The 61560-nt window shown below is 40.1% G+C and overlaps 1 protein-coding gene across 2 annotated transcripts; it reads left to right on the top strand.

Annotated features, from left to right (window-relative positions):
- The first annotated feature begins 2774 nt into the window (after nt 1-2774).
- Nucleotides 2775-31138, top strand: ELOC (elongin C). Of its 2 annotated transcripts, XM_053715134.1 has the most exons (5): nt 2775-2942; nt 5185-5220; nt 7130-7175; nt 13975-14118; nt 30711-31138. In XM_053715134.1, the coding sequence occupies exons 3-5, from the start codon at nt 7172-7174 to the stop codon at nt 30899-30901; spliced, it is 339 nt and encodes a 112-aa protein (XP_053571109.1). In that variant the 5' UTR covers nt 2775-2942; nt 5185-5220; nt 7130-7171; the 3' UTR covers nt 30902-31138. The 2 variants fall into 2 exon arrangements, with proteins under 2 accessions (XP_053571109.1, XP_053571108.1); XM_053715133.1 differs by lacking the exon at nt 5185-5220 and having other exon boundaries at nt 2776-2942.
- The last annotated feature ends 30422 nt before the right edge of the window (nt 31139-61560 follow it).

Raw genomic sequence — 61560 nt, 5'->3', positions numbered from 1 at the left:
TACAAACTTTGATGTCAAAGTGCCCTAAAGGCTGTAAATCGCAATTGGCACCTTGTAATAAAGAGCAGAGCAGCTAGTCCCACATAACCTCCACACCTCCAAGGCCTTTATAGAACAAAAACATTCATCCTGAAGCAGAATTTAAACTCCTGGCTATAAAAAAGGAATACAGCACATAACAAGTGAATACACAAGTGCTCTGCTTGTTATGTTTTCATTCTAGGCAGCATTAGAAGCCTTGTACAGTCCTAACCTGTTCTGAAGCTTTCATTCCTCAACAAAAAGTTTCTGCACCACATCAGCATGGAGCTTGGCTGTGTGAGGCAACAGAAGTACATAAAATAAAAGTGAAACTAAACATGCCTGGTGAAAATGGGAGGAGTTTAGTTTTAATCTTTGCCCCTCTCTCCTTCATGGCTCCCTCAACTGCTGTAACATATTCCCAATGAAACACTCGACTTTGTACTTAATAAAATAAATGCCCTCTAACAGGCAGGCGCCCCTCATTGCAAGGCGCCTGTAGGCACATGCCTACTGTGCCTAATGGGAAATCCGGCCCTGCTTGCGACGACTGGGGAATCACTGGAGCGGCTGTCAAGATTAAAAAGTAAGTATTTTCACAACACAAGGGAAATGTAAATTTTGATGAATTAAAGTGCCCCTGTTTTTAATCGGATTTTTAAAAAACGAGCACTTTATCATCTAAATTTAAATTCACTTTAAGGTAGTGAGAGGACATCCAAGATGAGATATGAGAAATTAAAGTAATTAAGGTACATATTATTATATTTTGTCTCTATCCCAACTTGTTTTATGTCCCTTTAACCAAGGTACAATAGACAGACTGTGTAGATTAGAATACCATATACATAATTCTAGAGTTTGAATTACATAATAGATATGTTCATAACCCCAAAAATAAAGTTGTACCTTTCCTGTTATAACCCCATCACAACTCAGGATATTGGCCTCCTTTATAAAAGTTTGTAAATTTTAATGTCTTAAAATAAGTTAATTAAAATACAGATTCAAATAGATAATTAGTTAAAGTAGAGTGTAAATTCCCATTCCCATAGTAAGTTTCTTTTCCCCTTGATACAACCACTTTTAATTATTGATGGATAGTAGACCCCTCAAAACAGTTATAGGTCTATCAATATGCAAAGGGTAAAATTTATCAAGCCCCGAAAAAATGCGCCTAAAAAGTCGCGATTATTTCCGCAATAGTTTGCAATGTGTGAAGTAAAAAATATCACCAGTATTTATCAAAATTCAAGAGACATTTTTGGGGCAAAACTTTTTTTGCGATGTCAAGCGAATGGCTGATCCTAGTTTTCTTGCGAAAATATAATTTTCACTTTATTTATCGATCTTAATTTTAGACACCGGTAAATGGTTTATTGTTTTAATCAAGTGGTTGTAAGAATGTTATTTCTTATATATTAAAGTTATTTTTATTTTGCCCCTTCTTTGGCTCTCTTTCATTGAGGAAGGTTGCCGTTTTTTGGAGCTTATCTTCGTTCTTTTTAATACACTTATTTTAATTGCACTTAAATTATTTTACTTTTTTTTATAAATTTGTGTATACCTTTTTGTTATTTAATTATTAATATTATTCAGGTTCTGCGCCTTGTTGTGGGCAATTTCTAACCCTAGATACAGCAAGAAAAAGACATTTCCATTTTCCCTCCAAACAACATCGCTCTTTTTTTTTTTACACTCCCCGCAACCTACAAATTGGCGAGATTAAAAACAGTGAATATTACATGCACTACTTTTCATAAATATATGAGAACTGCGAATATATACAGCTTTTTAAAATGCCAATAGAGATTAATACAGGAATTAGGCGTTTCCAGAAACCGTATTCGCATATATTTAAGACTTGTGAATGGTCATGAGTCAAGTTGTTCGCACATATGAAAAGTTGCGACTTTATTGGCGCATAACCTTTCATAAATATGGTGATATCATTTGTGAGGTTTTCTTTTATGATAAACATGAGAATTTTGCTTATTCTCACTTTGATACATTTTGCCCAAAGCATCATGAAGGCCATATATGTAGCAACAAACCTCCTAAAGAAATGCACCATCAATGGAATACAAGGTATTTTGTAAGAATAACTTCACATTTTGACAGTTTACCTCAAGTTTGAAAATTAATATTTTCTAAGACAATCGTCTGAGACTATCTGGAAAGTTTGAAAACTAAGCTATCAGTATTACTTTGTGATAGGTTGGTTATATCCCCAGTTTAAACATTGTAAAGTTCTGTTTTAAAATGTAGCCAAAGCCCATAATATACTTATTGCAGATAATACACAATAATTTAATACTTCATCAATTTTAAATATAGTTGTAATCTGCGAATGTATATGGTATGATATTCTACACGGTCTGTCACTTGTACCTGAGGGGAGAGCTGTACAACTCTGTTTTTTAAATTGACAGTGATAAAAGGTAACAGTATGATAGTAAGAATATAATGGAGAAAGAATGAAATGGGGAGCCTCTCGTCAAAGTTTCAATCTATTTTTCATAGGCTTTTCCATATTAATATCCCACGACTGCTAATAAATATGAATGCATGTTAAATTGTGGAACAGCGGCGCTTCAGTATCGGTAAAGGCTGCAAGTGCAAAATCTGACAGGCTCAGCTGGTCCGTCAGATTCTGCGACCCGTCACGTGTGCGCTCAGCAATGTGGTGACGTCATGGTCGCATATTCTGACGGGCCGCAGATTTCGATGGTTTACGTGAATGTGGGATAGATTTACTATGAAGACAACCTATAGCATCGAACAGACCAATGCAGAGGAGTAATATTGAAAGTTTCTTTTCCGTGTACTATTTCCACTTCCTTTAGGGTGTGACCTTCCGGAAGTGATTGTTGCTGCTGTCGCCAGGGAGAGCTGCGGGGGCAGTGGGGACCTGCGGCCTGGTAAGTGAAAGAAAGATCGCTATAGGGGGTAGATAATGAGCAGATCGGGAAGCCTCCTCTGACCAAAAAATCAGGGATCGCATAGTATAAAATAAACAAAATAAATAATTTGACGTTTTACCGATTTGGCTCCTTACGTGTAGATGCCCCTATATGGTTTCCACAAGGGGCTGTAACCAACCACTGCAGCCAAGGGATTAACTAAAACAACACTGTACAGCGCCGTTACAGCACCCTATAGAGTATAAGTCTTACATTTTATTTCTCTGGATGATTTGTATAACACGTTATTTCATTATAATGCATTGGAAGTCAGTGTACCTTGGTTCTTTTCTAAACGTTATATACCTGCTGTAAAAAGACGATTAAAGAGACAGTCAACACTAAAATTGTTGTTTAATAAGAAATATAATGCCTCTACTACCCATTCCCCTGCTTTGCACAACCAACATTGTTATTATATTAATATTGTTTATAACATTTAAAACTCTATATTTTTGCCTGTTTCTAAGCCACTACAGACGGGCTCTTATCACATGTATTTTTATTAGCTTTTCACAAGAGACTGCTAATCTATGTGGGCCATATAGATAACATTGTGCTCTCTCCAGTGGGTTGTGGATGACACTGCACTAATTGGCTAAAATGCAAGTCGATAGATAATAGCCAATTAGCCATGTGATCGGGGGCTGTCAAAAGAGTCTTAGATACAAGGTAAACACAGAGGTATAAAGTATATTAAAGTGAATGTAAACTCAACAGTGTCGCTTACTGCCATATTATCACTCGCAACAATTTAGGTGGACCTTAATTCATCATTTTTTTGTGTGTGCTTGCTAATCCCAAATGTATACCTTTTTATCTCATTTTTGGAGCCGAGATTCCTCCACCCACCATTTTGTCCCTCTATTTGGAAATAATTGACAATAGCGATTGCCAATCCGTTTTTTTTTTTACCCTGTGGCGTTCAACCCCTTTTTTGCAACGTCATGCGCTTATTCTGCGCATACGTTAGCTTCTAATACCCAGCTTCAGAAGTGATGCGTGTCCACGAGACACGCATGCTCTATAAGACCCATTACTCTTGCAGGTACTGTATACCGCTAGTCACGGTGCCCCTGTCAGTACTGTATACCAATAATTGTATTCCCACTGCCTGCACTGTACACCACTGGTCATGGTGGCCCTGTCAGCGCTGTATGCCACTGCTCACGGTGCCGTGGGATACATTCATTGAATACTATATTGCGCTTTGAGGAGGTCGGATGTTAACGCATGCACAGCCTGTCTATCCTATATTCACGCTTGTGCACATTAAGTATTTAGTTTTTTAAACGCATGCGCAGATTAAGTACAAATGTTTTTTCACGCATGCGCAAAGTAAGGGCATCACGGGTGCGCGCATCAGAGATACGTATAGAGTAGGTGGCACCACTCTATACCTCACTCTCTGCAAAACAAGGAAGTGCTTATGGGAGGAGTTGTAGCTCAAAACGGAGCGAAGTTAGTAAATAAAATATATTATAAATTATTATATTTTTTATTTATTTTTTTGTAAGTTGACGGTTTGAATCACCATGTGTAATAGAAGTATTAGGAGCCTTGAGTAGTTTGAAAATTGACATTCACTTTAAAGTGAAAGTAAATTTTCCCCAACATACTTAATGCCATGGATTCCTCTTATTACACTCTTTGTAGTCGCTGAGTTTTTTTTTTTTTTTTTTTTTTTTTTTTTTTTTTTTTTTTAAATCCCTTATTTATATATTATCAATTTTTCTAACATACCCTCTAAGATGTTCCCCCACCCCCCTCATTTCTTGGTTTGGCTATTTTACAAGTAAGAGCGGTCCCAACGGCTCTTACGTGTTCATCCGTGCGCACTCCCGAGAAGCAACATGTATTGCGCATGCGTTATCGGATTCCAAATGATAAATTACACTATATTACATACTTAGATTCCTTTATAAATTTATAAGTGTTTGTATTTAAAATAGTAATCCGATTGCTTTGTACATATGCTGGTACGTCAATCACAAAGTTTCCCTATTGAGGAAAATGCGCATGCGTGTCTCATGAACGCGCTTTTATACAGGGAGTAAATTCAATGAGACACGCATGCGTAGTTGAAGTTGGGGGCATATAGTCATGATTTTCAGACGCCACTAGGGGACCAATAAGAATCTTTAAGACGATATTCGTCATATAAAAATAAAGATTTTTTTTATTTTATTTTTTTATCCAGGAGGAGGAACGGCGATATACATAAGCGGATTGAAAGGTACAATTATGACCTTATTAGATTATATATAAAAAAAAAAATCATGAACTGAACTCAACATAATATGTATGTTGTGTTCCGTGATTGATAGTTTACTTTCACTTTAATATAACCATGTTGGCTGTACAAAACTGAGGAATGGGTAATAAAGGGATTATCTATCTTTTTAAACAATACAAATTTTGGAGTTGACTGTCCTTTTAAAACAGAACATTATGTATAGTGTATGTGTTCGTGTGTGATTACTAAGCTGCCTTCGTATGTTGTATTTTTATATTAAATGTCTGTTGCATATAGAATTCTATTAGTAAAAAAAAAAAGTTCTGCCACATTTTAATTTCCGGTAATTTTGCAAAACTTAAAGGGACACTGTACCCAAATTTTTTCTTTTGTAATTCAGAAAGAGCATGCAATTTTAAGCAACTTTCTAATTTACTCCTATTATCAATTTTTCTTCGTTCTCTTGCTATCATTATTTGAAAAAGAAGGCATCTAAACTTTTTTGGTTTCAGTACTCTGGACAGCACTTTTTTATTGGTGGATGAATTTATCCACCAATCAGCAAGGACAACCCAGGTTGTTCACCAAAAATGGACCGGCATCTAAACTTACATTCTTGCATTTCAAATAAAGATACCAAGAGAATGAAGAACATTAGCTAATAGGAGTAAATTAGAAAGTTGCTTAAAATTTCATGCTCAATCTGAATCACAAAAGAAATTTTTTGGGTACAGTGTCCCTTTAAGCTGTGTTTTTGTCATACTTAAAGGGACACTGAACCCACATTTTTTCTTTAGTGATTCAGATAGAGCATGCAATTTTAAGCCACTTTCTAATTTACTCCTATTGGCTAATGTTCTTCATTCTCTTGGTATCTTTATTTGACAAGCAAGAATGTAAGTTTAGATGCCGGCCCATTTTTGGTGAACAACATGGGTTCATCCACCAATAAACAAGTGCTGTCCAGGGTTCTGGGCTTTCTTTTTCAAATAAAGATAGCAAGAGAACGAAAAAAATATAATTGGAGTAAATTATAAAGTTGCTTAAAATTGCATGCTCTATCTGAATCACGAAAGAAAAAATTTCGGTTCCGTATCCCTTTAAGTATAGTATAGAGTGGATTCTGAAATTAATTGCAGTGTAACTATAAACATTTTTTCCTGCAAAATTGCTTCTTTAAAAAGTTACCACTGCTATAGTGATAACTTTGTGTATACATAACACCTTGCTGGTATAACCATAGGCTGTGTGCAGAAGCATTAGATTTTCCGTTTGCTGTCTGCAATGTGTAGATTGACATCACTCAGGTTATGCATGAAATATGCATTGGCAGCAGCATGCACGCATGTTTAAAGTGATGGTAAATTCTGCCCCTTATAAAAACAGATCCGTAATGTTAGTGATATTTTAGATGGAGTTTAATTCTACAGTTGTAATGAAGATGTGCTATAACTTTTAATATATAAATTAAATTCAGATACCCCTGGCGCTCTGCCACCCACTTCAAATTTCAATTTTTCTGTGAGCTAAAGGTTTGAATTGTTGTCTAATCAGCGCTCTAGCTACAACAAAAGGCGCCCATTCATAATTTTGGACGTAATAGTGTGAAATTAATATAACATTGATGTTGTGAGTTTATACTGCACTTTGCATAGATTATGGGGCCGGCTATACAGCATATGATTGCCTGTACTGCCCATCTTTTTTGGAAAACAGGCAAAAAAAAGGCTTGCTACGGTCTGTCAGTAGTGCAAGCCAGCGAGTAGTACTAGACTGAGTGCAAAATAGTATGTGGTGAACAAGGACTGGAGATAATCAATGAGTAATCTGTACGGCAATGATTTTAAAGTGTGATGTATCAGAAATACTTTCATTCTGATTACTAACAATCTCTTTCTTTCCTTTTCAGAAGTGTTTGTTCATTATCAACAAATTATTTTTCACCACAAACATGGGTAAGTTGTTCATAACGCCAAATTTTCTTTCCACACTTTCATCATCTTTTACTAGCATGTTCTGCTGATGTAGTCAGAAACAGGAAATTTTCTAATATAATCTTGTAGAGTAAACTTACATTTTAATGATTGTTTCTTGGAACAATTGTTGCATAATAGTTCCTTTATTTGTTCTGGGAATAACATGTAGTTTGGATAAAATCTCTCATAATTCTTTTTATTTTTTAATGCTTGTGGTATTATTAGTTCATTTTTTTTTATAAACCAGTTTGGTTGTGTGTTCTGTGTGGTATTTTAAAAGGAAAGTAAGCACCTTTTAATTACACAAATTTTCTGCAGACTTGCAATAAATTAAAGGGGACAGTCTAGTCAAAATTAAAATTTTATGATTCAGATAGGGCATTCAATTTTAAACAACTTTCCGATTTTACTTTCATCATCAAATTTGCTTTGTTCTTTTGGTGGTATTAGTTCAAAGCTAAACCTAGGTAGGCTCATATGCTAATTTTTAAGCCCTTGAAGCATGCCTCTTATCTCAATGCATTTGACAGTTTTTTTACAGTTAGAGGGCGTTAGTTCATGTGTGCCATATAGATAACATTGTGCTCATGCCCGTGGAGTCCCTTATGAGAGGGCACTGATTGGCTAAAATGCAAGTCTGTCAAAAGAACTGTAATAAGGGGGTAGCTTGAAAAGGCTTAGATAAAAGCTAATCACAGAGGTAAAAAGTATATTGGGGAATGGGTAATAAAGGGATTATCTATCTTTTTAAACAATAACAATTCTGGAGTAAACTGTCCTTTTAAATTGCTAGTGTTTATTTTTTTAATGCATTAACACAATGTTTGGTGCAGTTATTTTTAATGGCCAAACTCCATCCACCGCTTATTTGTAGGAGCCAATCCAGACTTGTTATTATAGTAAACACCGCTTGTCTGTCCCTTTGTTAGCATATTCTCCATTATTTTGCAGCTCCTGATTTCTTGGCGGAGGCCAATTAGGGATGACATGCAGCAGGGATAGGCTTGTGAAGTCTGCAGTATGCACTTTCAATCTCAAACATGAAAAACGCCTTTAAATTACACGAAAATAAAACAAAATTTACTTTTCGTTTTACACGAAAAGTAAAACAACTTTGAGACAATGTAAAGTGTTTACTATCCCTTTAACACTTTTTATTAAAGGGACTGGAAACCCATAACAAAAAAAAAATCCTGATTTGGCTAGAACATACAATTTTAAACTACTTTCCAATTTACTTCTATTATCAAATTTGCTTAATTATCTTGTTATCTTGTTATCATTTCACTACTGGCAGCTAGGTGAACACATCTGGTGAGCCAGTCACAAGACAAAAATGTGTACAGGCACCAGTCAGCAGCTAGCTCCCACTAGTGTAGGATATGTGCAAATTCTTTTTCAACAAGGGATACCAAGAAAATAAAGCACATTTGAAAACTAAATTTAATTTAAAAGGGTCTTAAAATTGCATTGAATCCTACAAGTTTAATTTTGACTTTCCTATCCCTTTTAAGCAAATATTTTTAAGTATTACTCATCCTTTATGTGCATTGTGCTGGAGTTTGATAAATACTTTGTGATTATACATGACTCTCTTACCAGCTAATCATTTATTCTCTGCTAACCTGTAGGGATGCGAGTAACAAATATATAAAAAGCTCCAATTTTCCCTTCCATGCCATTACTTTTTTTTAAATTTTTTTTTTTTTTTTTTTTTTTTTTTTGTAAATTTATTTTTATTGAAGAACTGACAAATGAAATGGTACATACAGACTTATCATGCAGTAATTATACATATAATTTGTAAATTGAGTCTTTAAAGAAGATATTACATAGGAGTCAAGACAGACTTCATTTTTATACCCCTAAGACATCATGTTAAGTCGCTCTTGGACCCCTTAGAAATTTAAAATCTGTTTGGTGTGGAGTAGTATTAGTCCAATGCTGTGGATAAACTAACAGAAAGAAAAACTAAAAAGGGAAGGTTTTACATAATGTGATATAGAAAACAATAAAGAAAGAAAAAAGTCCCAACTGGGTTAATAGTTAAGAACATAACTAGCTGTCTAACGTTCCATATGCAATAGGGAGGATAAATTATACTACACATACACAAAGTGAGGGTATAAATAAATGTGATATTTGACAAAGGATCCTCTTGATATCTGTCTTAATGATGAGACCTTATGTATGGCAATCTTTTTGTAGCGGAGTGGGCATTATCAATGTTGTAGCAATGAATATTAGTGAGAAATTAGTAACTGCAGCAACAATAGTAACAAGACTTAAAAAAACTACTAATACTATATGATATGAATTACTGAGGTATTCATGTTACATACTTGAAAGTGAATTGGTGACCCAACATATTTCTGCTGTTTCATAAAGTATACCGCCAATACCATCACTGTAATGTTGGGATACATAGCGATTCTCTGTACATGTCATCTAATGCAATATAATACTGCCCTCCCTGTGGCCTCGGCCGCCAGCCGCCAGGGAAAGACTGTGCGTCCCACAAACATGTAGGCTATTTATTATTTATTTTCCCATAGATAGCCTTCCTTCAGTACAATAGTATGAGGAAGAATATGCTATTTTATAAAAAAATAAAATTAAGCATCTTAGAGTAGCAGGCTGTGTAGGGTAGAGTGAGGTATGTGGCATATCCAAGCTATCGTATCCCATACATAATTAACTGAAACTAAACAACATGTGAAACACTAAACATCTCTGCCAACGGGCCACCTTTCAAAATGAGTCCCTTGTGGTTTTCTCTGTTCAACCTCCTAGATGGATTGAGCAAAGTCACATCTGATCAGCACAACAGGGTAGTTGTTTAACCCCTGCTAGCTGACATTACAATAATCTAGCCTTTATCTGATATAAAAACCTGTGAATTTTTGCGATGACAGGACTTGAGGTCTCTTAATGCTTGTTGCGCCTTATATGTGGGTTGTGAAGGAGAGCGAGATGTCTGCTCAGCGTAACTCCAGTGTAAAACAGGTGGCTGAGTCCATTTTTGTGTCCCTTTAGCGTCCTTGCTGTGTCTTGCACTGTTAGCCTCCGGTTCACATGCCGGGGTATAGATCCAGTAATTTTTTGAGAGCGCCCGCTCATACGAGGTGTGCTGGTCGAGGTGATATTCTGTGTCTCCTGATCTTGTAGGTCTGTAGTGCAAGCGACTTGCTGCTTCTCCTGCGCTACGGACAATCTTGGTAGCGATGCAGTGTTTTGCGCAGCATGGGATTTTGTAGGAGACTCCTGTGGTTGTGGCAAGTCAGCCAGCTCTCCCGGCTGTGAGAAGTCTTCAAGTAGCTCTGTGTCAAGGACCCTTTCACAGTTGAAGACCTGGTTAGGTGTGTGGCATGTATTTCTTTATTATGCAATATTTGCATCAGACAGTCATATGGAGCTTTATCCATCAGCCTGTGAAACAACTTTTCAATTCTCTCCAGCCTCTCATCCGATCGCTGCAAGTAGGATTCTCCCGCCATTGGCGCCATTTTAAGTATCGCCATGTAAGGTAGTTTGTTTGTTGTTCTCTTTGAAAAGTGTGTTAATTCACTTTACTGTAGATATCTGATTTCTTCTCGCTAGTGCAGAAATGCTGTAATTCCCAGTTAGGAACAAGTACCTCGGATTTACCGAGGGGGAAGCGCCGCCATTAAGGAGCCGCCGCTCCAGGCCCCTATTGTCCTTTCCAGAGATCCGATGTCAAAAATACAGCCCAAATATTAGTGATAAGCCCTCAGAGGGACTAACAGACGTTGCAACCATATACTATTATATTTTAGCTGTGTAGTAGCGCCTATAATCGGCGGATTTTAAGCTTCTCAATCAGAGCTCTTGGAAGTTGCGACCGGTCAGGATCGCTGTTAGGACACGCCCCCGCCATTACTTTTTTTAACTTGAGACGTGTTTTTTGGAAAGGTGAATCTGACTGGGTCTCAGGCACTCTATAGCTGTTTCCTTTATTTGAATTTAAGCTGTGTACAAAGGTTGTTTGAACATAACAATATTCTTGTAATCCTTGGTTTTTAACAACAGCTTTACAAGAGACCACAACTTTTAGAAGTCCTATTCCTTCTGGAAACATTTGTTTCTACAGTCTCTCTTTCTCCCAACAACTGCCAAATTACAAGGTCTGAGCATACAAAATGTAAATTGATACTGCACAATTTAGCAGATTGTACTGAATTAACATTAAATACAAATTTTTACAGTGTACATTGAATACAATTTTTTTTCTGCATACTTAAAATAAGAACTTTGCTGCATAACTTAAATTTGGATTTTGCTTGGTCATTTTAAAGGGACAGTTAAGTCAAAACTAAACTTCCATGATTCAGATTGAGCATCCAATTTCAAACAACTTTCAAACTTTCTCTATGTTGAAGAATAAATGTAAGCAATAATGCACTGATAGGAGCTAGCTGGTTATTGGTGGCTTCACAAATATACCTCTGGTCATTGGCTCACCAGATGTGTCTAGCTAGCTCCCATTAGTGCATTGCTGTTCCTGAGCATACTCTTAAAAAAGGATTATAAGAGAATGAAGCAAATTTGATAAAATAAGTAAATTAAAAAAGTTTAAAATTAAATGCTCTGATTCATAAATGTAAAATTTTGTCTTTACGTTCACTTGAATGCACATGCGTTAATTTATAGTGAAGGTAAAGTTTGGGCATTAAAAAATGATATTTAGAATCCTTTTGCAGTCTTAAACGCAGTCGCTAAGTTTTTTTTTTTTCAATAAATTTATTTTTTACATTATTTATATACCTATATTTTTATGCTCGTTGCCTTGCGATTCTCCTCCCATTCATCATTTCCGGCTTTCTTAGACAGTGACGTATAGAGCGCTCCCACCCGCTCTATACGTGTCTACTAGGCTCGTGCACATCGAGCATCTAAGAACGGCGCATGCGTTAATCCCGGTCATAGCGATTCAAATGTTTCTACTTTGTTGCCGTTTGCGATCCGATTCTGGTGGAAACTATGCCTGCCAAATGATTGGGTTAATGCGCATGCGCTAAACGTGGACGCGCTCGCTTTGCTAATATAAACTACAAAAAGTTAGGCATGCGCAGAAGTAACCATCCCCTGATTATGTCAGTTGACAGCCGCCTAACGGCCAAAGAATCAATTGGATGTTTAAACAACGTGACCGTTTAGAAAAGAAAAAAAAATTATCGGGTTGATTTTAGGATAGCAGAATCGATGTGAAATTTATCAAATATCTAAGGTAATATTGAACTTTAGAAATATTGATGAATGAACATAATATTTATTTGGCTTAATATATTCATTGATGTTTTGCAGACCAGTTTGGTTTACCTTCACTTTATGCTATCACAAACCATTTAAGATTTTATTTTTTTTCCGATTTGTATAAATATGTTCTAGTCCTATACAAAAACTACCTGATTTATACTTAAAAAGAAATCTGACAAAAGAACTTACATTAGACAGACAACTGACCTATTTAATACAACAAGCTACCTAAAGGACAAAATTGACTCTATCAGAAATTAAATTAGCTCTTAACATACTACCGGCCTCCCACCCCCTCAAAAGCTCACAATCATCCAAAACCAACATAGCCATAAATTTAGCTCTTTTGCTCCTGTTGGAGGCAGAAGTTTCTGCCCTTATACTGTCCTCTCGCTTCACTACCTGTCCCCTCGACCCCATCGCCTCACAGCTGCTCCCCTCCCTCTCTTCTACCCTTACCCCTATACTCACACACATGTTCAACCTCTCCCTCAGCACTGGTATATTTCCCTTATCTCTTTAAACATGCACTAGTTACACGCATCCTCAAAAAAAACCTTCTCTCGATCCAACCTCCCCATCCAACTACTGCCCTATTTCCCTACTCCCTTTTGCCTCAAAGCTTCTTGAAAAGCTAGTATACGCACATCTATCCCATTTCCTTACATTAAACTCCCTCCTTGACCCACTGCAATCTGGATTTCACCCCCTTCACTCCACAGAGACAGCAATTGTTAAGGTTACCAACAACCTAATCACAGCAAAATCCAAAGGCCACTTCTATTTGCTTATCCTCCTTTATCTGTCTGCAGCCTTTGATACTGTTGACCACCCTCTTTTGCTGCAAACCCTCCAATTCTTCGGCATCTGCGAAACAGCTCTCTTGTGGTTCTCTTCCTATCTGTCTAATAGCCTTCTCTGGGGCATCCTCTGCCCCGTTTCCATTTTCTGTTAGGGTACCGCAAGGCTCTGTCCTCGGTCCCCTTCTCTTCTCAATCTACACGTCATCATTAGGTTCCTTAATAAAGTCCCACTGGTTTCAATATTATTTTATGCCGACGACACCCAAATCTACTCCTCTGCACCAGACCTTTCTCCTTCCTTGCTAACCCGTGTCATTAACTGTCTCTCTCGTATCTCATCTTGGATGTCCTCTCACTATCTCAAGCTAAATCTCTCCAAAACCGAGCTCCTTATTCTCCCCCCCCTCTCTTCTAAAATCTCCACACACACCCATTTCTCTATAACTGTTGCTAACTCTGTCATTACCTCTACCCCTCATGCCCGATGTCTTGGGGTCACACTTGACTCAGATCTTTCTTTCACTCTTTACATTCAGTCCTTGGCTAAAGCCTGCCACTACCACCTTTAAAAACATCTCTGAAGTTAGACATTACCTTACACAAGACACAACTAAGATTTTAATCCACTCTCTCATCCTTTCCCTTTAATGTCCCTTTTTAAAATTAAGTGAAGATGTTTTTACTTTGTAATATTACAGATGGGGAAGAGAAGACTTATGGAGGCTGTGAAGGCCCTGATGCTATGTACGTAAAGCTGATTTCATCAGATGGCCATGAGTTTATTGTTAAAAGAGAACATGCACTGACATCAGGAACAATAAAAGCCATGTTAAGTGGCCCAGGTATGTAAGCACAATAACTCAAAATCTTTTACCTTCTATGGGAAATGTTTAAGATAAAGGTTGTGCCTAACAGTAGTTATGTGCTATATTTTTTATGTGGATATTTATTTGTCAAATGAATTCCGAATATAGCTGCAGGTAACACACATAGATCTGTGCAAATCCAGATCTTTGTGTGTTGCACTTTAACACATTCTCTGGTGCAAAAAAATAGCCAAATGCCACTACTTGTGGCCATATTCTAAATTAACAGTGGACGTTTTTAATTTATTTATTTTTAAATCTGATTACCCAGTAATGGCATCTCACAAATTGGCCCTGACACAGATTTTCTGGGGATACGACTTGAATACTGTTTAAGTAATGAATTCTGTATGCACGCTCTGCAGCAGCTCCACATTTCTGGGAAATGTAGTTCCCCTGTAGCCCTGAATATTCACCAGGCAGAATAGGAAACAAGAAGCCACAGAAACCAGCTTTCTGGCCCACTCCCTGAATATTCACCAGGCAGAATAGGAAACAAGAAGCCACAGAAACCAGCTTTCTGCCACACTCCCTGAATATTCACCAGGCAGAATACGAAACAAGAAGCCACAGAAACCAGCTTTCTGCCACACTCCCTGAATATTCACCAGGCAGAATACGAAACAAGAAGCCACAGAAACCAGCTTTCTGCCACACTCCCTGAATATTCACCAGGCAGAATACGAAACAAGAAGCCACAGAAACCAGCTTTCTGCCACACTCCCTGAATATTCACCAGGCAGAATACGAAACAAGAAGCCACAGAAGCCAGCTTTCTGGCCCACTCTCTACATAAAAGGAAACTGTTACCCTACTGCTCCCTTTCTTGCTTCTCAGCATGGACTTCTGATTGACAGTTAGCAGTCAGCAAGCTGGTTGAGCCCAGCCAAGCGTCTTGTGAAAGAGCTGTGGCATGGAATGGCCCACAAGAGCAGAGCTGGTGTCATGGATCATCAGCAGGCCTTGTTTCAGGGTTCCCACGATCTCATTCTGCACAGAACCCAGTGTGGACACATATGGCACAGGGGACCTGATGTTGAGACAAACCCTCTGTTCATAATAGTGCAACTAAAGGTGTACATTATTTTATTTATCAGTTTGTTTATGCCATACTAGATCTGTCCTGGTGAATTGTAAGTGCTATTATTGTGAAGTGCAAGGGTCTAGGAGCAACAGCAAAGTGGAAGGCCATGCAGACTAACAGACCAGGGCTGCCAAGTGCTGAAGCGCGTAGCTCATAAAAATCGCCTATCATCTGTTGCATCACTGTCTCAATAGTTCCAAACTGCCTCTCGTAGCAACATCAGCACAAGAGTTGTGTATCAGGAGCTTCATGAGATGTCTTTCCATGGCTTAGCAGAACACATCAACATGAGCAATGAAAATTGTCCTTTTAACCGTTTTTATTTGTTCTTCTGATATGTTCTGAACTTTTCTTTCATGATTCAGATAGAGAATACAATTTTAAACAACTTTCTAATATACTTCTATTATCTAATTTGTTTCATTCTTTTGGTATCATTTGTTGAAGGAGCAGCAATGCACTTATGGTATTCTAACGGAACACATGGGTGAGCCAATCACAATCGCATATATATATGCAGTCACCAATCAACAGCTAGAGCCTAGCTTCTCTGCTGCTCCTGAGCTTGCCTAGCTAAACCTTTCAGCAAAGTATAACAAGAGAAGGAAGCAAATCAAATAATATAAGTAAATTGGAAAGTTGTTTAAAATTGTATTCTCAATCTGAATCATGAAATAATTTTTTTGGGTTTCATGTCCCTTTAAGTAAAAATTCCATTCCTGGAGTCTGTTCCCAGGGTAGAAAATGTCAGCTAGCGACTGAAAAGTAATGTAATTCAATAAAACCTGAAGACCATAAAATTAATTTATTGCAATCCAAAAATAATTATGATCCCTACTAGCTGCCATTTCCTCAGGAAAACCCCTGAACATGAACAACTAGAGATGACAGCATTGTTTCTACAGTAAGATGGCTTTACTGCTATCAATACTACCTGAGTTGTTGGATGTAAACGCTAGTTCTGCTAACCATCAGAGCCTTCACTGTAATACCTAAAACAGAACTCTAGGAGTGAATCGGTGCTAGAAACATACCATTAGTTTTCAAAGTACTGAAAATTAAACCTAAGTATCTCTTAATCTAAATATCCTGGGTAAAAAGATTCTTACACACAACAACCATGCTAATTAATGTTTGCTAAAAGTAGTATACAATGTGGCTTTAAACAGGGAAAGACCTATGTACAGATACAAATTCTGCAAACTCTAAAAAAAGACACCTTTAAAATTTCACTGAAAAAGGGTGTTCAATAGAAAAAACCCAGATGTTTCTTAAAATTACAGATACCAAAAACATACATGTATCTTGCTCAAAAGTTTCTTATAAGCTCAAATATTAACCCCCAGTTTCAGAGAATCCCTAGAGAGTGGTGAGATAGAAAAGCAATTAGAAAAAACGTGTTATCCAGGTGTCACTAAACTTGGAAAGTCTGTCTCCATGCAAAAGACACCCGAACAGTAAAATAGAATTGTTACATTTAACTTGAATAACTAGAATGTAAAACTACTTCCTTTGCCCTAAGACTAGGACTGAAAATCTCAATCTTGAGAAACAAACAACCCTTTTCTAGAGGGGAAATGAAAATGAGACTATTGCCTGTATATAGAGGTAGGATACGATACTGGAACTGAAACGCATGCAGCCTGCGTGAAACATGGTTGTCTTTCACATTAGTATAATGAACTAACAGGTGATAAAGCCTTAGACTACTGCAGGGGAATACAGGCTAAAGGTATCGTTTTAAAACACTATGCTATAAACCAGGCTGAAACTTTCAATAAAACATATTCAGTACCCTAAATTTAGTTATTTCTGCCTGTAAAGAGAAGAATTAGGCTTGCCATGCACCTGTAAAGCAATTTTTAATATAAACATATATACTAAAACAAGCAGTGGTTCTACCATACTTGTTTTAACCACATTATTGTAATTGTTTTATATTGCTGATGTAACACATTCCTTATGTTTACCATATACAGTTCAAAGGGCAGAAAATAAGTCAATTTTTATGGTATCATTAGTCTAACAAACTTGAGCCACAAGGCCCTTCTTACCATGTTAGTGAGAAGTAAAATTAACTAGGACATAGCTGTAAATTAAAGCAGTTTTTGTTTTCTTAAGATTTGCAAGAAAAAGGCAAAACGTTGTTAACCTTAGAAAATAAGCAGTAAGTGCAACATAACAAACCTTAATGGCTAAATCGCTAAAAACACAGCCAGGCTAGAATAAAACATGGCCCTGGCTCACTGCTGGAAGCAAAAGCTGGGATTTTATTTTTAATTAATTTTATTTCTTTTACAAACTAAGTCTGGCAATAGAAACCTAAAACAAAAGAGAGAGATGCAAAATCTATGTATTTAGTACTTTCAACAGAAATTGTCTCCAAACCTCAAACTAGGCTTCTAACACAGAAAACTGCTAACCTTTGCACCCCATATGTGTTGGAACTACATTTCCCATGATGCTTAGGCACTTTGGAGTCTAGTTTAGCATAATGGGAAATGTAGTTCTGAAGCATCAGGGTTGCCAAGGGTAGCCATCACTGGTTTAGGGTCCCCAACGGGAGGCAATCAAAATACCGAAACTCAAAATCTCTAATACCATAAAACAGAATGTTGAAATCCAGAAGATCATAATTCCAAATGTCTAAAATCCCAAAAATCAAAATGCAGAATGAACAAAATCCGAAAATGCAAAATCCCTAAACATAAAAAAAACCTATAGATATGATGTGCTGTAATGTCCCCATCTTCACTATCATTTTGCCTCCACCTGGAGGGGTTCAAGGGGGGTGAAGGTTCACTTGGGGTGTATGCTAGAGGATCGGCGATGTGCCCCCTTGAACTCTGCAGGCAGAGGGAAAAAGATAGTGAAGATATGGACTGCTTTCCAGATTTCTGTAAGTTAGGGATTTCATTTTTCAGCATTTTAAAATTTGGGATTATGTTGTGTCAGTATTTTTAAATTTCGGTCTTTAGAACTTCCGGATTGCGGCGTTCGGTCTTGTGTACTTCGGTCTTTTGATATAGACCAGTCTCCAACAAGCTCTCTGCTTCATTAAAACAGGTGATTTCAAAGGAGCAAGGGGGGGGGGGGATAAAACCTGGGTAAAAAAATGGCAACATTTGTCTGAAAAAGCACAGTCAGAGGTAAAGATTAATACATTTCAGACTTTAGAAGCTTTGGAAAAAAGAACAAATACACAGAATTATGTTAGAGACTGTCAACACCAGAATTTTTATTCTTTTAAAAGATAGATTATCCCTTTATTATCCATTCCCCAGTTTTGCATAACCAACACAGTTATAATACACTTTTTTACCTCTGTAATTACCTTGTATCTAAGCCTCTGCAAACTGCCCCCTTCAGTTCTTTTGACAGACTTGCATTTTTGCCAATCAGTACTGACTCCTAGGTAACTTCACGTGCATGAGCTCAATGTTACCGGTTGACACACATGCACTAACACCCTCTAGTGGTGAAAAACTGTCAAAATGCATTCAGATTTGAGGCGGCCTTCAAGGTCTATGAAATTGGCATATGAGCCTACCTAGGTTTAGCTTTCCACCAAGAGAACAAAGCAAAATGGGTTAAAGTCAATCTGAAAGTTGTTTTAAAATGACATGTCCTATTTGAATCATGAAAGTTTATTTTGGACTTGACTGCCCCTTAACATAAAAATATCATATAATGAATATAATTTAAACTTATTTGATAGGCAGTCCTGTTTTATGTGCATAAGTACTAGTGCTACTTCTATAGACCTACATATAGCCATAAATGCATTCATCTTAGAATTACTCACAAGGCTTAATAATGTATATTTATGTGACACAGTTAACGCACACATGGGCATAACTTTACAAACTAAGCCCATAATATTACAATATAGATATAATGTAGATAGCATGGATTTGAGGTATTATGATAATTTAAATAGTACTTTTTATCTCTCTCTATATATTATGTCAGCAGCTGCACATAAAAGAAGGCAAAAACCTGCCAATTCAAAATAATTATAAAATGCCAGCTTGTGTAAAACCAAAAAGGCTGTAACTAAACTGTATCTGTCCACGACCTTTGGGGAGGGCTATTCACTGGTAATTATTACCAGGGAGGGCCAAGATAAACCAAATTAAAGAAATAGGCAGAGAAGATTTTGATTGTTCCAGGTAGGGAAACAAGTCTTTTATAAAAAAATATATATATATATATATATATTTTTTTAAATATTAATTAAAAAGTTTGGATTTTGGAAATTCGGATTTGTACGTGTACTATTATGTACAATACCCCAACCCGATGGCATATTAGGTGACACTGACAGTTAGTGATTGTATACTTAAAATGGAGCCTAGGTACTGGCATGCTAGCATCAATCTCACTAGGCAATTACTGGATGCCTTAGTAGTGAGGCATTCTAGTGGTGCACCAAAAAAAGTGCCCCATGGTCATATAACTGACAGCCAATCACAGTGATCAAATGTAAAAAAAAATGACAAGCCATTGTTTATTAACAATGGCATGTCTTGACTGCCTCTCTCCATGTGAATACATACGTGGAAAAAGTATTACATTTATTTTAATAGATTTTATTTTAATAGTTTTATTTTTTTTTATAGTGTGTGTGTATATGTGTGTATGTATATGTATGTATATATATATATATCTATCTCTATATATATCTATATATATATATATATATATATATATATATATATATATATAATGAAATTTATTTTATGCCTTTGGTAACAAAATGGTTAATCATAGTGTCAAAAAACCTCTAGATAAATACTCTGGGGTGTCTATTCTACAAATATGTATTTGTGTAGCAGTTTTAAAATGGGTGACCACTTTTTAGCTTATAAACATTTTCAGTATTACATTCCTATTTATTATTTTCCATATAGGGTATCCTACGAAAGTCCTGTTTTGCCTTTTAAGAAATAGTGTATATTTTTTATGGATGTATTAACAAGAGAGCTAATTATGATGAAAATAATACTAACAAAACTTTTCAAAAAGGCCTGTCTCATTTAAAGGGATATGAAACATTTATTTCTAATGACATGGTGAGTCCACGGATCATAATTAATTACTGTTGGAAATATCACTCTTGGCCAGCAGGAGGAGACAGAGCACCACAGCAAAGCTGCTAAGTATCACTTCCCTCCCCACAAACCCCAGTCATTCTCTTTGCCTGTGTTGCAAGGAAATGGTAAAGTTTAAGTGTCTGATAGAAATTTCTTCAATCAAGATTTTATTATTTTAAAGCAGAGCAGGTTTGCTCTGATCTTTCCTGGGGTCTAGCCGTAGCCCACATCAGTCTCTTCAGTAGAGCAGTGGTGGCTTTTAAGCAATTGGGAACTTATGGGGTATAATCCCCACCGCGCCTCTCAAACAGTTGTTGCTGCCCTACTTTGGAAGCCTGAGTAAGCTTATTCAGTCTTTCTTTTTTCCCCACAGGTCCATGTGAGGAAACATACCCTCTCAAACCAGGTGAGCTGTCCTTCTGCCGGGCAGATCTAGATTCAGGTAAGTGCCAAGTTTATTTATTTTTCTTTTGTCAGGTAAAATATGGTTTTTAACAGTTAAATCTGTATGGGACGCTAAGTAAAAGTAATCCTATTAAGGGTTAATAGGATAATTGTAAGAAGATTATGCAGGCACTGGGGAAGAGAGGAGCATTTATTTGAAGGGCTCAGTTATGTGTTTTTCTCCGGACATGGAAAGAATCTGTAGTGTATTTTACAGTGTACAACGTACTCTCGGCGGCTCTACTCTGAGTTAATGGCGGCCGGGAAGTACAGCGCTTAAGGAACGCCCACGATTAGGGAGGCAGTCTTCTGAGGCAGCAAGATAGTAGGGGTTTTTTTTTGGGCGCCTTTCCGGATTCACTTCCTGTGAGTCCCAGAATAGAGAAGTGGTTTCGTTGCGGCTCTGCTGGATCAGAGAAGTCTGAGGAGCGATCGCTTAGTATCCTGTTTGAGCAGCTCCGGATTGTTTGCTTTCTCTTGATACCGGCAACCAGCAGGACAGGTTGCTAAGGTGTAGAGGCTGTCTGAGTTTTTAGAGATCCGCTACTCTGTTGTTGAGAATAAAAATTTAGTTAAATATTTAAAGTGACAGTAACGTTTTTTGCCAGTAATATTATCCAAGTTAAATAAAAGCAGTTTTATTTTTTTCTTTGGTTACTGGTTAAAGATGGACCCAGAGGCCTTCCAAAATGTTATTTCTAGCCTGTGTTTTGACTCCCAGGTGGAACCACCAATCCCTTTTTGTTCTTCATGTATTGAAAGAACATTGCATTACAGGGATAGACTTTTTTGATTCTGAGCCATTATTAGCCGAGACATATGCTGTTCAGGGGTCTCCTGTTCGAGATATGCCGCAGCTTTTTCCTCAAGCGTCCCAAACCTTGTCGTCTACTCATGCAGTGCCCTGCGTTTTCCTCTCACACTCCGGTAGGAGTTACTTTGCAAGACATTGCTACCCAAATATCCTCTGCGGTAACTGATGCGCTGTCTGCTTTTCCCATGCTGCAGGGAAAGCGCAAGAGGAAATGTAAAGAATCAGTAAGTAAGGTTTCTGACACAGTCGTGGCTATTCCGAGTGCTTCCTCCCAGAAGTCTGAGGAGGAAGATACTTCGATAGCATTTGAGGGTGAGATCTCAGTGTAATTCCTTCTTCTAATGCTGAAGTTAAATCCTTCAGGTTTAAAGGAACACTAAACCCAAATGTTTTCTTTCATGATTTAGATAGAGCATGCAATTTTAAGCAACTTTCTAATTTACTCCTATTATCAAATTTTATTTGTCCTCTTACTATCTTTATTTTAAAAGCAGGGATGTGATGCATAGGAGCCGGCCCATTTTTGCTTGAGGACCTGGGTTATGCTTGCTTATTGGTGGCTAAATGTTAGCCTCCAATAAGCAAGCGCTATCCATGGTGCTGAACCTAAAATGGGCTGGCTGCTAAGATTTACATTCCTGCTTTTTAAATAAAGATGGCAAAAGAACAAATACAAATTGATAATAGGATTAAATTTGAAAGTTGCTTAAAATTTCATGCTCTATCCGAATCACGAAAGAAAACAATTGGGTTCAGTGTTCCTTTAAGCTGGAACACCTCCGTTTGTTACTTAAGGAGATTTTGGCTACCTTGGACGACTATGATACGACTGTCGTAGTCAATACTAAGAAGTCTAGTAAGCTAAACAAGTAATTTGATGTACCCTCCGTGGTGGAGGTTTTCCCAGTACCAGCTCGTGCTACAGAGATTATTGCACGGGAGTGGGAGAGACCTACTATTCCTTTTTCTCCATCTCCAATTTTTAAGAAAATGTTTCCAATATCTGACTCTATTAAGGAGTCTTGGCAATGGTGGAAGGGGCCATTTCCACTTTAGCTAAGAGAACCACTATTCCCATGGAGGATAACTGTTCCTTTAAGGATCCTATGGATAAGAGGTTTTCAGGCTTTACTAAAAAAGATGTATGTTCATCAGGGTTTGCAATAGCAGCCTGCGGTGTGTATTGCTACTCTCACCAGTGCGGCAGCCTACTTATTTGATGCGTTGTCTTATTCTTTTCAGACAGATACTACTCTTGAGGAAATCCAGGATAGGATCAATTCTCTTAAGTTGGCCAATTCCTTTATCACGGATGCTTCCTTACAAGTCATTAAGTTGGGAGCAAAGATTTCTGGCTTTGCTGTACTGGCCCGTAAAGCCTTATGGTTGAAGTCCTGATCTGCGGATGTTTCATCCAAGTCCAAACTTTTGGCGATTCCCTACAAGGGTAAGACCTTGTTTGGGTCAGGCTTGGCCAAAATTATTTCGGATATTACGGGAGGAAAAGGACATTTCCTCCCTCAGGATAAGAGGAATAAACAGGACGTCAGAGTAATTTTCGTTCCTTTCGAAACTTAAAAGGTAAGCCTCTTCCCCCCCCCCCCCCCTTCCAAGCAGGAACAGTCCAAGTGTTCCTGGAAGTCCAATCAGTCTTGGAACAAGGGGAAGCAATCTATGAAGCCCGCAAATGATTCAAAGTCAGCATGAAGGGTCTGCCCCTGATCCGGGAGCGGATCTTTTTGGGGGCAGACTTTCTCACTTCGCTCAAGCCTGGCCCTAGTGGAGATATCATCTCTTCCACCTTGGAGACTTCCACTGAGGCAGGACCTTCTACTTCAAGGGCCCTTCCTTCATCCAAATATTGTTTCTCTAAAGCTGACTGCTTGGAGATTAAAGGCTTAATTCTATCTAAGCCCGGTTTTTCGGAGTCGGTCATTGAGCCCTTGATACAAGCTCGTAAGCCTGTGACTAGAAAGATCTACCATAAGATATGGCACAAATATGTATTCTGGTGTGAATCCAAGGGGTTCTCGTGGAGTAGAGTCAGGATTCCTAGAATTTTGTCCTTTCTCCAGGAAGGTCTTGAGAAGGGTTTGTCTGCAAGTACCTTGAAAGGTCACATTTTTGCCTTGTCTATATTGTTGCATAAACGTCTGGCGGATGTGCCAGATGTGCAATCCTTCTGTCAGGCCTTGGTCAGAATCAGGCCTGTGTTCAAACCTGTTACTCCTCCCTGGAGTCTTAACCTTGTTCTTAAAGTTCTTCAGCAGGCTCCATTTGAGCCTATGTATTCCATAGATATTAAGATGTTACCTTGTAAAGTTTTGTTTCTCGTTGCAATTTCTACTGCTCGAAGAGTCTCTGAACTCTCGGCGTTGCCGTGTGAATCTCCTTACCTTGTTTTTTCATTCGGAATAGGTAGTTTTGCGTACTAAGTTAGGTTTTACTTCCTAAAGTGGTTTTGGATAGGAATATCAACCAGGAAATCGTTGTTCCTTCTTTGTGTCCTAACCCTTCTTCTCATAAAGAGCGTTTACTGCACAACCTCTATGGGGTGCGTGCGTTGAAATACTATTTACAGGCGACTAAGGAGTTTCGCCAGTCTTCTGCTTTGTTTGTCGTTTTCTCTAGGAAACGCAAGGGTCAGAAAGCTACAGCTGCGTCTCTTTCTCTCTGGCTGAGGCATGTAATTTGCTTGGCCTATGAAACTGCTGGACAGCAGCCTGCTGAGAGAATAATGGCTCATTCCACGAGGGCTGTGTCTTCTTCCTGGGCCTTCAAAAATTAAGCTTCTGTGGAACAGATTTGCAAGGCTGCAACTTGGTCCTCTCTACACACTTTTTCGAAATTCTATAAATTTGATACTTTTGCCTTGGCTGAGGCTTCTTTTGGAAGAAAGGTTCTTCAAGCAGTGGTGCCTTCTTTTTAGGTTCCCTGTCTTGTCCCTCCCTTATCATCATCTGTGTCCTCTAGCTTGGGTATTGATTCCCAACAGTATTTTCTGATGATCCGTGGACTCAGTGTCATTAGAAAGAAAACAAAATGCTTACCCGCCTTGTTTTTTTCAGACAGTCTTTTTGTTTTGAAAACCTCAGGTACCTCTCTCTGCACCTTGTGTTGCTTCCTTTCTCCCCTTTTCCTTCGGTCGAATGACTGGGGATTGTGGGAAGTAATACTTAACAGCTTTGCACTGGTGCTCTTTGCCTCTTCTTGCTGGCCAGGAGTGATATTCCCAACAGTAATTAATGATGATCCGTGTCAAGAAAGAAATAAATTTATCAGGTAAGCATAAATTTCGTTTTTCTTTAGTGATTCCAATTTCAAACAACTTTCTATTTTACTTCTATTAATTTTTTCATCATTATCTTGGTATGTTTTGTGGAAAAGCAGCAACCTAAGCTTCGGAGCCTGACCATTTATGTCAGCAGTTTTGCAAGAATGTTATCTATTTGCAAGAGCACTTGATGATGGCCGCACTATTTCCTGCCATGTAGTGCTTCAGATGCCCACCAAGGTATATCTTCAACAAAGAATATTATGGGAATGAAGCAAATTTGATAATAGAAGTACATTGGAAACATTTTAATATGGTATGCTCTGTCTGAATAAAAAAAAAAAGAAAATGTTTGGGTTTCATGTCTTTTTAAGAATGGAAACTTGGAAAACGTCTCCTTAAAGGGACAGTCTGCACCAGAATTGTTATTGTTTTAAAAGATAGATGATGCCTTTACTACCCATTCCCCAGCTTTGCACAACCAACATTGTTATATTAATATACTTTATAACATATAAACCTCTAAATCTCTGCCTGTTTCTAAGCCACTACACACAGCAGTCTCTTGTTGTGAAAAGCTAATTAGAAACCATGTGATAAGAGGTTAAGTCATGTGGGCCATATAGATAACATTGTGCTCTCTCCTGTGGAGTTGTGCATGACACTGCACCAATTGGCTAAAAATGCATGTCAATAGATAATAAATATATAGTCATGTGATAAGGAGGCTGTCAGAAGAGGCTTAGAGACAAGGTAATCACAGAGGTAAAAAGTATAGTATAACCTTGTTGGCTGTGCATAACTGGGGTATCTATACTATAATTGTGTTTGCAATGTCCGTTGGCAGTTGCGCACACACATACTCAAAGGAATGTTGGATGCGGCGACAGACAGCTTCAGGAGCTCCAACTCTCAGCTGTAACATAACAGCTGAGAGCTGGAGCTTCTAAAGCTTCAGATATCTGCCGCATATGGAGCCGGAGTGTGATCGGTGCTCCACCTCCATATGAGGCCAGATGCCTGATCGTTAGACGGTGACACTGTGTGTGTGTCACTGTCTGTAACGATCTTCTGCTGGTGGAGGTGTGGACAAACTGACCTGATGTGGACAACCGGGCGTGGTGGGGACGGGCCGTCCGGGCGTGGTGGGGCCGAGCCGGCCGGCGTGATGGGGGCAGGGCAGAGCCTGGGCGGGGCCAGGTGGGAGCAACCGTGGCTTTCTGCGTGAGAGCGCACAAGAGGGGTGACAGAGAGCAAAAGAGGGGGGAGATAGAGAAGGGTGAGAGAGAGAGCCAAAGAGAAGGGTGAGAGAGAGAGCCAAAGAGAAGGGTGAGAGAGAGAGCCAAAGAGAAGGGTGAGAGAGAGAGCCAAAGAGAAGGGTGAGAGAGAGAGCGCCAAAGAGAAGGGTGAGAGAGAGAGCGCCATAGAGAAGGGTGAGAGAGAGAGCGCCAAAGAGAAGGGTGAGAGAGAGAGCGCCAAAGAGAAGGGTGAGAGAGAGAGCGCCAAAGAGAAGGGTGAGAGAGAGAGCGCCAAAGAGAAGGGTGAGAGAGAGAGCGCCAAAGAGAAGGGTGAGAGAGAGAGCGCCAAAGAGAAGGGTGAGAGAGAGAGCGCCAAAGAGAAGGGTGAGAGAGAGAGCGCCAAAGAGAAGGGTGAGAGAGAGAGCGCCAAAGAGAAGGGTGAGAGAGAGAGCGCCAAAGAGAAGGGTGAGAGAGAGAGCCAAAGAGAAGGGTGAGAGAGAGAGCCAAAGAGAAGGGTGAGAGAGAGAGCCAAAGAGAAGGGTGAGAGAGAGAGCGCCAAAGAGAAGGGTGAGAGAGAGAGCGCCAAAGAGAAGGGTGAGAGAGAGAGCGCCAAAGAGAAGGGTGAGAGAGAGAGCGCCAAAGAGAAGGGTGAGAGAGAGAGCGCCAAAGAGAAGGGTGAGAGAGAGAGCGCCAAAGAGAAGGGTGAGAGAGAGAGCGCCAAAGAGAAGGGTGAGAGAGAGAGCGCCAAAGAGAAGGGTGAGAGAGAGAGCGCCAAAGAGAAGGGTGAGAGAGAGAGCGCCAAAGAGAAGGGTGAGAGAGAGAGCTCCAAAGAGAAGGGTGAGAGAGAGAGCGCCAAAGAGAAGGGTGAGAGAGAGAGCGCCAAAGAGAAGGGTGAGAGAGAGAGCGCCAAAGAGAAGGGTGAGAGAGAGAGCGCCAAAGAGAAGGGTGAGAGAGAGAGCGCCAAAGAGAAGGGTGAGAGAGAGAGCGCCAAAGAGAAGGGTGAGAGAGAGAGCGCCAAAGAGAAGGGTGAGAGAGAGAGCGCCAAAGAGAAGGGTGAGAGAGAGAGCGCCAAAGAGAAGGGTGAGAGAGAGAGCGCCAAAGAGAAGGGTGAGAGAGAGAGCGCCAAAGAGAAGGGTGAGAGAGAGAGCGCCAAAGAGAAGGGTGAGAGAGAGAGCGCCAAAGGGAAGGGTGAGAGCGCCAAAGGGAAGGGTGAGAGCGCCAAAGGGAAGGGTGAGAGAGAGAGCGCCAAAGGGAAGGGTGAGAGAGAGAGCGCCAAAGGGAAGGGTGAGAGAGAGAGCGCCAAAGGGAAGGGTGAGAGAGAGAGCGCCAAAGGGAAGGGTGAGAGAGAGAGCGCCAAAGAGAAGGGTGAGAGAGAGAGCGCCAAAGAGAAGGGTGAGAGAGAGAGCGCCAAAGAGAAGGGTGAGAGAGAGAGCGCCAAAGAGAAGGGTGAGAGAGAGAGCGCCAAAGAGAAGGGTGAGAGAGAGAGCGCCAAAGAGAAGGGTGAGAGAGAGAGCGCCAAAGAGAAGGGTGAGAGAGAGAGCGCCAAAGAGAAGGGTGAGAGAGAGAGCGCCAAAGAGAAGGGTGAGAGAGAGAGCGCCAAAGAGAAGGGTGAGAGAGAGAGCGCCAAAGAGAAGGGTGAGAGAGAGAGCGCCAAAGAGAAGGGTGAGAGAGAGAGCGCCAAAGAGAAGGGTGAGAGAGAGAGCGCCAAAGAGAAGGGTGAGAGAGAGAGCGCCAAAGAGAAGGGTGAGAGAGAGAGCGCCAAAGAGAAGGGTGAGAGAGAGAGCGCCAAAGAGAAGGGTGAGAGAGAGAGCGCCAAAGAGAAGGGTGAGAGAGAGAGCGCCAAAGAGAAGGGTGAGAGAGAGAGCGCCAAAGAGAAGGGTGAGAGAGAGAGCGCCAAAGAGAAGGGTGAGAGAGAGAGCGCCAAAGAGAAGGGTGAGAGAGAGAGCGCCAAAGAGAAGGGTGAGAGAGAGAGCGCCAAAGGGAAGGGTGAGAGAGAGAGCGCCAAAGGGAAGGGTGAGAGAGCGCCAAAGGGAAGGGTGAGAGAGCGCCAAAGGGAAGGGTGAGAGAGAGAGCGCCAAAGGGAAGGGTGAGAGAGAGAGCGCCAAAGGGAAGGGTGAGAGAGAGAGCGCCAAAGGGAAGGGTGAGAGAGAGAGCGCCAAAGGGAAGGGTGAGAGAGAGAGCGCCAAAGGGAAGGGTGAGAGAGAGAGCGCCAAAGGGAAGGGTGAGAGAGAGAGCGCCGAAGAGAAGGGTGAGAGAGAGAGCCAAAGAGAAGAGGGGGGGGGAGAGAGAGCCAAAGAGAAGAGGGGGGGGGAGAGAGAGCCAAAGAGAAGAGGGGGGGGGGAGAGAGAGCCAAAGAGAAGAGGGGGGGGAGAGAGAGCCAAAGAGAAGAGGGGGGGGGGAGAGAGAGCCAAAGAGAAGAGGGGGGGGGGGAGAGAGAGCCAAAGAGAAGAGGGGGGGGGGAGAGAGAGCCAAAGAGAAGAGGGGGGGGGGAGAGAGAGCCAAAGAGAAGAGGGGGGGGGGAGAGAGAGCCAAAGAGAAGAGGGGGGGGGAGAGAGAGCCAAAGAGAAGAGGGGGGGGGGAGAGAGAGCCAAAGAGAAGAGGGGGGGGAGAGAGAGCCAAAGAGAAGAGGGGGGGGGAGAGAGAGCCAAAGAGAAGAGGGGGGGGGGGAGAGAGAGCCAAAGAGAAGAGGGGGGGGGGGAGAGAGAGCCAAAGAGAAGAGGGGGGGGGGGGAGAGAGAGCCAAAGAGAAGAGGGGGGGGGGGGAGAGAGAGCCAAAGAGAAGAGGGGGGGGGGGGAGAGAGAGCCAAAGAGAAGAGGGGGGGGGGGGAGAGAGAGCCAAAGAGAAGAGGGGGGGGGGGGGGAGAGCCAAAGAGAAGAGGGGGGGGGGGGAGAGAGAGCCAAAGAGAAGAGGGGGGGGGGGAGAGAGAGCCAAAGAGAAGAGGGGGGGGGGGAGAGAGAGCCAAAGAGAAGAGGGGGGGGGGGAGAGAGAGCCAAAGAGAAGAGGGGGGGGGAGAGAGAGCCAAAGAGAAGAGGGGGGGGGAGAGAGAGCCAAAGAGAAGGGGGGGGGGAGAGCCAAAGAAAAGGGGGAAGCAGAGAGAGCCAAAGGGTTGGTGAAAGAATCCACCTGGATGCAGCGTAAGTTTAACTCATATGCAATAAAACAAACAATAACATTTAGATTTTGCTCTGAAACCTTTCAATGAGTAATACCCTTTTAATATAAACTATAACAATAATGGTTAACCACAACCTTACTTTTGTGTATAGATGTAAAGTTTCTATATGCTAAATGCATTTAAATATCCTAACTAATCAAGGGTAAAAGCAAGAGAAATTGTTTAAAATAAAATAGTAGGGTCGTCTCTTTATCCGCCCCATCCTGACTCAGAAAACAGCATATGTTGTTTACTCACCGATAAAGGGATAATGGTCTGGGAAAAAAATTATTTTGGAGAGCAGGAATAAGGCAAGCCATTCTACCCAGTTTAGAGAGACAGGTATGGTTGCGGAGCATACTGGAATCTTTGTGGCGATCAAGGTATGTCTGAGGGAGTCATTCGGATTCCAAGCGCCACAGAAGGGCTAGATACTTTCAAGACACTACTCAACCTGAGAGATCTGATGTGGGCTCGGTCCAGAACTGGAAATTCTTTTTTCTTTTTCATTGCCCTGGACCCCCAGTGTGAATACTGTGTGAACTATTGCATGAGGTGCCTTAGTGGTGCTTCATAATTTTGTAGTACCCAATATCTCGTAGTGATTTGAGAACGTTAAATATTATGTATATTCCTGGTAGTATATTTTTACTTCTCCTCAACATAATCGAATATTTATGGTTTGTCCATGGGTTTTATTTATTCTATAAATGGGAAACCTGTAACTCTAAACTCTATTGCAAATGCCTTTGTAGAGAGTAGCTAGATTATTCTGTAATTTTCATGAGAAAGGATGTTGGCCGCTATTTTAGATAGTCTCACCTAGTTAAATATCATTCTAACACGACTTATTTACGTTCGCTTATTTTAGCTGCATCTTTTAGTTATGTTCAGCATTTATAAAAAAAGTTGGAATAGTGTTGATGATTATTTGCTGTAAAAGAAAAAGATTGTCACGATCAGATCAATGCTGAAATATTTCCTGAGTTCCGGCAACTGAACAGAAGATACGTCATAATTTGAGAATGTATAGCACTGCTAGATTACGCCCCTTGTTCCAGTCACGTAATGCCCTAACTGGAACTACATGAGCGGTTCGGTGACGTTGCAAAGGTGTACGGATTATATTGTGCATGTGCTGGTGGCCATGATTGAGGGTTCTGATATGTGCATACAACAGAATTTATTGGTAATTTATTATTTGCTCACAGGGTGCTTGGGCTAATCAGCCCAGCAGAGAAACGGTTAAATAAGGAACCACACCTTGCAGTCTGCATTGTGTAGTGTTTGCTGATTGCTCTAATTAACTGTTTCACTGCTGGGCCGCTCACAAAACTGGCCCTAGAGGGAACACTGCTTGCAACTGGTCCCACATCTATAAACTTGTAATAAGTACATGAAACATTTAAATATTAGTTTTTTTGTTTTTTTTTTTAATTAATTTAATTTGTTTTACTATTTCAGGTCAATTTGCAGAAAATGAAACAAATGAAGTGAATTTCAGAGAGATTCCCTCCCACGTTCTATCCAAAGTCTGCATGTATTTTACTTACAAAGTTCGTTATACAAACAGCTCCACAGAAATACCTGAATTTCCTATTGCGCCTGAGATCGCACTGGAACTTCTGATGGCAGCAAACTTCTTAGACTGTTAAATAAAATAAATTATGGGAAATGATTGTTTTCTTTTGTATTTAAAAGCTTTAGTTTGGATAGTGTTTTTTCACATAGCATGTTTTCTGCATTTTTTCTGAACAGTGTATAATATATGGCAGTATATAAAATAATCTAAATCCTTCTTTTGCAGAGCAAAAGGTTATTAAAGCTTTGCTTCCGGGCTTACATTTTGCTCTCTCACAATCTGTCCATAATAAACCAATATGACAATTGTTCATGTTATGCGTTAGATATGTCTTTCATATATTTATAGGATAATGACTTGAAGTTCACAAGGTGTTTGCCCAATATATCTTATTGTATCTTATTCCTGTAACAGAAAAGGTAATGATAGAATGAACTTATTCTTTTAAGCACTGTATTATAGTCATTGCCCCAATTTTATTCAAACATTTGCTGACAAAGTCATTTGGTCATTATTTTCTATTGCAAAAACCTCCCTTATACCAAATTTGGCAATACTTCAACTAGGGTGTAACACTTATGTTTCCATGTAAAATTGTAACTCAAAAGATTATAAAATGGAATATAAAAATTGTCGCTTTGCATCAATCTGGCACATTTTGTTGAAAATAAGACTAAAAATAAGACATAAATTCAGCATACATTTTTTTTTTTATGATTTTAGTGCTGATTTCACTAATTTTAGAATGCTTACTCTTTTGTGCCTTGCCGAAATTCAGTGAAGAGGGAAAAACCTATTCGTAGCAGTAAATCGCCTTATGTCGATGTTCTGCAAAATGTCAGCTATTTATGTACTGACCCACTTTTTTGTTTAGTGTGTGGGTATTTTTAAGACCTCACTCTTTGACTAGAGTTTTGTTAATATATACAAAAAAAGTTTTAATTTAATGAGTACATCACATCAGTTTACTTTTCTTGTTTGTAACAAAAGCAAAAGGTTTCATTTCTTTTGCCACATGATGGTTATTGCTTTGGCTGTTCAGCCACACATGTTTTTGTGTGTGTAAATCGTATAAAATGTGTCTGCGTGGGAAGATTTTACCTGCACCAAACAAGCATGTTTGTGTATAGGGAGATCTTACCAGTTTTTATAAAAAAAAAAAAATAATAATTTCATTGTCTATATATTTTCATAGATGTTTCCATAGAGTTCTCAAATTTAAGTGTAGCCTGTCAGAAAACAGTGACATGGAAAAAAGCATTTATCTGTAATCAGATTGTAGACTCAACTCACTATAAAAAAAATAGCTAGATTTACATTATTATGGCATTATTGAGAAGTCATTGTTACCAATTATTAAATCATTGGAAAATAAGGCTGTGTGACATAGCATGCTACAGCATAAACAGAAGTGACCACAACTATAAAGGTAGGGGCAATGACATTTGTTTATTAAATAATCAATAATTATAACAATGCAACTGAGTCTGGCAGGAATACAAGAATGATGAACATCATAGTGTATTAGATAGGGCCAAAGGCTTAGCAACTTGTCTGCATTCAAAGTTGAAGGGGCAGTGTATTATAAGACTGAATTCCCCTTAATGTGTTTCTAATGACTTGTTATATACCAGTTGAAGAATATACAATTTATGGTAAATTGTTTTGTTTTTTTGTGTGTAGGAGTGTTTTCGTGCAGAATTTTGTGTATATATATATATATATATATATATATATATATATACACACATATACAGAGAGAGTCTGGCACTCTCTTGCAAACACAAGATTGGCCTCTTCCCCCTTGGTCCCCATTCACAGCCAAACAATGCATGCCTTCAATCAAACAAACTGGGAACCACACAATATTTAAATAAAAACTGTTAGTTTCCTAGAGATTTTCATTACTTTCTATGGGCCAGATGATCAAACATTCTCTAGTTTGGAGAGAGATTATAGTGCTGACTTCATAGGGGCAGAGCTCGCTGAATTTTCTAAGAAAAGAGGAGGAACCTGGGAATCCCAGAGAGATGCCTTCCATAGAAAGTAATGAAGCTCTCTGGGATACAACATTTCACATAGAAGAGAGAAAGTAAATAGAGAACCCCTGGGGCTGATATAAAGGCTCGGTTTGAATCGATTCCAAACTAAACTGAAATGTTTTCACTACAATTTTTAAATTGCTTTTTTCTATAATTCTAATGGTAGTGTGAGTCCACAAAATCCTATTCTTACATATGGGAATACATCTCCTGGCTTCCAGGAAGGAGGCAAAGACACCCCAAACAAAACATTAAACTAGCCCTCCTACTTCCTCTTCCCTCCCAGTAATTATTTGCCTAGTCATGGATATGGTAAGGATAGAGGTGTTCTGGATTTAAAGTTAAGGGTGAGTACTGGCTGTGTAAAGTAAATCTCCTAGTAGAAGTTGTGGTCAGAAGCCTGCCACAGATGTTTCTGGGAAGTTCTCCTGTCCGGCCATGAAGGCGTACTCCCTCAGTATATCCTCTGCTGTTAAAGTACAGGATGGGTGAACTACTGAATATGCAGATGGTCTCTCAGGGTAAGATTAGTGGATTGGGCAGCTGCTGGGTAAATGCCTGCACCCTGTTACAGCTATCACGCTATCAGCTCACTAAGAAGTGTAATTCATAGTCCATATTTTCAAGCACTTTATTAGTTTGGGCTTACAGACACATAATCAGATTCAGTGTTATGTCCTAATATTAACCCTAATATATAGGTGCACAATGCAGGGCAGCGTCTTCTAAGGATATTAAGATACTAACATGTATTAATAGAGGTATTTATGATGAAAGCATAATTCTGTCACTATAAATCCCTGGTAAGACCTCACCTTGAGTATGGGGTGCAGTTCTGGGGACTGATCTCAAAAAGAGACATTGCAGAGAAGGGCCACAAAGCGAATAAGAGGAATGAAAAATTTTAAGTGCCATAAAATATTTTATGTGCATATTTTTAAAAGGGTCAACAGGTAAAACTGAAAAAAGTATTTTAATAAAATTTCCAAAAAGCTGCAAAATTGCTTGCACTTTAGTGTTGCCAAGTATAGCATGCTCCACCCGTCTTATCAGTGTCCTACTCCAAACCGTGTGGTATCATATAACAGTGCGCATGTAAAGATAATTACTTATGCAAGGGGGGGGGGGTTGAGGAGGGACAGCAGGTACTGCTATTTGTTGCCAAGAGGCTTGCTCATTTCCATGGGGAAAATGTCACATGCTTTGAAAGCTTCAGCATTATACTGTGCACTGCATTAGGTGCCATGTGACTCTGTCCCATACCATGCACGAGTGCATTCTGCAGAAGCTATGGCCTGGATATCACCTTCCATATGTGAAAATGCCCAGGGGAGAGCTTGCTGCAAACAATACTATCCCTGAATTAAAGAGGTTCATGTGGGTCAAAACAGAGACCATTTTGCAGGTAAGCTTTGACTACATTATATATTTAGAAATTTGTTAGTTTATACTGTTTTATGTCCCTTTAAGCTATGAGTAGAGGTTAGCCAAACTGGGTCTGTTTTCTCTAGAAACAAAAGGCGCTTGAGAGATGATCTGATTACCTTATAAATTCAAGGCCCATATACAGAGATGACAGAAGCTCTTTTTATTACAAGAAAATTGTTTGTGTCAAGAAGTTACAATTTAAAGCGATTTAATCTATTGCAATCAAATTGTGGAACTCATTACCTTATGAGGTCATAAATGCCAATACCTTAGATACATTTGAAATGGTTTAGATACATTTCTGGCAAGAAACAGTATTCAGGGATATGATTGCTTGTGTTAAAGGGGCAGTCTTTAACACATATTGTTTATTGTTTTTAAAGATACATAATCCCTTTATTACCCATTCCCCAGTTTTGCATAACAAACACAGTTATATTAATACACTTTTTACCTCTGTGATTACCTTGTACCTAGGTATCTTCTGACAGCCCCCTGATCACATGACTGTGACTATTTTCTCTTGTTAAGTGTGTTCAGTCCACGGGTCATCCATTACTTATGGGATATATTCTCCTTCCCAACAGGAAGTTGCAAGAGGATCACCCAAGCAGTGCTGCTATATAGCTCCTCCCCTCACTTGTCATATCCAGTCATTCTCTTGCAAGTCTCAACAAAGAAGGAGGTCGCGAGAGGAGATAGGAGTTTTTACCTAATTATTCTTCAATCAAAAGTTTATTATTTTAAAATGGCACCGGAGTGTGCTGTTTTTTCTCTCAGGCAGTATTTAGAAGAAGAATCTGCCTGCGTTTTCTATGATCTTAGCAGACGTAACTAAGATCCACTGGCTGTTCTCGCACATTCTGAGGAGTGGGGTAACTTCAGAAAAGGGAATAGCATGCGGGGTCCCCCGCAAATGAGGTATGTGCAGTAATATTTTCTAGGAATGGAATTGACTAAGAAAACACTGCTGTTACCCATATGATGTACATAAAGTACAGCCTTTAATGCAGTAGTAGCGACTGGTATCAGGCTGATAAATGTATGCGCAGTTGAGTTATTTTCTAGGGACTAGAATTTGACTGTTAATACTGAAATAAATGTATGAGCCTTAACTGCAGTAGAAGCGACTGGTAGCAGGCTTAGTGATAACTTTGCATAACACTGGAAAGTTGTTTTTAAAACGTTTACTGGCATGTTTTTCGTTTTGTGAGGTACTTTGGTGATAAATCTTTTTGGGCATGATTTTTTTCCATATGGCTAACGTATATTTCTGCATAGAAACCGTTGTAACAGGTCTCCCACTGTTGTAATATGAGTGGGAGGGGCCTTTTTTAGCGCCTTGTTGCGCAGTTAAAATTCTAGCAGTCTTCCTGCTTCTTCCTCCTTGATCCAGGACGTCTCCAGAGAGCTCAGGGGTCTTCAAAATTCATTTCTGAGGGAGGTAATCAGTCACAGCAGACCTGTGACAGTGTGTTTGACTGTGATAAAAGCGTTAAATCTTAAATTGATTATCCGTTTTTGGGTATTGAGGGGTTAATCATCCGTTTGCTAGTGGGTGCAATCCTCTGCTAAATTCATACATTTACTGTTAAAATTGTTGGCTATAACTGAATTAGTTCATTGTTATTTCAACTGTGACAGTTTTTTTGTGTTTTTAAAAGCACTGCAGCATTTTTTCTATTGCTTGTAAATTTTTTCCAAGCTTGCTAGCCTTCATTGCTAGTCTGTTTAAACATGTCTGATACAGATGAATCTACTTGTTCATTATGTTTAAAATCCAATGTGGAGCCCAATAGAAATATGTGTACCAATTGTATTGATGTTACTTTAAATAAAAGTCAGTCTTTACTGGTAAAGAGATTATCACCAGACAACGAGGGGGAAGTTATGCCGCCTAACTCTCCTCACGTGTCAGTACCTTCGCCTCCCGCTCAGGAGGTGCGTGAGATTGTGGCGCTAAGGACATCAAGGCCCTTACAAATCACTTTGCATGATATGGCTAATGTTATGAAAGAAGTATTATCTAATTTGCCTGAGTTGAGAGGCAAGCGCGATAGCTCTGGGTTTAGGACAGAGCGCGCCGATGACACGAGAGCCATGTACGATACTGCGTCACAATTTGCAGAACATGAGGACGGAGAGCTTTATTCTGTGGGTGACGGATCTGATCCGGGGAGACCGGATTTTAAATTTAAGCTTGAAAACCTCCGTGTATTGCTAGGGGAGGTGTTAGCGGCTCTGAATGATTGCGACACGGTTGCAATCCCAGAGAAATTATGTAGGCTGGATAAATACTATGCGGTACCGGTGTGTACTGACATTTTTCCTATACCTAAAAGGCTTACAGAGATTATTAGCAAGGAGTGGGATAGACCCGGTGTGCCCTTTTCCCCTCCTCCGATATTTAGAAAAATGTTCCCAATAGACGCCACCACACAAGACTTATGGCAGACGGTCCCTAAGGTGGAGGGAGCAGTTTCTACTTTAGCCAAGCGTACCACTATCCCGGTGGAGGATAGCTGTGCTTTCTCAGATCCAATGGATAAAAAATTAGAAGGTTACCTTAAGAAAATGTTTGTTCAACAAGGTTTTATATTACAGCCCCTTGCATGCATTGCGCCCGTCACTGCTGCAGCGGTATTCTGGTTTGAGTCTCTGGAAGAGGCTATTCGCACAGCACCATTGGATGAGATTATGAACAAGCTTAAAGCCCTTAAGCTAGCTAATGCATTTGTTTCGGATGCCGTTGTGCATTTAACCAAACTAACGGCTAAGAACTCCGGATTCGCCATCCAAGCGCGCAGAGCGCTATGGCTTAAATCCTGGTCAGCAGATGTAACTTCTAAATCTAAATTGCTTAATATTCCTTTCAAAGGGCAAACCTTATTCGGGCCCGGCTTGAAAGAAATTATTGCTGACATTACTGGAGGTAAGGGTCACACCCTTCCTCAGGACAGGGCCAAACCAAAGGCCAAACAGTCTAATTTTCGTGCCTTTCGTAATTTCAAGGCAGGAGCAGCATCAACTTCCTCCGCTCCAAAACAGGAAGGGACTGCTACTCGTTACAGACAGGGTTGGAAAGGCAACCAGTCCAGGAACAAGGGCAAGCAGGCCAGAAAACCTACTTCTGCCCCTAAGACAGCATGAAGAAAGGGCCCCCTATCTGGAAACGGATCTAGTGGGGGGCAGACTTTCTCTCTTCGCCCAGGCCTGGGCAAGAGATGTCCAGGATCCCTGGGCGTTGGAGATCATATCTCAGGGATACCTTCTGGACTTCAAAACTTCTCCTCCACAAGGGAGATTTCATCTGTCAAGGTTATCAACAAACCTAATAAAAAAAGAGGCATTTCTACGATGTGTACAAGACCTCTTAGTAATGGGAGTGATCCACCCGGTTCCACGGATGGAACAAGGGCAAGGTTTTTACTCAAATCTGTTTGTGGTTCCCAAAAAAGAGGGAACCTTCAGGCCAATCTTGGACCTGAAGATCTTAAACAAATTCCTAAGGGTTCCATTGTTCAAAATGGAAACTATTCGAACCATCCTACCCATGATCCAAGAGGGTCAGTATATGACCACAGTGGACTTAAAGGATGCCTACCTTCACATACCGATTCACAAAGATCATTATCGGTACCTAAGGTTTGCCTTTCTAGACAGGCATTACCAGTTTGTAGCTCTTCCCTTCGGGTTGGCTACGGCCCCGATAATTTTTACAAAGGTTCTGGGCTCGCTTCTGGCGGTACTAAGACCGCGAGGCATAGCGGTGGCTCCGTACCTAGATGACATTCTGATACAAGCGTCAAGTTTTCAAAATACAAAGTCTCATACAGAGATAGTTCTAGCATTTCTGAGGTCGCATGGGTGGAAAGTGAACATGGAAAAGAGTTCTCTGTTCCCACTCACAAGGGTTCCCTTTCTAGGGACTCTTATAGATTCTGTAGAGATGAAGATTTACCTGACGGAGTCCAGGTTATCAAAAATCTTAAATGCTTGCCGTGTCCTTCATTCCATTCCAAGCCCATCAGTAGCTCAGTGCATGGAAGTAATCGGCTTAATTGTCGCGGCAATGGACATAGTGCCATTTGCGCGCCTACATCTCAGACCGCTGCAACTATGCATGCTAAGTCAGTGGAATGGGGATTACTCAGATCTGTCCCCTTTACTAAATCTGGACCAGGAGGCCAGAGATTCTCTTCTCTGGTGGTTGTCGCGGGTTCATCTGTCCAAAGGAATGACTTTTCGCAGACCAGATTGGACGATTGTAACAACAGATGCCAGCCTACTAGGCTGGGGTGCAGTCTGGAACTCCCTGAAGGCTCAGGGATCGTGGACTCAGGAGGAGAAACTCCTCCCAATAAACATTCTGGAATTAAGAGATATATTCAATGCTCTTCTAGCTTGGCCTCAGTTAGCAACACTGAGGTTCATCAGATTTCAGTCGGACAACATCACGACTGTGGCTTACATCAATCATCAAGGGGGAACCAGGAGTTCCCTAGCGATGTTGGAAGTCTCGAAGATAATTCGCTGGGTAGAGTCTCACTCTTGTCATCTGTCAGCGATCTACATCCCAGGCGTGGAGAACTGGGAGGCGGATTTTCTAAGTCGCCAGACCTTTCATCCGGGGGACTGGTAACTTCACCCGGAGGTGTTTGCTCAACTGATTCTTCGTTGGGGCGAACCGGAGCTGGATCTCATGGCATCTCGCCAGAACACCAAGCTTCCTTGTTACGGATCCAGGTCCAGGGACCCGGGAGCGATGCTGGTAGATGCACTAGCAGCCCCTTGGGTTTTCAACATGGCTTATGTGTTTCCACCATTTCCGTTGCTACCTCGACTGATTGCCAGGATCAAACAGGAGAGGGCATCAGTGATTCTGATAGCGCCTGCATGGCCACGCAGGACCTGGTATGCAGACCTAGTGGACATGTCGTCCTGTCCACCATGGTCTCTGCCTCTGAGGCAGGACCTTCTAATTCAGGGTCCTTTCAACCATCCAAGCCTAATTTCTCTGAGGCTGACTGCATGGAGATTGAACGCTTGATTCTATCAAAGCGTGGTTTTTCGGAGTCGGTTATTGATACGTTAATACAGGCTCGGAAACCTGTTACCAGAAAAATTTACCATAAGATATGGCGTAAATATTTATATTGGTGTGAATCCAAGAGTTACTCATGGAGTAAGGTTAGGATTCCTAGGATATTGGCTTTTCTACAAGAAGGTTTAGAAAAGGGTTTATCCTCTAGTTCGTTAAAGGGACAGATTTCTGCTCTGTCTATTCTTTTACACAAACGTCTGGCAGAGATTCCAGACGTCCAGGCTTTTTGTCAGGCTTTGGCTAGGATTAAGCCTGTGTTTAAAACTGTTGCTCCTCCGTGGAGCTTAAACTTGGTTCTTAAAGTTCTTCAGGGTGTTCCGTTTGAACCCCTTCATTCCATTGATATTAAGCTTTTATCTTGGAAAGTTCTGTTTTTGATGGCTATTTCCTCGGCTCGAAGAGTCTCTGAGTTATCTGCCTTACATTGCGATTCTCCTTATCTGATTTTTCATTCAGACAAGGTAGTTCTGCGTACTAATCCTGGGTTTTTACCTAAGGTTGTTTCTAACAGGAATATCAATCAAGAGATTGTTGTTCCTTCATTATGTCCTAATCCTTCTTCAAAGAAGGAACGTCTTTTGCATAATCTGGACGTAGTCCGTGCCCTGAAGTTCTACTTACAGGCAACTAAAGATTTTCGGCAAACTTCTTCTCTGTTTGTCGTTTATTCTGGTCAGAGGAGAGGTCAAAAGGCTTCGGCCACCTCTCTCTCTTTTTGGCTTCGTAGCATAATACGTTTAGCCTATGAGACTGCTGGACAGCAGCCTCCTGAAAGAATTACAGCTCATTCCACTAGAGCTGTGGCTTCCACCTGGGCCTTTAAGAATGAGGCCTCTGTTGAACAGATTTGCAAGGCTGCAACTTGGTCTTCACTTCATACCTTTTCAAAATTTTACAAATTTGACACTTTTGCTTCTTCGGAGGCTGTTTTGGGGAGAAAGGTTCTACAGGCATTGGTTCCTTCTGTTTAATGTTCCTGCCTTGTCCCTCCCATCATCCGTGTACTTTAGCTTTGGTATTGGTATCCCATAAGTAATGGATGACCCGTGGACTGAACACACTTAACAAGAGAAAACATAATTTATGCTTACCTGATAAATTTATTTCTCTTGTAGTGTGTTCAGTCCACGGCGCGCCCTGTCTTTTTTTGAGGCAGTTCTAAATTTTAATTAAAACTCCAGTCACCACTGCACCCTATAGTTTTTCCTTTCTCGTCTTGTTTCGGTCGAATGACTGGATATGACATGTGAGGGGAGGAGCTATATAGCAGCTCTGCTTGGGTGATCCTCTTGCAACTTCCTGTTGGGAAGGAGAATATATCCCATAAGTAATGGATGACCCGTGGACTGAACACACTACAAGAGAAATAAATTTATCAGGTAAGCATAAATTATGTTATCTATTGACTTGCATTTAGTATTGTGCTGTGCTAACTCTTAAATAAATCCCTGTGCCTGAACACAGTGTTATCTATATGGCCCACATGAACTAACAGTCTCTTGTTGTGAAAAGCAGTTTAAAAAGCATGTGATAAGAGGCAGCCTTCAAGGGCTAAGAAATTAGCATATGAGCCTACCTATGTTTAGTTTAAATAAGAATACCAAGAGAGCAAAGCAAATTTGATGATAAAAGTAAATTGGAAAGTTGATTAAAATTACAAGTCTTATCTGAATAATGAAAGATTAATTTTGATTAGACTGTCCCTTTAAATGGGTCACTTTCTAATGGGATAGATTTAAGCTAAACTGGAGCTTTTTTGTAAGTATATTAAGAGATGTATGGGTTGAACTTGATGGATCTCTGTCTTTTTTCAGCCTCATTTACTATATTACTATGTATATCCTGTTATTTATTGCTTTGTACTACAGCTATTTATTGTTGTGTAATACTACAGTATTGTTATAGCATAGTACTGTTATTATGGCTGTGCAAGAGTTTACTTTATTTGGGGTGGATATGTCAATATTGCCATATCTTGTTCACTGCCGTTTATTGCCATGCAATTCCATACCTTTATTTGTGCATTTATCTGCGGCATGTTCCATTTCTGGTTCAACTATTATTTGATACCATGCTCTGATATACTGTTATTGGTATAAGGATACATCTGTATTCCTTTTCGTTGTTTTGTGCCATGTATTCTACAGTATAATCGCTTTGTGCTATTGTTGTACATAGCTGTACATCTGTATAGTACTTATGGCGAGTGACTATTAGAGGATACTTTCTTATTAGAGTTCCTGTTATTTTGGATGTACCGTTGTCCTCCATAGGTTTCCATGATTAGGGTTGTGTTTTCTTTCACTCCCCTAAGGAATCTATGACAGTCTGGATTTTATCTGCTGGATATGCCTTTAGAGGGTAGATCATCTGATTGGCTTTCCTTTCTCAGATGTTTTGCATTCTGGATATTTATCATTCCAGATATCTGAGTTTGTCGATTTTTTTTTTCTTTCTGGGTTTTCTTCCTATTGAGTGATCACTTTTTCTCCTAAGTAATTTGATATCCTTAGCATTTAGGTTCAGAGAACTCCTGAGGGTGAGGTTTCTGAATTATGCCATAAGCAATATAAAAGTCTACCTTTATCACCTAATTGCATAGGAACAGGGACGTATTATGGCCTAGGGGGCCAACAAGGCCAGTGTCTAGGGCAGCAGATTTGGGAGGGGCAGCACATCTGTCCTATTCTATTTCTAAAAGCCAGCACACAGTACAGTGAGCGATAAAGTGCAGGTTTTTACACAGAAGACAAGGCACATGCACTGATTAAGGTCGCTCTTTACAGGCAATGCTCCTTTAAACCGTTGCTTCATTTACAGCCGCCGGCATTTTTGCAGTGGAAGCGTTCTTGGTGAGAAACTTGACCGGGGATATGCTTCCAAGGTGAGGCTGGAGGAGAAGACCTTGTGCTGATATGCTGCCTCCCCTTAGCAGCTGTGGTTGGTCTGTGAGCGCAGTGCTTATTGCAGGTCTTAGCAGCTAACAGACTGGACGCGTCTGTGCACTGCTTATATTAGCTTGTGATATCTAATCATAAACTCTCAGCGCTAATGTATATTAGCTACTAATAGCTAGCTTTCTCTGCATTCATGAACCCATAGAGTAAATAGAAAAATGGACACTTAAAAAGTTTCATTACTTGAATAATGGTAATTAATGTATGTTGTTGCATGTAAAGGACAGTGATTGTTTCAAAGTGTATTCTTCTTTCTCTCCCTTCTTTCCCTTTCTCCCTCCCTTCCTCCCTCAACTCCCTCCCTTCTTTCCCTCCCTCCCTTCTTTCTCTCAACTACCTCCTTTGCTCCCTTCTTTCACTCCTTTCTTTCCCTCACCACTTTTCTCTCTCTCCTTCCTTTCCTGCTTTCCTTTCCCTCCCTTTTTCCCCCTCTCCTGCTTTTCTCTCCCTTCTCTCAGGGAGAAAAAGGTATGAGATGCATGCAATTCAACCCACCTGTATGCAAGTGTTTCGCTAGCCCATTTTTTTTTTATTGTTATGAAAAAAACAAACGAAACAAAAACATTTTACACACTGACCCAAAAAAATATTAAGTGGAAAAAAGGCCTTAAGCCTTTGTGGGGGGGGGGGGGGGGGTAGCAGAACTTTGAGTACCTAGGGCAGCACAAAACATACATACGCCACTGCATAGGAAGGATTTCATTGTTTTTCCAGGTTTCAGGAAATCCGTTTTCAAGGATTCATATACAGCCTTGGTCTGGGCAACCTTCAGAGGTTTTCTCTGTCTCCTGTTTCATAGAGAGAGTCATCTGTGTATGCGGCATCCGGAGTTTAAGGTGATTTCATCCCTATTATGGGGTTTTCCTAAAGGAGAAGTTTATTTCTAGCTTCTGTTTTTTTAGAGCTTACCTATACAAGGCATCTCCTCTATTGTCTCCACATGTTTGGCTCATGACTATATCTGTTGAGCTGTTGTGGCTCAGTGGTTAGGTCAGCTCCCTTGCAGACTAGAAGTTGCGGGTTTGAAACTGGGCACAGCTTCCAATTTCTTAAGTTGCATGTCCTTTTCTTGACCAGAATCTAGATTATCTGAAAATGACCGCACAGAGATTAAATGACTGATTCTTTACTCCGAGAGTTTTTTTTCTGAGTCTATGATTGATACGCTAATACAGGCACGTAAGCATGTCACTAAATGTATACATCATTAGGTGTGAAAGGTTTATTTATCTTAGTGTGCTAAACGTGTTTTTTTCCTGTGTCAGAATGAAAATCCCACTTTTTTTTTCCAGTCCTTTTTTAAAAGAAGGACTTGAAAAGGGTCTTTTGGCCAGCTCTTTAAAGGGCCAGATACTGGATTTTCTTTAATTTTCATACATAGGGAGTTGGCATGTTAACCTGACATTCAATCTTTTATTCAAGCCATGGTTCGAATTAGACCAGTTTTCAAACCTATTACTCCTTCTTAGAATCTTATTCTTGTTTTCAAAATTTTACAGCACACTCCTTTTTAAAAATATGCATTCACTTGGCATCAATTTACTATGGGCTAGATTACAAGTGGAGCGGTATTTTGCACTCCTGCTAGAGAGCTAATGGAAGTAAACTTTTTGTGCTCATCGGGTTGCACTTGTATTATGTATTGCCCACCTGACATGCATGCTAACCCGATCGCATATTCTCAGATGCGCACTCCTGACAACGTTTTCACATATGCGCACACCCGACCGCGTATTCTAATGTGCGCTAACCCGACTGCGTATTCTTATATGCGCTAACCCTACCGCATAATCTCACGTGTGCTAACCCAACATGAAACCCAATATTTCACATTCCAATGTTCTACACATAGCAGAATGTTTATTTAAAAATACATATTTATATATATATATATATATATACTATATATGTATGTGTATATATATATATATATATATATATATATATATATAGGTGGCCCTCGGTTTACGCCGGTTCAATTTGCGCCATTTCAGAATAACAACTTTTTTTTCATTCATGTGACTGCTATTGAAAAGCAGTGCACTAATTAAAATAGCCAGTAGGTGTAACTGTCCGCTTGTGTTGCAGCAAAGTTATGCAAGCTTAGCAGACTGAAATTTATCTGTGTACACAGAACAGACCTGAGCTATTGAGCAACAAGATCTAGCAGCCACTTCCCTATTATCTTCCTGTCCAGCTGCTTGAGGTGAGGGTGCCTAACTGCTTATTAATCACTCCAGATTGAAATGCCTAGAATAGGTGCAGACCCAATATTATCTAACATGCTAACAATGCAGAGAACTGTTAGCAGAAAAATACAGTCTGTTGTGTGAATATTTAATTAGGTTTATAATGCTGTGTAGCATTTAAAGTCTTCATTTCAAAGCTTTAAAATAATGTATTAGGTGTTACTTATTATGAGTGTAACTCAGCGCTACGGAATTTGGCGGTGCTTTACAAATAAATGATAATAATAATAACTCTACTTTGTAATGTATTTTTGATGTGTTTTGTGCAACTTTTTAATTTTGCAAAACAGTTAACGATACCTCTGAGATTGGGATAATGATTTTTAATTTAACCCTCCTGCAAACGTTTGCACCCCACTTGTAATCTAGTCTTATATTGGAAGAGTTTTATTCTTGTAGGCGATTTCTTCTGCACATAGAGTTTCAGAATTCTCTGCTTTTTAGAGTGATCTCCCCTTAGGTTCTACGGACAAATTAGGTTTTCCTACCTAAAGGTGGTGTCAATGTATAATATATATCTGAAAATTTTGAACTGTCCTTTTGACCTAATCTTGATTCTTCTAGGAGATGTTATTTCACAACCTGGAAGTGGTTCGGGCATTAAAGCTCTACCTTCTTACTGCAAAGAATTTTCGTCAGTCTTCATACCTGTTTGTGCTTTTCTCTGGCAAGCATACAGGTCAAATGGCCACTGCTGTTTTTTTATCTTTTTAAATGAGAAGTCTTATTCATATCACTTATTCAGAGGCGAGTCAACAGCTTCTGTTTTCTTCATAAATGGAAAGAGTCCACAGCTGCATTCATTACTTTTGGGAAATAAGAACCTGGCCACCAGGAGGAGGCAGACACACCCCAGCCAAAGGCTTAAATATTCCTCCCACTTCCCTCATCCCCCAGTCATTCTTTGCCTTTCATGATCCCAGGAGGTTGGCAGAGAAGTGTCAGAAGTTTATTTTCATATCTTATGGAGGGTAGTACTCTTCAACATGGGACGGACGGGAGTTTTAAGTAATCCTGTCAGTCTCTCAGTGAGGGGTTGGATGAAATTTAGTCCAGAGATGCAGGAAGAGTCTTTCTGCGAAACCATCCCGACTCATTTTAACAACTTCACCAGCAATCAGCATTGTGGAACTTCGCTTCGCTGCCTGCTTTCTTCTCTCAAGTCCATGGCGGAGGAGAGGCTACTATCCGTCACACTTAAAGGGCCGTGTTCCTGTTCCACGGCGTAGATTCTGGTAAGATTGTTTCATGAATGTACTGTAACTCATTTGTTCCTGCAAACTCACATGAAAAATACAGGGTCTCAGTGGGACTCCTTTAGTATGTCGGAATCAAGGGTTAATATCTCCTGAGGGGGATTATTAAACAGGGTTTATTTTAAATCATGTTTGTTATGTTATTCAATCTGCTTATGTGTAGTGTTAACTGGAACATAACGGCCTGTTGAAGTGACATGACCTTACGGTCGGGCACGCTTTTTTTGGACTGTACGGTTCACCTTGTGACCGGGTGTGTTTACGTTCTGGTCTCCCATTTCCGCATTCCTGACTGTGTGGCGACAGAGAGTTCTAGTCCGCTGGTGTCTAGTTCATAGGAGGTGGTGAGTGCCCCAGCCATTGTAGGTGTCAGGTGCCGTTTAAATTGTTTTATATATAGTCCTTTTTTGGTATCATTTATCCAGTTATGGAGAATACTGATGTTGAGATTGTTCAACTTTCTGATTCAGATTCTTCGTTCTGTGAAGAATGTGAATTGGCCCCATTGACTCAGGTCAGTCAGTTATGTTCTTTAGGCCGTCCTAGAGCGCCTTGTTCCTCGGGTTCGGGAATTCCTCCGGGAGGCGAGTTCCCTACCGCTACCTACTACTACACATGCGGGTAACCCAGGTTACGTGTTTCCCTCCTCGGAGGGTGGATTTTCCCCCCCAGAGGTTGTGGCACGTTTTTACTGTTACATACTTTTGGCGCTTGCATGTCTACAAAGTACAGATGTTTATTTGCGATTGTGCTCGTGCCCGATTGCCCCAGGTCTCTCGGCCACTGGAGGGCATGTGCAGTTCCCTGCGGGTGTAACTGTTCCTGAGTATTGTGTCTTTCGTTACAGGCAGGCTCGCCTTTGTGTTTTACTCAGACACATTTCAGAGCTGTTTGGGGACCCTATCCTTCTCGGGTATGGGACTCATGAGTCTCCTTAGAATGGCTCACCTCGTTAGACATGGGGGGAGTAAGTAATCTCCTTTAAGTCTTGTTATCAAGATCTTTCCCAGTTTTGTTGGAAGAACAGGGTTTCCGTTCGGCTGGTGCTGCAGATCTTTCTGTTCTTTTTGGGCGCTAACCCTCGGGTTGCCTGTTTATTTTATTTTGTCCGGTTAGGATTAATTTTATTTTCTTTTTTATACTGTTTCCTGCGGGAACTTAAAAATCTCTGGGATTGATACTCGCTGTTGCTTCTACGGAAGTTGTTCGGGACACGTTAGTCCCATGTTTGTCTGTTTTCTTCCTCCCTCTCTGAGGGCAGATTTAGTCAGCTTGGCAGTTATGACCCTGGTTGCAGGCTGGTCCTGCTTGGGTTCAGATCTTCTGTCTCGCGGCTTATTCAGACACGTGGCGCCTATTATACCTTGCTGGTCAGGTTGGGTTGCCGAGTGCTCTTAACATTATTTATGTTATTTGTTTTAATAGTTTCAGCTAAGCATTCTCAAGAGGACTTACGGGTCCGTGCAGCTCTTTGTTTCAGGTCCTAAATAGCCGTCACTCTGGTGACTGGGTCAGTGAATTTTGCTGCGTCACTCTCTGTTGTTTCCGATACCCTCGGAACCTAGAGTATTTCTTTTAACGCCTCTTTCCGCCGGCGGGGTGGTGTTGCTTTAGAAAATTGTCCTTTGTGGACTTGTTCCTTTAGTGGTTCGAGAGTTGGTTGTTCCATTTCAGGACATTGGATAGTGGGGTCCTTCTGGGCTCCGGTTAGGGGTCCTTTCCCGGTGTTGGACATGCTCTGCATCTCTTCTTGGGATAGAAGAGGTCCTAGTGGTTTTCCAATCATATGGTTTAGGTATTGCCATCTAGGTGGCATCCAAACCCTGGTTTTACTGTCCTCTGACTTTGACTCTGAGGTGATGTGGAGGTTTGATGTTGCTCTGTTCGGGTGACTTGTCCTCACTGTTCCCCTGGTGTCTGGAGCTTGTGGCTAGCTGGACAGCTAGCTCATCATACTAATGCTCTGTGGCTACTCTGTGCTGTTGCAACCGAGGGTTGCTAATTTGATCCCCGGCGAGGTATACGCAGCCTCTCCTCCTTCCAAGGTTGATTAGATGAGCAGAGTTTTGTGTCCCTTTAGGGGGATTAGCTGCACTTTTAAAGCACAATCATGTGACGGTTGCTTGGACGCCTGTTAGCTCTAGTGTCCTTTTATGGACCTGGCTCTTTGGAGTTTTGGGATCCTGTGAAGGGTGGTCTCTTTCCTTTGGGTTGGGACTTACAAGGGCTTCTTGCTCTTGTTATCCGGGTTGTTCTGGATTTTTCCCTGGGAGGTCTGTTTTTTATATCAGACGAGAGATTTGTGTTCCTGGAAGATTGTTTAATCTAAACATTTGTAGGACCCGGGCTTCTTGTCCTGATCTTCCGGTGGTCGAGGGTTTGACTCTGCGTTTTCTCTTTGATCCCACTGTGGGATGTTACTGGACCTTATGATCCAAGGACTGGCCTGGGGGGGTCAAGTTTCTGGGGTACTTGGGCTTAGCCCTTGTTCTGGCAGTTCTGTTTTACTACTTGGCCAGATTTACTGAGAACCAGAGCGCCTTGGAGCTTGACTTGTGTCGGACGATACAGTTCCCTTGGTACAGCCAACTATCGTGACCTATTGGTGGGTTTTCCTGCCTAGCAAACGGAAGGTTTGTGGTTGCTCAGCTGTCAATTTGCACCTGGTATGTGTGCTAGCACGATGGTGTTTTAGGGGGTTCTTCCGTGTTCGTCAGTGACGTGGCCTTATGTCCTCTCAGTTCTTTCTACGATTTCCTGTCTTATGTCTTATTTCCTTGGGGCCTTTTCCTTATAAATATTTTGCCTGGCTCCGACGAAGCGGGGTTTGGTTGGGTTGTGGTTTTTCAGGCCTAGTGCCCTCAGAATGGGCTGTCTATTGTACCCTCCTGTTTTTGCATTCAGTGTCCTCTATAGCTTGGGTATTGTTTTCCCAAAAGTAATGAATGCAGCTGTGGACTCTTTCCATTTATGAAGAAAAACTTAAATTATGCTTACCTGATAATTTTCTTTTCTTCAGATGGAAAGAGTCCACAGCTCCCCACCCGCATTTTTTCTGTGGGTCATCTTTATTTTTTATTCTTCTGACACCTTTTCACCCTGGTATTTCTTCTACTGTTCCTTGTTCCTCGGCAGAATGACTGGGGGATGAGGGAAGTGGGAGGAGTATTTAAGCCTTTGGCTGGGGTGTATTTGCCTCCTCATGGTAGCCAGGTTCTTATTTCCCAAAAGTAATGAATGCAGCTGTGGACTCTTTCCATCTGAAGAAAAGAAAATTATCAGGTAAGCATAATTTAAGATGATTTATTTATCATATTACTATTCATTCCACCTGTTTGGTGTCAACGTTTTGGGTCTTTATGAATGAGGTTTTGGTCAAACAGATCTACAAGGCTGCTATCTGGTCTTCTCTACATACTTTCACAACATTTTACCAGTTTGACGTTTTTGCCTCAACTGAGGCATCATTTGGAAGACAGGTTCTTCAGGTGGTTTTGCCTAGTTTCTAGGTGACTGCCTTACCTATTTCATCCCATCCTTAATTCTTTGTGGACTCCACAGCTTGGATATAGATTCCCATATGTAAGAATAGGACTTTGTGGACTGTCAATACCATTAGAAAGAAAATAAAATGTATTCTTACTTGATAACTTCTTTCTTGGTAGTGAGAGTCCACGAAGCCGCACAGAATTTTTTTGGTGGCGGCAGTTATAGTTGCACCTCTTTACCCCTGGTATCTCTTTTGCTTTTGCCTGTCCTCGGAATCAACTACTGAGGGAAGAGGAAGTAGGAGGGCTTGTTAAAAGTTTTGTTTGGGGTAGCCAGGAGATGTATTCACATATGTAAGAATAGGATTTCGTGGACTCTCACTATCTAGAAAGAAAATAATTTATCAAGTAAGAATACATTTTCTTTTCTTTCGCAAGATGAGGAGAGTTCATAGGTGTCCATAACATGTGGGATATATTTCCTGCCACTAAGATGAGGTCAAGAACCCTTACAAGAGCTTTAATCTCTCCCGCCTACTCTCCTTCTTGGCCTCTGAGGAGAGAGGTTGAGAGAAGTGCTCTGCAAGCAAGATTTTATTACTTTCTATGGAATTATTTATTGGGAGCTTAGACCTGACTTGAGACTCAGTACCTCTCTTCCATCTACACTCAGGGAAGACTTCAGGATAATTCTCCAAGATTCTGAGAGAAGCAGGGGTAAAGGAATACCTCAATTATGGCATGTCAGTACTCTTAACAGGTAAATCAGCCATAATTGCCCTCAGGTGTCGCAGGGACCCCATCTCTTAGCCTCCACCTGAGGGGTTGCTGGTATATCCACAAGTATCCTCTGCAGTTTATTTACTTGCACTGGATAGGCTGTCTACTGGATCAGCATTCTGTGAGGGAGAATTGCCTCAGTAAGCTGGTAAGATACAGTGGAGGGGTGTTGCAGTCCAGGTGACTCAGACACTAAAAACAGCCCATGAACTATCCATAGTACTCTCCTTGTGTAGGTACTACATAGTTGGGTGTTCTCATCCTTTACCTATATGTTTACTACAAAAATGTTTGGAATTCAGAGTTAAAATCCATATATTTTTATTGCCTTATTACCACTTAGCAGCCCTCAGTATATTTTAGTCCTGGGTTCACTATATTTCCTCACAGAACAAAAAAGCTACACTGTCTCTTTAAGAAAACCGCAATTTGCCTTACGCATTTAGTGGTTCAGCTCATGATGGATGATGTTAGGGTTGGGGACACAAGGGGGATCAAAAGTTTTTTTTGTTTTTTTTTATTCAATATAATATGTGTATGGTGTGTTTTAGTGTTTTGTTTTTTTTCTCACAGGCCTGCACATAATTTTGGACTTAGGCTCCGCTCCCCCTCCGTTTGTCACCCTTTCTCTCTCCCTCACAGGATCTCCAAGTGAAATTGTTCTCTGGGCCTGTCTCCAGACCTTACAAGCTATCTGGGTCGTTTTAACCCTTTATATGTCCAGGAGGCAAGTGAGTACCATCAAAGGAGCTGCTGAGGGATGGATAATAAAAAAAAAAATTCTGAGGGTAAATTCTATTGTTTGTTTTTTTTGTCTTTTAGGGTTCTGAGGTGATTTTTTAGGCTGTTTGTTGTATGTTGTGCAAATACACTGATAATATAAAGTTTTGTGCGCTATCTTTATTTTAAAGTACTTGCAGTTTTGCTTATTATTTTGCAGTCATGTCTGTACCCCCACTTAATTTGACTGATCCAATAGAAGGGACCCCTAGGGAACATACTGCGTCCCAAAAACTTTCTGCAGTTCCTTTCTTTCATGTAATTAGCAAGAGTCCATGAGCTAGTGACGTATGGGATATACATTCCTACCAGGAGGGGCAGTTTCCCAAACCTTAAAATGCCTATAAATACACCCCTCACCACACCCACAATTCAGTTTTACAAACTTTGCCTCCCATGGAGGTGGTGAAGTAAGTTTGTGCTAGATTCTACGTTGATATGCGCTTCACAGCAGGCTGGAGCCCGGTTTTCCTCTCAGTGTGCAGTGAATGTCAGAGGGATGTGAAGAGAGTATTGCCTATTTGAATTCAATGATCTCCTTCTACGGGGTCTATTTCATAGGTTCTCTGTTATCGGTCGTAGAGATTCATCTCTTACCTCCCTTTTCAGATCGACGATATACTATTATATATACCATTTCCTCTACTGATTCTCGTTTCAGTACTGGTTTGGCTTTCTACTACATGTAGAGGAGTGTCCGGGGGTAAGTAAGTCTTATTTTGTGACACTCTAAGCTATGATTGGGCACTTTTATATAAATTTCTAAATATTTGTGTTTAAACATTTATTTGCCTTGATTCAGGATGTTCAACGTTCCTTATTTCAGACAGTCAGTTTCATATTTGGGATAATGCATATGAATAAATCAATTTTTTCTTACCTTAAAGGGACAGTATACTGTAAAATAGTTTTACCTTAATGTGTTTACAATTGCTTTTTTTACCAACTGCAGAGTAAAAAATGTATGAAAATTAGCTTTTTAAGGTTTGTTTCTGTATATTAAAGCTCTGATTTTGTGTTTTGAAGCCACAGCCTAATAAAATAGGTTGAGCTTGTAAGTATAATCAGATCTCATTACTGTATCACATTGTGCACATATACCTGCTTCTTTATCTTATATCTGTCCTTAAAACAATCACCAGTACTTTGAGAGAACAATGGAAAATCAACATTTTATTACCTTATCTCTGCTTTATCACACTGGGAGTGTAATTTCTTCTGCTGGCTGTGTTTACAAAGCTTATCTATAGCTGGTACGCGCGGCCACAAACTTTCAGAATAGGTGGGGATACCACATGCTAAATTAACAATTTCAGATGCCAATATAAGGGTAAAGGAGCTACTTATAAACAATTTAATACACTCCAGCAGGTAAAGTGGATCATTGGGAACAAATTAAAGGGGAGAAAATTTTTGAGTAAACTGTCCCTTTAAAATTTGACTTTTTTCCTGTGGGCTGTTAGGCTCGCGGGGGCTGAAAATGCTTCATTTTATTGCGTCATTCTTGGCGCGGACTTTCTTGGCGCAAACATTTTCTTGTCATTTCTGGCGTCAAACGTGTCGCCGGAAGTTGCGTCATTTTTTTGACGTTTTTTGCGCCAAAAAATGTCGGCGTTACCGGATGTGGCGTCATTTTTGGCGCCAAAAGCATTTAGGCGCCAAATAATGTGGGCGGCTTTTTTGGCGCTAAAAAATTTGAGCGTCGTTGTCTCCACAATATTTAAGTCTCATTGTTTATTGCTTCTGGTTGCTAGAAGCTTGTTCATTGGCATTTTTTCCCATTCCTGAAACTGTCATTTAAGGAATTTGATCAATTTTGCTTTATATGTTGTTTTTTCTATTACATATTGCAAGATGTCTCAGATTGACCCTGAATCAGAAGCCACTTCTGGAGAAACGCTTAACTGAATTTCAGTTCTACCAAAGCTAAGTTCATTTATTTTAAATGTTATAAATGTTTATCTTTAGCTATGGTTTGTAATAAGTTATTATGATATACTTTTACATGCAGAATCCATTAGTATTTATGCTTTATATATTGCCATTCTTACATCTTATGTACAAGAAATATTTAGAAAAAAAATTCTGATTCTATTTTAAAGGCTTTGTCTGACTTTGTGCCTTCTAAAAAAATTTTTTAGGTCTTTTTCACTTCTTTTTTAATTATTGAAGTTTCAAATGACCAACAACATACTGATTTATCCTTCTCTGATGATGTTTTTTCTCTTTCAGAATTTTCTTCATCAGATATTGGCACTAACAAATCTACTTTTTTATTATTTTTTTATTAAAGTACATTTGTTCTTTGTTGAAAAGGTGTTGATTATTTTGGATATTAAGGTAACTAGTTCTTTAAGACTAGCTGACACTATTTCTGCCTATTTATTCTTCTGTGTTTTCAGAGGTTTTCTTTCCAATTCCCCATACTAGGGAATGGAATAGGCTGAGAATTTTCTTTTATTCCTTCTTCAAAGGTTTTAAACTATATTCTTTGCCAGCAGTTAAATTCAATTTGGAGGGTTCTCCAATTTTTTGGGGCTATCTCTACTCCTACTAATTATGCTATTGTTTCTATAGCAAAATAGTATTTATTTTCCTTTAGATGGTTGTATCTTATTTATGGAAAATTATTTAGTTTCAGGTACTTTTCTTGGTCCTGTGATTTATTTGGATTTTGCAATTGCTTCATTTTTGTTCTGTTTACTTTAAGATCAAGTATCAGATTATGATTTATTTTAGCATTGTTAAGGGACAACATTTACTAGACTAGGTGCTGTTGCATTTGTCTTGTTATTTTGCATTTATTGATTATGCAAGTCCACTGTATTGACTGTTCCTTTAAACTGAACTATCATGCTAATAATTTCATTTGTGTCTTCATTTTATTGAATATTTTCGCAAATGAGGGTTAATCTATGTCTTTAGCTATTTTAGCTAGAAGAATTTTGTGATTTTTATAAAATCCATATTTCTTTTGTTCTAAGATAATCAATTATTTGTTTTATAATTGGATTCAATTCTTAACTGTTACTCTGGGCTTCAAGATTGAGTTCTAAGACTAAAACTTTAAGCTTATACTAGTTTGGTTGTTCTTTCCCAAGTAACATGTTTATAATTGGAAATTTTTCAGTTCGAAATCAGCTCCCTAATATTGCGATGTACGTGCCGTATTCCAGCTTGGCTGGCAAGGGGCAGGTTAAGACTTTTTTGAAATTTATTTGGTTCTATTCGGTCCAAATTTCTTTGATTTTATTCCAGTAAGGCTAACACTTTCTTTAAGTGTGTTTCGGTCCTATATATTTTGGGTACTGTTGAAGCATGGCTGGGCACCCATGGGGTTCAAGCGCTGCTCAGACCTGGAATCTTCTGGGGTATTTCTTCCAGTCCCATTTTTGGGAACTAGGTTTTGGAGTTTTATTCAAACTATTCTGCCTTTTGGTCAGTGATAGCATTATTTGTTTTCATTAGATACAATAAATGCATATTTTCATTTTTCTGTTTTAATTCAGATTATTTTCTGAGGATGCGGAATCTCATATGATTCACTTTGCTCTTCAGGACATAGTTAGAGGATCTTGATTCCTCACACAAGGGTCACCTTTTTTAGGTTTCCAGATATTTGTGTCTCTGTCTTTGTCTCTATCAGACAAGGGACAATTTTATTGTGTTCCGTTTGTCGGTACCTTTAGTCTCTATTATTTCTTTCAGTTGCTATATATGCATAGAAGTTTTAGGTCTTATGGCCACAGCATTGGATTTAATTCCCTTTGCTCATTTTCAATAGAAAGAACCTTTCTTTCATGTAATTAGCAAGAGTCCATGAGCTAGTGACGTATGGGATATACATTCCTACCAGGAGGGGCAAAGTTTCCCAAACCTCAAAATGCCTATAAATGCCTATAAATACACCCCTCACCACACCCACAAATCAGTTTTACAAACTTTGCCTCCTGTGGAGGTGGTGAAGTAAGTTTGTGCTAGATTCTTCGTTGATATGCGCTCTGCGACAGGTTGGAGCCCGGTTTTCCTCTCAGCGTGCAGTGAATGTCAGAGGGATGTGAAGAGAGTATTGCCTATTTGAATTCAATGATCTCCTTCTACGGGGTCTATTTCATAGGTTCTCTGTTATCGGTCGTAGAGATTCATCTCTTACCTCCCTTTTCAGATCGACGATATACTCTTATATATACCATTACCTCTACTGATTCTCGTTTCAGTACTGGTTTGGCTTTCTACTACATGTAGATGAGTGTCCTGGGGTAAGTAAGTCTTATTTTTGTGACACTCTAAGCTATGGTTGGGCACTTTTATATAAAGTTCTAAATATTTGTGTTTAAACATTTATTTGCCTTGATTCAGGATGTTCAATATTCCTTATTTCAGACAGTCAGTTTCATTATTTGGGATAATGCATTTGAATAATCATTTTATTCTTACCTTAAAATTTGACTTTTTCCCTGTGGGCTGTTAGGCTCGCGGGGGCTGAAAATGCTTTATTTTATTGCGTCATTCTTGGCGCAGACTTTTTTGGCGCAAAAAATTTCTTTGTTATTTCCGGCGTCATACTTGTCACCGGAAGTTGCGTCATTTTTGACGTTTTTGCGCCAAAAATGTCGGCGTTACCGGATGTGGCGTCATTTTTGGCGCTAAAAGCATTTAGGCGCCAAATAATGTGGGCGTCTTTTTTGGCGCTAAAAAATATGGGCGTCATTATTGTCTCCACATTATTTAAGTCTCATTGTTTATTTGCTTCTGGTTGCTAGAAGCTTGTTCACTGGCATTTTTTTCCCATTCCTGAAACTGTCATTTAAGGAATTTGATCAATTTTGCTTTATATGTTGTCTTTTCTATTACATATTGCAAGATGTCTCAGATTGACCCTGAATCAGAAGATACTTCTGGAAAATCGCTGCCTGATGCTGGACCTACCAAAGTTAAGTGTATTTGCTGTAAACTTGTGATATCTGTTCCTCCAGCTGTTGTTTGTAATGAATGTCATGACAAACTTGTTAATGCAGATAATATTTCCTTTAGTAATGTTACATTACCTGTTGCTGTTCCATCAACATCTAATACTCAGAGTGTTCCTGTTAACATAAGAGATTTTGTTTCTAAATCCATTAAGAAGGCTATGTCTGTTATTTCTCCTTCTAGTAAACGTAAAAGGTCTTTTAAAACTTCTCATTTTTCAGATGAATTTTTAAATGAACATCATCATTCTGATTCTGATAATGATTCCTCTGGTTCAGAGGATTCTGTTTCAGAGGTTGATGCTGATAAATCTTCATATTTATTCAAAATAGAATTTATTCGTTCTTTACTTAAAGAAGTTTTAATTGCATTAGAAATAGAGGATTCTGGTCCTCTTGATACTAAATCTAAACGTTTAAATAAGGTTTTTAAATCTCCTGTAGTTATTCCAGAAGTTTTTCCTGTCCCTGATGCTATTTCTGAAGTAATCTCCAGGGAATGGAATAATTTGGGTAATTCATTTACTCCTTCTAAACGTTTTAAGCAATTATATCCTGTGCCATCTGACAGATTAGAGTTTTGGGACAAAATCCCTAAGGTTGATGGGGCTATCTCTACTCTTGCTAAACGTACTACTATTCCTACGGCAGATAGTACTTCCTTTAAGGATCCTTTAGATAGGAAAATTGAATCCTTTCTAAGAAAAGCTTACTTATGTTCAGGTAATCTTCTTAGACCTGCTATATCTTTAGCGGATGTTGCTGCAGCTTCAACTTTTTGGTTAGAAGCTTTAGCGCAACAAGTAACAGATCATAATTCTCATAGCATTGTTAATCTTCTTCAACATGCTAATAATTTTATTTGTGATGCCATCTTTGATATCATTAGGGTTGATGTCAGGTATATGCCTCTAGCTATTTTAGCTAGAAGAGCTTTATGGCTTAAAACTTGGAATGCTGATATGTCTTCTAAGTCAACTTTGCTTTCCCTTTCTTTCCAGGGTAATAAATTATTTGGTTCACAGTTGGATTCTATTATTTCAACTGTTACTGGGGGGAAAGGAACTTTTTTACCACAGGATAAAAAATCTAAAGGTAAATTTAGGTCTAATAATCGTTTTCGTTCCTTTCGTCACAATAAGGAACAAAAGCCTGATCCTTCCCCTTCATGAGCGGTATCAGTTTGGAAACCATCTCCAGTCTGGAATAAATCCAAGCCTTTTTTTTGCAGTTCTGGAGGCCATATCTTCAGAAGGATATTAACAAACTTGAATCTGTGCAAAGGAGGGCTACCAAAATGGTACATGGTCTAAAAAATAAAACTTACCAGGATAGGCTCAATGACCTAAATATGTATAGCTTAGAGGAGAGAAGGGAAAGAGGTGATATGATAGCAACTTTCAAGTACATTAAAGGGTTTAGTAAAACTGAGGCTGTGGGTATTTTACATAAAATGGAAAATTCAAGAACAAGGGGTCATGAGCTCAAGCTAAAGGGTAGTAGATTCAGGAGTAATTTGAGGAAGCACTTCTTTACAGAAAGAGTGATTGATTTATGGAATAAACTTCCTCAAGAGGTAGTAGCAACAAACACTGTGGGGGACTTTAAAAATGCATGGGACAAGCATAGGGCTATCCTACGAACTAGATAAGTTTATACTGTTAGGTAAGGTCGGGCAGACTTGCTGGGCCTATGGCTCTTATCTGCCGTCAATATCTATGTTTCTATGTTTTAGAAAGCCAAAGCCAGCTCCCAAGTCAACATGAAGGTGCGGCCCTCATTCCAGCCCAGCTGGTAGGGGGCAGATTACGATTTTTCAAAGAAATTTGGATCAATTCGATTCACAATCTTTGGATTCAGAACATTGTTTCAGAAGGGTACAGAATAGGCTTCAAGATAAGGCCTCCTGCAAGAAGATTTTTTCTTTCCCGTGTCCCAGTAAATCCAGTGAAGGCTCAAGCATTTCTGAAATGTGTGTCAGGATAGGTAAAGTCCAGAGTAAGACCCAAATGCTAGAATGAAGGTAATAACACCCTAGCACAGTGAGTATATACCAGGACCTGACCCTGCGACAGCTATAGTATAAAATACTCACAGAGATAGGCTGGAAGATGACACAGCAGGGTCAGGAGAAGAAGCTTCAAGTAGATAGGGTTAATCAAGAGAGTTGTCTAGTAAGCAATGTCCGGCAACGTGTAATCAGGCAGGTAGAGGTTAACCAATAGAGTAATCCAACAAGCAATGTCCAGCAACGTGTAACCAGGCAGGTAGGGGTTAAGCAATAGAGTAATCCAACAAGCAATGTCCAGCAACGTGTAATCAGGCAGGTAGGGGTTAAGCAATAGAGTAATCCAACAAGCAAAGTCCAGCAACGTGTAATCAGGCAGGTAGGGGTTAAGCAGTAGAGTAATCAAACAAGCAATGTCCAGCAACGTGTAATCAGGCAGGTAGGGGTTAAGCAATAGAGTAATCCAACAAGCAAAGTCCAGCAACGTGTAATCAGGCAGGTAGGGGTTAAGCAATAGAGTAATCCAACAAGCAAAGTCCAGCAACGTGTAATCAGGCAGGTAGGGGTTAAGCAATAGAGTAATCCAACAAGCAAAGTCCAGCAACGTGTAATCAGGCAGGTAGGGGTTAAGCAATAGAGTAATCCAACAAGCAAAGTCCAGCAACAAGGGATCAGGCAGATAGGGGTTCAGGATTCAGAATATACGATAAGCACAGGTTCAGAAATATGATATGAGATACTCACAAGCCAACGTGTGAAAAACAAACAGGCACCGGAGGAGAGAAGACGCCGGAATAAGAAGCCATTCTGACGTCAGAGGAGAGGGACGGCTTCAGTCAAGTTGCTAGGCAACGAAGTGTAGCGCAACAGCGCTGAAGAAATCCGGAAGGGGAAAGAGCGATCAGCTGAGCGATCGCGACAGTGCCCCCTCCTCAAGGACCCCTCCGAGGAGCACGAGCAGGCTTCGAAGGATTCCGAACGTGGAACTGTTTGATCAGGGCAGAGGCGCGGATATGAGAAGCAGGTTCCCAGGAACGTTCAGTAATGGGATAGCCCTTCCAATGAACCAAATAGTATAAACGATTACCTCGTAATTTGGAATCAAGAATATGACTGATCTCGAATTCTGAGGTACCATCCACAAGAAACGGAGAGGGAGTTTTCTGTTTGGTGGAAAACCGATTAGAGACTGCCGGTTTAAGAAGAGACACATGAAATACAGGATGAATCTTCAGGTTGTCTGGTAAAGCCACCTTGTAAGCAGTAGAACAAACCTTGGAAACAATTCTAAACGGTCCTATGTATTTAGGACCCAATTTAGCACAAGGTTGCTTAAGACGAATGAATCTGGTTGATATCCAAACTTTGTCTCCAGTGCGAAATGAAGGTGCCTTACGGCGTCTGCGATCAGCAAATCGCTTATACTTTAGAGAAGAGAGGAGAAGAATTTCCCGAATCTTCTTCCAGTGTTTACAGAGATTCTTCACAGTTCGATCTGCTTCAGGAACACCAGAAACCCCAGAAGACATAGGAAAAGTTCTAGGCTCAAATCCATAAGCTGCCTTAAAGGGAGAAGTCTGTAAAGAAGAATTGAGACGAGAATTGAAAGCAAGTTCAGCCAAAGGAAGAAGTTGAGACCAATTGGAATGCTGATGGTTAACATAATGTCTGAGATAAGATTCAAGAGATTGGTTAACTCGTTCAGTTTGACCGTTGGATTGAGGATGATGGGCAGTAGATAGAGATATGGTAACTCCAAATTGTTTGCATAGAGATTTCCAAAATCTTGAGACAAATTGAACTCCTCGATCAGAAACAATGTCCAAAGGAAAACCATGTAATCTGGTGATATGGAGAATAAACAGGTCAGCGAGTTTCCGGGCAGATGGTAGGCCAGTTAAAGGAACAAAATGTGCTGTTTTGGAAAATCTGTCTACCACAACCCATATGGTCTTGTTTCCGTCAGAATTAGGAAGATCAGTAATAAAGTCCATGGAAACATGAGACCAGGGATAATATGGAACCGGTAAAGGTTGTAAGAGTCCAAAAGGTAAACCAGAAGACTGTTTATTAGATGTACAGGAATTACAGGCTGCAACATAATCCTTGACATCTTTGTTCATAGAAGGCCACCAGACATGTTGTTTGAGTCTCCATAATGTATTACGTACTCCAGGATGTCCTGACAAAATATTATCATGAGCCCACCGAAGAAGTTTAAGGCGGTATTCTGCAGGTACAAACAAGATTCCAGGTGGTATGTTATAGGAGGAAGGAATGGAGGCTTGAGCAGACTGTAGAGCTTGAAAAGGAAAAGTAGACAACTGAGCTAGAACTTTAGCAGGCTGGAGAATGGGTTCAGAATCCAACAATGTAGAATCAGAAGTTTGAAATTGTCTGGATAAAGCATCCGCTTTACAGTTCTTAGAACCAGGAATATAAGAGAGGACAAAATTAAATCTGGAAAAGAACAGAGCCCACCGAGCTTGACGTGAATTGAGGCGTTTAGCAGTATGAAGATACAGAAGATTTTTATGATCCGTAAGTATAAGGAATGGCTGAACCGTGCCTTCAAGCAGATGTCTCCATTCTTCCAAGGCCATCTTAATCGCTAACAATTCTTTGTTACCGACGTCATAATTCAATTCTGAAGTATTAAACTTCTTGGAGAAGAACCCCACAGGAAGGATTTTGCTAGTGATGGGATTTCGTTGAGAGAGCACAGCCCCGGCAGCGATCAGAGAAGCATCTACTTCAACGATGAATTGGAGACTCGGAACTGGATGGCAAAGAACGGGGGCCGAAGTAAACGCAGATTTCAGAGTCTCAAAGGCCTGTAAGGCTTTATCAGACCAATGTTTGCAATCCTGACCCTTCTTAGTAAGAGCAGTAAGAGGTGCCGATATGTTAGCAAAGTCTTTTATAAATTTACGGTAGTAATTGGCAAACCCTAGAAACCTCTGAAGAGATTTTAGGGAAGTTGGTCTAGGCCAATCTATAATAGCCGACAGTTTGTCAGAATCCATCTCAAATCCAGACGGAGAAATGATGTAACCCAAAAAATGAATAGATTCTTGATGAAAAGAGCACTTTTCAAGCTTGGCAAATAGAGAATTTTCACGTAATCTCTGGAGTACTAGTTTAACGTGATGAACGTGATCCTGCAAAGTCCGAGAATAAATCAAAATATCATCAAGATAGATAATGACGAATTGATTAAGATAGTCTCTGAATATTTCATTAACAAAATGCTGAAAAACAGCAGGGGCATTGCATAACCCAAAAGGCATAACTAAATATTCATAGTGTCCAAATCTTGTGTTGAAGGCTGTTTTCCACTCATCCCCTTTTCGAATCCGGACCAAATTGTATGCCCCACGAAGATCCAATTTGGTAAAAATGGAAGCACCCTGGAGACGATCAAACAATTCAGGAATGAGAGGAAGGGGATAACAATTCTTGATAGTTATCTGATTAAGAGCACGATAGTCAATGCAAGGACGTAGACCTCCATCTTTCTTTTCAACAAAGAAGAAACCTGCTCCTACCGGAGAGGAAGAAGGGCGAATAAAACCTCGGGCCAAATTATCCTTGATGTAGTCTTCGAGAGAAACATTTTCTTGACAGGAAAGTGGGTATGTTTTACCCTTTGGAAGAGGTGCTCCAGGTA

This window comes from Bombina bombina, chromosome 5, assembly GCF_027579735.1.
Source record: "Bombina bombina isolate aBomBom1 chromosome 5, aBomBom1.pri, whole genome shotgun sequence".
Lineage (NCBI taxonomy): Eukaryota > Metazoa > Chordata > Amphibia > Anura > Bombinatoridae > Bombina > Bombina bombina.
Note: the sequence above shows the minus strand (reverse complement) of the source record. Positions and strands in the feature narration are given on the sequence as shown.

What these genes read in the sequence shown, in the direction of transcription:
- ELOC (XM_053715134.1), top strand. An exon ending in AGCCATGTTAAGTGGCCCAG is followed by an intron (nt 14,119 to 30,710) that starts GTATGTAAGCAC and finishes TTACTATTTCAG; the next exon opens with GTCAATTTGCAGAAAATGAA.